The sequence below is a fragment of the Castor canadensis genome, chromosome 13 (assembly GCF_047511655.1).
Source record: "Castor canadensis chromosome 13, mCasCan1.hap1v2, whole genome shotgun sequence".
Classification (NCBI taxonomy): Eukaryota; Metazoa; Chordata; class Mammalia; order Rodentia; family Castoridae; genus Castor; species Castor canadensis.
This window is the reverse complement of record NC_133398.1, coordinates 103,025,001-103,097,089: the sequence shown is the minus strand read 5'-3', so window position 1 is coordinate 103,097,089 and position 72,089 is coordinate 103,025,001. Positions and strand designations below refer to the sequence as shown.

The 72,089-nt window shown below is 41.3% G+C and overlaps 1 protein-coding gene across 2 annotated transcripts; it reads right to left on the bottom strand.

Moving 5' to 3' along the window:
- Window positions 1-39,131: 39,131 nt before the first annotated feature.
- On the bottom strand, window positions 39,132-68,430 carry Diras2 (DIRAS family GTPase 2). 2 transcript variants are annotated; one of them, XM_074052374.1, is made up of 2 exons: window positions 68,280-68,430; window positions 39,132-42,854 (listed from the first exon to the last, which is right to left on the bottom strand). In XM_074052374.1, exon 2 carries the CDS (start codon window positions 42,816-42,818, stop codon window positions 42,219-42,221), a length of 600 nt encoding a protein of 199 aa, XP_073908475.1. In that variant the 5' UTR covers window positions 42,819-42,854; window positions 68,280-68,430; the 3' UTR covers window positions 39,132-42,218. The 2 variants fall into 2 exon arrangements, with proteins under 2 accessions (XP_073908475.1, XP_073908476.1); XM_074052375.1 differs by lacking the exon at window positions 68,280-68,430 and adding an exon at window positions 44,165-44,286.
- Window positions 68,431-72,089: the final 3,659 nt, after the last annotated feature.

The window sequence follows — 72,089 nt, the reverse complement described above, 5'->3', positions numbered from 1 at the left end:
GGAGAAAGTAGGGGGAAGAGGAGAAAGAGAGATTGGTAAATAGGAACAAAGTTACTGTTAGATGACAGCATTAAGTTCTAGTGTTATTATTACATAGCATGATGATAGCTAGTGACCATAAATTTCAAGATAGCTAGAAAAGAGGATCACCACAAAGAAACAATATGTTTTGGGAGAATCCAAGATGGCAAGTACAGGGAGGAAGCAGACAGCATAAGCTCCATAAATCAAAAATTTTGCTGAGATGCTGGAGCCACACTTGGCAGAAAAAAAAAATACAAAGAACCAAAACTCCAACACCCTAAGCCCCCAACCCATATAAACCTTCTCCACGTTACTCTGAGAAAACAGGAGGGCTCCCACACCGCCAGATGCCAGCTCCAAACCTGCTTGGGAGATGCAGACCAACAGGTGAGGAAATAAGCGGCACGTGGTACCCCCAAACCACCCCTGGGATAAACTAACATAGCCCCCTGGACAGACTGACCTCCCTGCCCAGCAAAAATAATAATAATAATAATAATAAACATCGAACTGAAAAGGAACATGCAGCTTAGAGGACCGGGTGCTCTGAGTGCATGGGAGAAGGTTGGGAGGAGCAAGGAGCTGATCTCTGTGGGAAATTTCAGTAAACAAAGCCTGGAAAGGCAGACGGGTTGACAGTGGGCAGGTGATGACCTGCTGCCTGAAATAGGGCATATAGCACCCCACAGAGCTTGCCTCCTGAACCAATGAGCTACATCCAAAGTCAAACAATGTCACAACATTGAAAAACAGTCAACAAACCAGTATAACACGCTGACAGCAGAGAGCCGGCTGACGGATCTCTGACCTTGCCCCAGAGAAAGGGCGTGAGCCAAAGTAAAAAACCCTCAATAAACCAACACAGAGAAAACCCAGCTCCAAAGCAGGGCAGCTAGTGGGCCACAGAGCTGATCTCAGGAATCTGAGGACAAGCCACACCTCACTGAGGGAGGAGCTGACTAAGCAGCTGCAGCTGAAAGGAAAAAAAAAAAAATTGGCCAGTCTCCCCAACCACCTGGTGAGACTAAGACAGAGCTTCTGCTTAAATACCAACACCAGGACAGGATGTCTACAGAATATTTCATCCAACTTCTGCACAACATACATTCTTCTCAGCAGCCCATGGAACCTTCTCCAAAATTGATCATATCTTAGGGCACAAAGCAAGCCTCAGCAAATGTAAGAAAATAGAAATAATCCCATGCATTCTATCTGATCACAGTGCATTAAAACTAGAAATCAACAACAAAAACAACAGTAAAAAACATGCAAACAATTGGAAGCTGAACAACACATTGCTCAATGATCAATGGGTCACTGATGAAATAAAAGGGGAAATTAAAAGGTTCCTGGAAGTTAATGAAATTGAAAACATGACCTATCAGAACCTATGGGACACAGCAAAGGCTGTCCTAAGAGGAACGTTTATAACCATGACTGCATATATTAAAAGGACAGAAAGATCTCCAATCAATGACCTAATGCTACATCTCAAACTCCTAGAAAAACAAGAACAAGCAAAACTCAAAACAAGCAGGACAGAAATAATAAAAATAAGAGTTGAAATCAATCAAATAGAAACAAAGATATCCATACAAAAAATCAATGAAACAAAATTTTGGTTCTTTGAAAAAATAAATAAGATTGACAGACCCCTGGCAAACCTGACTAAAATGAGGAGAGAAAAAACCCAAATCAGTAATATCAGAAATGCAAAAGTGGAAATAACAACAAATACCATGGAAATCCAGGAAATCATCAGAGACTACTTTAAGAACCTATATTCTAATAAATTTGAAAATCTAAAAGAAATGGACAGATTTCTAGATACTTATGACCATCTAAAATTGAACCCAGAGGACATTAATCACCTGAATATATCTATAACACAAAATGAAATTGAAGCAGCAATAAAGAGTCTCCCAAAGAAGAAAAGTCCAGGACCTGACGGATTCTCTGCTGAATTCTATCAGACCTTTAAAGAAGAACTGATACCAACCCTCCTTAAACTGTTCCATGAAATAGAAAGGGAAGGAAAACTGCCTAACTTATTCTTTGAAGCCAGTACTACACTCATCCCAAAACCAAAGACACCTCCAAAAAGAAGAACTATAGGCCAATCTCTTTAATGAACATGGATGCAAAAATCCTCAATATAATAGTGGCAAACTGAATCCAACAACACATCAGAAAGATCATTCACCACGACCAAGTCGGCTTCATCCCAGGGATGCATGCATGGTTCAACATACGCAAATATATAAATGTCATACAGCACATTAACAGAAACAAAGACAAAAACCACTTGATCATCTCAATAGATGCAGAAAAAGCCTTCGACAAGATCCAACACCATTTCATGATAAAAGCTCTAAGAAAACTGGAATAGAAGGAAAGTACCTGAACATTGTAAAAGCTATATATGACAAACCTACAGCCAACATCATATTAACGGTGAAAAACTGAAACCATTCCCCCTAAAATCAGGAATGAGACAGGAGTGCCCACTATCCCCACTCCTTTTCAACATAGTCCTGGAATTCCTAGCCAGAACAATTAGGCAAGAAGAAGGAATAAAAGGAATACAAATAGGTAAAGATATTGTCAAATATCCCTGTTTGCAGACAATATGATCCTATGCCTTAAAGACCCAAAAAATTCTACCCATAAACAGTTACATCAAGGTGGCAGAATATAAAATCAACAAAAAATCATTACCTTTTCTATACACCAACAATGAACAAACTGAGAAAGAATATATAGAAACAATTCCATTTACAGTAGCTTCAAAAAAATCAAATACCTAGGAGTAAACTTAACAAAGGATGTGAATGACCTCTACAAGGAGAACTACAAACCCCTGAAGAAAGAAATTGAGGAAGACTACAGAAGATGGAAAGATCTCCCGTGCTCATGGATCAGTAGAATCAGCATAGTAAAAACGGCTATGCTACCAAAAGCAATCTACATGTTTAATGCAATTCCCATCAAAATCCCAATGACATTCATCTCAGAGATTGAAAAATCTACCCTAAAGTTCATTTGGAAACAAAAGAGACCACAAATAGCCAAGGCAATACTCAGCAAAAAGAGCAATGCTGGAGGTATCACAATACCCAACTTCAAACTATATTACAAAGCAATAACAATAAAAACAGCATAGTACTGGTACAAAAACAGATATGAAGACCAGTGGGAACAGAATAGAGGACCCACCTTGTTTTTGGCAAAGCTGCCAAAAACATACAATGGAGAAAAGATAGTCTCTTCAACAAATATTTTTGGGAAAAGTGGTTATCCATCTGGAAAAAACTGAAACTAGATCCATGTTTATCACCTTGTATTAGTATCAACTCAAAATGGATCAAGGACCTTAATATCAGACCCAAAACTCTGAAGTTAGTACAGGAAAGAGCAGGGAATACTCTGGAAGCAATAGGTATAGGCAAGAACTTCCTCAATAGAACCCCAGCAGCTCAGCCACTAAGAGAAAAGATGGACAAATTGGACTTCATAAAATTAAATCTTCTGCACAAAAAAGAAATGGTCTCTAAACTGAAGAGACCTCCCACACAATGGGAGAAAATATTTGCCAGCTATACATCAGACAAAGGACAGATAACCAGAATATACAGGGAACTTAAAAAACTAAACTGTCCCCACATCAATGAACCAAGAAAGAAATGGGCAACTGAACTAAACAGAACTTTCTCAAAAGAAGAAATTCAACTGACCAAAAAACACATGAAAAAATGCTCACCATCTCTAGCCATAAAGGAAATGCAAATCAAAACCACACTAAGATTCCACCTCACCCCTGTTACAATAGCCATCATCAAAACACAACCAACAGGTGTTGGCCAGGATGTGGGGAAAAAGGAACTCTCATACACTGCTGGTGAGAAAGCAAGCTAGTGCAACCACTCTGTAAAACAATATGGAGGCTTCCTAAAAATCTAAACATAGACCTGCCATATGATCTAGCAATCCCACTCTTGGGGATATACCCAAAGGAATGTGTCTCAGGTTACTCCAGAGGCACCTGCACACCCATGTTTATTGCAGTGCTTTTCACAATAGCCAAGTTATGGAAACAGCTAAGATGCCCCACTACTGACAAATGGATTAAGAAAATGTGGTATACAATAGAGTTTTACTCAGCCATGAAGAAGAATGAAATCTTATCATTCTCAAGTAAGTGGATGGAACTGGAGGACATCATTCTGAGTGAGGTTATCCGGGCTCAGAAGACCAAAAATCGTATGTTCTCCCTCATATGCGGAATTTAGATCTAGGGCAAATACAGCAATGTTGTTGGACTTGGGTCACATGACAAGAGGAGAGCACATACAGGAGGTATATGGATAGGTAGAAAACCCAACATGTGAAAGTGTTTGATGTGCCCACTGCAGAGGAGCTAATATAGAAACCTTAAAGCGACAGAGGTCAATATGGGAAGGGGATCAGGAACTAGTGAAAAGGTAAGTTAGAGATGAATTGAATTGTAACACATTTGTACATGGAAGCAATGCTAGGAATCTCTCTGTATAGCTATCCTTATTTCAACTAGCAAAAACGCTTTGTCTTTCTTATTATTGCTTATGTTTTCTCTTCAACAAAATTAGAGATAAGGACAGAACAGGTTCTGCTTGGAGGCGAGGGGGTGGGGGGGAGAGACAGGGGGTGGGAGGCAGGGGGAGAAATGACCCAAACAATGAATGCACATGTGAATAAATGAATTAAAAAATGAAATAATATGTTTGATGTGATGGATGTACTAATTATCTTGATGTGATCATTATGTAATGTGTACATGTATTAAAACATCACACTATACCCTAAAGACATGTACAATTATTTTGCATCAATTATGAATCTCAAAAATAGAAATAGGATCAGTAAGTGCTAAGGTGAAGACTGAACTCAGACTCCACCATGAGAGATCAGGACGGAAATAAGCAAGGGCCATTAGAACCCCACCCAGAGAAAAGACTGTCGGAAGTCTCCATTGGGCCAAGTACCTAGGACTCTTCCTGCCTACATTTCCTATTGACACTGTGACAAATCATCACATACACTAAAGGCTAAAACTACCTTATAGCTTGGTAGGTTAGAGGTCTGGTAAGGGACCCTGAAGAACCCATTTCCTGCAGCTAGAGGTTGCCTGCATGCCTTAGATTAGAGCCCCCTTCTTTGTCTGCAAGATCAATAATCCATTCCCCCAACCATACTTCCATGGTCAAGTCTTCCTCTGAAAGTGGCCAGGAAAATGTTCTCTTCTAAGGACGTTGGTCCCTTAAGTTCATAAGGTAGTAAACATAGTGAGGTTCCAGAAGTTACAATGTGGTCATCTTTGGGGGCCACTGTCTGTCTACCTCACTTCCAAAATGAGGAACATTTCAAATTTTAAGACTATGATTTCTGTGAAGAAACAGCATCAAAAGCCTCTTACTAGAATGGCTCTGCTTCCTGACAGTATCAAAAGGCACCAGGAGAGAGAAATTCAGTGTTCCCAAGTGGGAAATAAGGACGGCATTTGTCAGAGCCCTTGTCTACAGATGGAGGACGCAGAGTCAGAGTCCTTGGAGAAGGACATGTGTCAAGGGAAATAAAGATCTCAGTTACGTGGCCCATAAGCCATGTAGCCACAGTTGTGGGGGAGGCCTGTGGCACTGGAAAAGGAAGGAAATGATTCTCCCTTTGATACTCCAGCAGGAAGGCTCATTGGCAACATGTTGTTTTATTGTGGACTTCTGCTCACAATTTCACTACCCTGTCTACTTAGAAGGCCTCAAGGACATCATCACATTCAACATCATCTAAAACCAAAGTCATTTCAACCTCCCCCTGCTAACCCTGCTACATTTTCTGCATTCTCCATTTCCATGAAAGCTATGCACTTGACACCAAATCAGATCGGTGAGTTCCTCCTGGGTTCTCCCATCTGAATATGAACATACAGTCAGCCTTCCCTGCCCATGGCTACCATATGCATGGATTTAACAAAACATAAACCAAAATATTTTGGGAAAAAAGACTGTAGTAAAGATGTACAAATGTTTTACTTGTCTATTACTCACTAAAAATACAGTACATTGGGCAAAGCACAGTCACTCATACCTGTAATCTACTCAGAAAGTAGAGATTGGAAGGATAGTGGTTCTAGGCCAGCATGGGAAAAAATTAACAAGACCACTAAATCATCAATAAGTTGGATGTGGTTGTGTGTGCCTGTCATCCCAGCTATGCAGGAGACATACGTAGGAGGATTACGATTTGAGGCTGGCCCCAGGAAAAAACATAAGACCCTATCTGAAAAATAACTAAAGCAAAAAATGCCTTGGGACATGGTTCAAGTGGTAGAGTGTCTGCCTAGCAAACATGAGGCCCTGAATTTAAACCTCAGTATTTCCAAAAAAAAAAAAAAAAAGAATAACTAAAAGTACAGCATATTTATGATAACTATTGACATACCATTATATTGTATTAGACATTTTAATAGTGTATGGAGGGATGTGCATAGGTTATATGAAAATACTATGCCATTTTATATGTGGAACTTGAGGTCTCCTCTAAGAAGACCTCCCTTCCTTTGGCTTCTGTGGGTGATGCTGCTCTGGTCCTTCTTCCTGGCACTCTGACCCATGGTCCCAGGCTTAATCTTCTCCAGCCAGCCAAAAAAATATTGGATTTTCTCAATTATGATAACATGATCACCCTGAGCCTCTCACTACTCTATTTGCTTGAGCAACCTCATCTATAGCCATAACTTTAGTTGCCACCTCTATATTAAGGAACCCCCAACTATATTTCTAATCTAGACCGTATCTGAGCTCAAAACACAGAGGACTCACACATAGCTCACATTCTCTATTAACTCAGATAGTTAAAACATGTCGCCAACCAACTAGTGGACAATAACCATTGTCCATCGTCCACAAAAACCCTGTCTGATCCAGTGGACATCTTAACAGACAGTGCCACCATTCATCCAAACCAGAGGTCTCTTAATCTCTTTCAACTCGCTCCATAGTAAATCCGTCAACCTCCTCTAATCTTTTGCCTTATAAATTCCAAACTCAAATCACTCCATCTCCACCTCCAGCCATCATGGTTCCATGCCAATCTGTCTTCATATTTTACTTTGGCTAAAGTGACACCTTTTAAAATATAGTCACAAATTATTTGACACTCATCCCAATAGGAGGTGAGTTTTGTGTCCCTATCTTATGAATTTGGGTAGGCTTGTGACTGTTTTGACAGAGTACAAAAGTGATTTTATGTGATTCCTTGTCTAGACCATCAAAAACATGAAATTGGACCTTTTCACTGGAATACTTATTCCTCCTACCCTGGGCTATCATATAAGAAATCCACCTTAGGGTAATTCCTTAGATATCTCAGAGTAGAGACAAACCATGCCCCTCTGTTCTGTCTGAATTCTGTACCCACAGAATGCATGATCATAAGAAAATTGTGGCTATTTTATGCTATGACTGACTTGGGACTCACTATGAAACAATTCTTTGACATTCTTTGGTTTTATTTTCTCAAATTCATTCTCCACATTACTGTCAGTGCAATATTTCTGAAATGCAAATCTGACCAACGCACTCTTGGTCCTAACTCTGCAATGGATTCAATAACTCTTCAAATAAACCATAATCCATACTGTGAGCTCTGAGATCTAGCTCATAATGCCCTAATCCAATTCATTTTCCTCCTTTGACACTGTTAATGCCAAGATTTATTTCCATGTTATACAGTTAGTGCAGGGCCTTTGCACATACTCCACGCTCTTAATTCCCCTCATTTCAACTCTTACAAATGGCATGGCCTCCTGTGTCTAATACAGACCTCTGGAGAGTCATTTCACTCTGCCCAAATAATTCTTTAATATTATGGCCATGGGGAAATTACCGTTAAAAGTAGGACTTGGTCAACCTTCTATTTATCATTTAATCACCCCCATAAAATTAATATATCCTAATAAAAAATTTATTTAAAAAATGTTTAGAAAAAAAGGAATTATGGGACCCCCAACCCATCTCCTCTCTCTGCTTTCTGTCTTGAGAGTTGAGGTTTGAGCACTCACTCTGACACATACTCCTGCCATAATATGAGGTCCTCACCAGAGGCCCAAACCAGTGGGGCCACCCAGTCTTGGACTTGAACCTTAGACCCATGAACCAAAATAAGCTTCTCTTTACTTCCTATGTAGTTTGTGTTGGGTATTTCATCACAGTAACACAAGGTTAATGAATACAGGATATTAATTATCCTTTGCTAGAGAACAAACCACCAGCATTGAGCCATCTAGACTAGCACTCATCATCCTTTCATTTCTATGGGTCAGGAATCTGACAGTGGCCTCTTGGGACCATGGTGGTACAGTGGAGCCATCAGCCAGAGTCGTGACCTGGCTCACCTACATGGTTGCCATCTTGCTCCTAAGCTACATAGGCCTCTCTAAAGTTGCCCTGTGACACACAGCTGACTTCCCCAGAGAGGATGAGAGAAGGAGGGATGGGAACAATCACATATGAAACTGTGACTTTTATATGCTAATCTCAAAGCAACATCCTATCACTTCTGCCATGGTCCATCTATCAGAAGGCAGTCAATAGGTCAAGTCAAAGAAAAGATTATGCAGGATGTAAATACCAGGAGGGAAGTAGGAATCACTGAGGGTAAGTTCAGAGGATGGCTGCCACATATACAACTTAATTAGAAAGAATCAGTTCACGTTGGCACTGTTTGTCCAAGATGATTCAAAAAGGAGCTGCCTACTGAGTGCTGGTAGCTCATACCTGTAATCCTAGCTATTCAGGAGGAGAGATCCGAAGGATCACAGCTTGAAGCCAGCCTAGGAAAATAGTTCATGACACACTATATCGAAAAAAATCCATCACAATAAAAGGGCTGGTAGAGTGGATCAAGGTTTAAGCCCTGAGTTCAAACTCCAGTACCACAAAAAATTGGGGGCACTCCTCTTGTCCCCCTTTCTTTTCTTTTAGTTGAATTAGGCTCAAGAATAATAAAATGATCCAGGTGTGGTGGCGCAGGCTCACACTTGTAATCCTAGCAGTCGGAAGGTGGAATTCAAGGACAGCCTGGACTTTGTAACGAGAACTTGTCTTTAAAAAAAGATTTTTCATAGCACAATAATGCCAGAGTCATTTTTTTTACAAGAAGTGTATTCAAAGTGACATTAACAGAATATATTTTTGACATATATAACTAGACTCTCTGTTCCCCAGGAAAAGTAATGTTCACTTAGAAAATTTGCTTGCTTCTAGAAGGTAACTGACAAGAAATGAACTTTTCTCTGTTTACCAGTCAACTGGAAGGAGCAGAGCCCATCATTGTCTCATCATCTCCCCTTTCTCACCCCAACTGCCTGGGGAGATACAGTCCATTGGCAGGCTAACAACCCTATTGTTGAAGAGCAGAACCCCTTCCAATGGGGACAGTTAAAGTTCCCAGGCACTTCAGACAAGGAACCTTCAAGATATAGCTGTCCACCTACTTTGAGTGGTTGCTAGGAATAATAATAATTTACATCCACAATCACCACTGTCCAAGCCTGACCTCCCAGTGTGTCCCAGGCTCCCTACCTCACTGCCAGCTTCCACCCTTTCATCTCTCCTCAGCCTTTTTGCACGTTGGAATCTACAATCCACATAGCCACCATGACCCCTATCCTCAGCATCCTCTTTAGCCAAGAAGACATCTGTTGTCCTGATTCCTCTCTGGTCCCTCAAGTTCAACCCTTGTAGACTGTGGTTGGTACCCATTGTTCTTGATTTCTTCTCCCCCCCCTCTCCTGAAAACAGAAAACAACAACAGCAACTGGATAGCAAACAGCTGGCTTGTTGGAAGTCCACTTCCTATGGAAAAAATAGGCCCCCTCCTCTGCTTGTTACAGTCAACAGAGCTCTCTCTTTCCACGGCTCCTTCCCCTTACCAGGTTCTGGTGCACCTCTGGAACCCTCAGAAATTCACCTTCCATGGGACAAATGGATCTGACACCAGAGCCTCTCTATTTCCAACTTTGTCATTTGCGACAAAACAAACTTCTTCACTCTGTTCCCATTTGTCCATACTGACCGCAAATCCTTACAACTCTCAAACCACCATTGCTTATCCAAGTAGTACTTTCTGGTCACTTACTCAGTAACCTTCTCCCCACAATTCCTCAACCACATCAAGACTCCCAGTTCATAAACCCCACTGTGACTCACAGGTTGTCCACCATTCCTTCTTCCTGTCCCCTCCTTGTTCTACTTACATTCTTTGGTTCCTCAAGTAAAACACTCAACACTGCCACTATCTTTCTTCCTTTGTTTTAATTTTCTGGCTAAAATCCCTACACTGGTTAGATTAATTCTCTAGATTCTTCCATCCTTGAAACTCAGTAACAGAAAGTTTGGGAAGAAAATCATGCAACCAGTTTGAAGCACTTCATTTGAAATTCATAGTCAGAAAGGTCTGGGAAGTGCCAGCACTGCGTGACCATCTTGCCACATGTCTCCGTTTGAAGTAGGCTGAAACAGGGACAGTTGGGACTCACAGAAATACATTACATCTTAGATTGACCATGCTTTGGCTCAGGAGCCGCCCTCAACCAGCCAGGAATCATCCATGCCCTTCCCCACTCACTGATTATTGGATGGGAGTCACCTTGTTCTCCCCTTCCCATAGGTTATCGTAGGTTTTAAAAGTACCTAAGAGCAGAAAAATGCTCTCAGCTGGCAGACTCCACCTGGGCCCCACCATTCTCTCCTTTGCATTTCCCTTCCCTAACTTTTAATAAACTCTATTTACACCCACGTGTCCTGCCATGGATTCTTCCACAAGGAACAAAGAATTTGGAAGTCTTCTGATCACAGATTCCATCAGCACCATTAACACATGAACTTGCTTTCCTGGTGGCTGGTGTGATACCATGGCAGTGTAAGGGAAGTAATGACAGAGGTGGCTCCATTTTGAATGAGAAGCACTTTAGAAGCAGACATCTGAAGAGGCATGGGAAAGAGTGGGGTTCTAGAGAAATAACAAGACTCTCACTAAAGTAACAAGATGCAGCTGCACAATGTGGAGAGTGGGGCCCAAGGCCAGGACGAGCCGACCAGACCCTCCTGGATGTCCAGTTTGATAAAGAGATGGGTGGACAGGTGGTTGGATTTAATGAATTGACTAGACACCAACCAATCAAAAATATAGTTTCAAGTAGAATAGTTGGACCTAAACCAGTTAGTGACCTTTATCATCTCCTAGACTTCAGCCATTGTCTCACCCATCAGGGTGCTTTGCTGTTTTTTCAATAAACCTTTAGCTTGTTTTAACTCTTAACTTTTGGTCTGGCATCTTCAATCATCAACTATGCCAGGACAAGAACTCAGGAACAACACTCCGATATCAGCAGGAATGGGCTTGGTGCTCACAGAATACTTTTCTTCTTCTTCCTGGGCAAATGGCCAGACTAGACTTCCCAGCTGCCATTGTTCCTAGATACAGCAATGGAACAGGTCATGAGCAGATGAAGGGCACCTCTTTTAGGCATGGCTCTTCCAAAGCTCCACCAAGCTTGGACCTCCAGCAAAGAGCTTGGGAAATGTCATCTGAACTGAATGCACTTTTTGCATTACAAATTATACTGAGGAAAGAAATGAATTTAAGAAAAAAATTACCCAGGTTGCACTTAAACACAATCCTGAAAATTAGGTCTTTGGAACATTGGGAAAGGGAACTGTTTTTCCAACTTGAAGTTCAAAAAGAAGACTATGAAATGCACTAAGCAAAACAGGACCATTCTGTTTCTACAGTTAAATAAACACACTTCTTGTGTCAAAGACTCAGGGAAGTGTCTGTCATGTCCACTGGAGCCCATTGTTTGGTATACTCCAAGGAGCTGTTCTTGGTCGTCCTCCATACATGAGTGCTGATTTGAAGAAGTACTCAGGACAGCGGAACAAGTCAACGGCACCACGAAGTCACCAGTCCAGGCTCTTCCACAAATAAGTTTCAATAGATAAAAGAGTTAAAAACTTGAGGAGGAAGCCACAATGGCTAGTAGCTGGATCCATTTTTTAAAAACTGAGAAATAATTACATTAATATGGCTATCTACAATTTGCACAGTGGACAAATGAATAAGTGGACATGGTAGATTTTTTGTGTGTGAGAAAAAGAGAGAGATAATAGACAGATAGATAAATAAATTATGATAGCTGTTAAGATAGATTGATAGATAATAAATAGATTGATAGATTATGATTGATGTTAAGACAAATGATAGATTGGTAGGTAGATAGATGATAGATAGATAGATAGATAGATAGATAGATAGATAGATAGATGAACTCTAGATGGATAGATGACACAGAGAGAGAGAGAAAATAGGCCATTAGGCTCCCAATCCCCACCCCCACCCCTGCTGATCACAGCAGGGTATGAGCAGATTATCAACTTTAACATGCTTGTGAATCTTCTGGGCACCCTTCTAGACTTGGATTCTGAGTTAGTAGATCTACAGCAAGTTCATGGTTCTGCCTGGTGTTCACACTGCTGGCCTGTGACCCACACTTTGGATGAGAGGCAAAAGTTCACAGGTCAGAAGTTGATAAGATTCTATTGGGAAACTACTAAACTCTGAGGAAGGTTTCACTACTACTGAGCTGTAGAGTTGTAAGATCTGCACTGGGTCCTGTGCCCCAAAACCTTGCTCCTTCCGATGGTCATTTCCTTCCTTTTCCCCCACTGAGCTCCTCCCCCCACACAAGCTAATGTAATTGTCTGGGTTAATATGTGAACGTCTGTTTCACTTACCTAAGGTAATATGACCATCTTCCCATGATTAAAAACCCAGAAAAACAGTGCCATTATTATTATTATTTGATAATACTGGAGTGTTTGAACTCAGAGCCTCATACTTGCTAGACACTTGCTCTACCACTTGAGCCATGGCTCCAGCCCTTTTGGTTTTAGCTATTTTTCAGGTAGGGGCTTGTATTTTTGCCCAGGGCTGGCCTCAGACAGTAATTCTCCCATCTGTATCCCTTGTAACTGGAATTACCATGTACCACCATGCCTGGCTTGTTGATTGAGGTTGGGTCTTGCTAACATTTTTTGCCCACCTCAAACCATGATCCTCCCAATCTCCTCCTCTTGAGTAGGAGCCACAAGCACAAGTCACTGTCCCCAGCCAAATTTTAATATTGTTAGCAGTAGTAATAAAATTTAAGTAAGGGTTTAAGAAAACACACACAATAGAAAAGGACCTAGAATGAAAATTTACAGCCTTCTCCCTCAGGTAATCAATATCAACATATTTCGTTCCCATTTTTGAGGGAGCTAAAGCCTACATTTCAATTAAAAAATGTACATCTTCTATTATTTCTTTACAAAAATTTTTATCTAACCCATAATATTTTATATATCCACATGGTACAGTAGAAAATTTCATACATGTATATAATGTGCAGTGATCAAATCAGAACAAACAGCATTTTCACCTCCTTAAACGTTTATCATTTTTTGTGTTGGAATCCTACAAAGTCCTCTTTCAAGGGCATGCCCCCCGCCATGACCTAACTTCCTCCTACTAGGTCCCACCTCCAAAATATTCCACCACTTCCCAAAACTGCCATAAGCCAGGACCACATCTTTAGCACATGGGCTCTGGGAGACATTCAAGATTCAAACCATATCCATTCCTGACTCAGAGACAATGAAGAAAATGTAGCAGCATTTATGAGAGGACAGGAAATATGACCATCTGCTGGCTCAGTTACATGAATGAATTATTATTCATATTTTAATATGTCTATTTTTAGAGATTATGTACTGAAATATTTAGAGCTGAGAGGATATCAAGTCTGGAATGTGCTTCAAATAACAAAGGGGTTTGAAAATGTGTGGAATAGAGAAAGTAAGATTGGCTGTGTCTCCTTCATGACTTAAGCTCAGCAAAGTGAGAATATGTGGACTTCTTTTTATATGGCATAAATTTTCTATAAAATGGTTTTTAAAGTTTTGAAGAAAGTACAACTAAATGCTAATAATTTGCTTGTATTATTCAGTTTGTGATATATACAATTAAAATGAACAATAAAATACTAAGACAAAAGAAATAAAAACTAACAAGAAATGAGTTTACCTATTATTGTCTCCTTTCTCGTCTTCGACATCTTCCAATTTTTATAGAATAATATTATTTTTATTGTCACTTTTCTTGGGAAAAAAGATCTGATATTTTAAACATCTGATACTGGGATATTATACAGAATATGACAAAAGAAGTCTATACCACAGATGTAACATCTCAATAATTTGTAATTCACACAGGGTTTATAAGTGAGCACGTACTTCCTTCATCATTACTTTGACATTGGCTTTGTGCATAATTTGGAATAGAACCTCAAGTGAAAATAATATTCTCTCTTAATTTTAGACAATTTTGAAAATTTTTATTTTTTAAATTTTAATTGACGGGTAAATTCAAGTATGATATATTTGATACATTGTAAGAACTTTTGTAAATGCCACAATGTACCCCCAGCACAATAAAAAATAAATTTAAAAAATTTTAATTGACAATCACTTTACACATTCATTTATTAGATTCTACTCTTGCTGAATAAAAATCTTATATAATCCTTTTAATTTTTTGCTACATATTTTAGCACTGCTCATGGTAGATTTTAGGATTATATTTTTATATGTTGAATTACAAAATTGTACCAGGAATGTCTAGGAGAGGGCCTTTCTATTTTTATTTATCTTTTTCAATAGCAAATAAACAATTTCTATATATGAATGCTTTATTTTATTCTACTGGACATTATCATTATTCTGATTCTTCTTCCTTGATGCTTTTCTTTTTGGTTTGGTTTGATCATGTCGTGTTGTGCTGTGTTGTGTTGGGTTGTGTTGGGCTGGATTTCGGTTGGGTTGATTGGTTGGGTTGGGTTGGGTTGGGTCAGGTTGGACTGGGTCGGGTTCAGTTGATGTGCTTGGGTCAGGTAGTGTCCAGTTAGGTTGGGTTTAGTTTGGTTAGCTTTGATTTGGTTTAGTTTGGTTTTCTGCTTCTAGAATTCAGTTAGGTGGACATGGGATTCTTGGGTGAGAATATACACATCACCAAACTTTTCTCTCTTATTGTATCAATTTTCTTCAATGCTGGAGTTTCTCAATATTTTCTGGTCATTTGTTCAATCTCTGACTATTTTCTTTTAGTCACTCAGTCCTTTTACTATCACTACCAGTCTGGCAACATACTAATTTCCAGAAATATTTTGCTATTTTCCTATAGTTTTCTTTTGTTAATGGTGGCCTTTTGTTATTTTAGTAATAAGACTAGGTCCCTCAAATCTCTTTGAAAATGCTAACTCAAATTAGTTAAATCCTTCTTCCTTTTCCCTTAGGTTATTTCTTTCCTTTAGAAAAGCTTTTTGCTTATTTGGTTGGTTGGTTTTTCTAATTAATCATAGTCCTCTCTATCAGCTAATGCCTGGTAATTCTTGGTTCATGCTTATAAAGAAGCTGCTTTGATTGTTACAGATTTTTGAAGCTTCTTTTTCTAACACTTTTTTCTAATGTGAACATTTTTGTAGTAATTTTCTCTTATAAACTTAAAAACAAAACAGTATTTACTGAGTGTTACTCCTGCTTATCTTCAGTTTCCTTCCCTTCAATTCCACCAATCTCAATTTCTCTGTTGGCATTATTTGTTGACTGGTTGAACATTAAAAAGAATATGTAGTTAGGATCAGCAGATTATTGAGTGATATAGTTAATGGATACAGTCACAGGATTTGGGTGTCTTCTTATATTCATTTTTTGCTCATCTTATTTCTAAAAGCTCTGTGTCATTTCTTTGGACAGTATTTCCATATAATAAAATTCTAAGACAAATCTGATGTCTGTTTCTTTAGAAAACATTTTTATTATTTATGTTTTTTTCTTTGTTCATGAAAAAAATCTATTATGTTAGACATATTTCAAGTGTTCATTCATAGTTCATTGGTTTTGCACAGAATTTAATAGACTTTTAAGTCCATAGTTTGGCTTTTCCTTTATAATTGTTAGTATTTTTTAACTACAAATATTCTGTCCTTTCTCTGAGATTCCTGTCTGAATGCAAACTATACCATGGAGCACTCCTCTCTTCCTCCTTCTCCTCTTTCCCCCTCTTCCTGGGTTTCATGCCTGGCAGGAAAAGATCAGAGCAACAGTGAGAGAATGGAAAATGATGCCCATTCTCTCTGTGCTTGGATTCACCCCTCTTCCTCAGCATTGTTTATGCTCATTGGAGCCAATCAAACTCAGCCCAGTTGAGTCTGTGCCCACTGGCATTTTAAAAACCATGCAATCCTGCTCTTTTCCCAGATCCAGCCCTGGAGGAGGGGACAGAAACACAGGACAGAAACAGAACTGCAGGTCAGCTTGGGGCATGGTACCAAGGGAAAAATAAGAAACAGCTCACGTCTTTGTAAATGCCTCACTCTAGCTGACATAATTCCCGGTGCTCCCTAATAAGGAGATATGGGTCCTGAAGGAAATTTATCTGTTTTATAGGCATTTTCTTTTTCACCTAGTTGTGTCCCATTCACTCACATTTTAATGTCTGGCAGTTAGTAGTGATTTCCACTTCAATTAAAAATGAATTTAAAGGTAGCCCTAACATGTAGATCTAACCAATGAAAATATAGCCAAGTGTGGAAGTTGGCTTGCCCTTGGGCACTGACTGAGTGCATAACTGGTGACACCATGTCACAGTCTAGATACCAAATGGCCTCTCCATCCACCTGTTTATTAGATGCCAAACACCAAGAGCAAACATAGAAACAAAAACTGAAGACAACCATAGAGACACCACTTGGCACGAGAAAATTAATACATGGGAGAGTATTAGGATTGTTGGTGAAGGGGGGTCTGGTCAAGGCGTAGGGAACACAGAAGGGCTGAGAGTTGGGATATTGGGAGACAAAGGCAGACATAAGAAAGTATGTGTTGGTAATAAACTGGACCTTAATTGTTGTGTTACATTGACATTAGTATTGTACCAAACAAAATATGAAATGTATACATTACAATGAAAAATGTAATAGTGTTGAAGATTTTATAAACTCGACCATATTTCAATGACTACATTTTTCAGCTTTTCTTTAACTTGAAATAACTTGACAAAAGTCTTATATTTCCATCAAAATACCACATGTAGATGACTGGGGGAGAGTGAGAGCATATCATACTTTCACATGGATTCAGCTATGGTGAGGGTGAGAGGCAGTGTTTTCCTCACTCTGCTGCCCTTGGTGGATGATCATACTTTAATTAGAACATAATTTTTTGTATTCCCTGAAGGAACATATACTCTGTAGGAATCAAATTTAATGGTAAGTAATAAATTGATAGAGTTTGTTGTTGTTGTTGTTGTTTAACAATACCTGCCATAGAGCTTTCATGGGGTTCAGTGGCTATAGTGCAACATCCAAGGCAGTTATGCTCTTTAAGAGGAATTCACTTAAGTTTTGGGGAACACTCTCAAATTATGTAGCCTTCTGTTTGTAAATGGGATTTTGCTGTAGGTGGCAATTGGATATTCAAGAGAATGGCTCAGTTAGCGGGGCTAAACTGATTTGAGAAGTTGGTCAAAGATCTGTAAATTCAAGACCTCAGCACAAAGTGCAAAGTCACTGTGCCCAGCTGACACGATCCTCTAAACAGCAACCAGCCAGGACCAAAACAATTCTGAAGAGGTTTTCTTTAGAGTCCATTTCATTGCCTCAACTCTCCCTCTCTTTTTTTCTGCTTCTTGTTCTAGAACCTAGAGCATCTATGGAGTGTCCTTCTACCATTTCAGACTCACAAATTTTCCACCATCCATCGTGTGTAGTTTGGAGTAATTAAATTACCCATGCAAGGCGGATGTATCTTAGACCCCATCTTTAAGGCTCCCCTCATGAGTACACCATGTAGATTTGAACCATGTTAGTCTGAATTAGCATAACCAGGACCAAATGTTCTCAGAATTATAGAGGCAAATCAACAGACCTGTCTCCAAGGCTAGTAATTGTATACTCCTCAATAAGGCTACAAAACACAAAGAAATACTTTTGCATTTATGTTATTGTCCATGCACTAAAAATATCATCATACCTAAATAAGATGTTCCATTTTCGAAAGGAAAAACAACTGCATTGTTTAGAAAGAGTACACGTGAACTGAAAATAGATGTACACGTTGCAAAACATGAGGTCAGTTAACAATTCACCAGTGTTTAGTTATCTGTTGCTGCAGAGCCAAGTACTACAAAATTGAGTAGAATAAAATAACTTTAGAGTCTCCCACTCTCTGAGGTTCAGAAGCTTAACCAGGACTCAGCTCTGGTTCAGGGCTCCTCACGAAGTTCCCAAAGCTGCCTTCAAAATGTTACCTGGGGTTATCATTTCGAGCTCTGTTTCCAAAGTCACTAGCATGGCTGCTGGCTGAATTATTTCTTGCAGACTGTTGGATTAAGGATATTATTTTATCACATGACTTTTTCTAGAAGCATCCCTGAGTTCCTTGTCATGTGGGTTTGTCCATGGGACAGTCACTCATGGCAACCTGGGTTCATCAGTGTCAGCAAGTGAGAAAAGCCAGAGAGAGAGAGAGAGAGAGAAAAAGAAAGAGAGTTAGAACCTTCCATAATAATTCTCAGAAGCAACATCCATTAATTTTCCTATGGTCTGTCTGTTAGCAGCAAGTCAGTCGGTCCATTCCTGACCAGAGAGAAGTTGATTACACAGGATAAGAACACTTGATGTGGGGGTCATTGGGAATCATTGTAGAGCTGCCAACTATTGCTTAGCAGAAAGGACATTTTGAAGAAATCAACCTGTGAGAGTCTCAGTCTGATTTTGCCACTGTAGCAGAATACCAGAGGCTGGATAATTTAAAATGAACAGAAATTTATTGGCTCATAGTTCCAAAGACTAAGAAATCTGAAGTCAAGAATTCAGCATCTGGTAAGGGTTTCCTTGCTGAGTTATCACATGGCAAAAGGTGGAAGGGTAAGAGGGGACTGAACTTGCCATTTTTATGTTTTTGTGTTTGTTTTTTGGAGAACTTGCCCTTTTAAAACAGTGTAAATCCAAGCCTTGAGAGTTCCTTGTTCAAGTCACAGCAGTGACAAACACTTCTTTGAGGTCCTTCACGAGCTCAATAGCATCCTTAAAGACTGTCATTACCCCCAGTCAATACTGTAAACTCAGAATTTCCTTTCTTTTTCTCCCTAATGGGTGAAAAACATTAAAATGTTGTTTCTAAAACATCACTCAATGACACAAAACGATTATAAAGACAAATAAAATACCTCAATATTATAATGCAAAATAATAAAATGATTCTTAACTTCTTAGAAATATAAACTAATATTATAAAATGAAATATACTAGCTGACCAAAGTTCTCTATTAAATTACAAAAAGGTAAATTAAGATTTTAATGAATTGAAGTCCATTTTTCCTATCAGATTAGAGAAAAATAAAGGTTGAGAATATATATATATACATATATATATATGTATATATATCCATTTTAAGTTTAAAACAATATAGACCAAATTGCAAAGAATTGAAAAGGTGGGTGGGAGAAAATTGGTGTTGATATCATCTATTCTGTTGTAATTTGTGATGATAAATATGCATTATGTTTATAACTTAAATACATCTTTAATAAAAGGCAACCAATTTGAAGGACTTTTACAAATGTAACCTGTATAATTCTTTATTCATGAGTAGTTATTTAATAATGAATTCAACCAGTCTTTGTTGGTTAGCACTTAGGTGCCATGGTACTGAGCTCAGTGCTGGGTTAGACCTTAAATGAAGACATGACTTAGCCCCAGGGGTCATGTATACAGAAGATAATTCTAAACTATTCTACTTAGCTCTGGTTTGGAATCAGTTGTATTTCTAAAATTTGTTCCTCATAGCCACCAATTAGGCAAAATAGCCCTTTGGGTGCTAGGAACTTAATTCCTGAATGACAAAGTCATTTACAAGTCCTCAGCACTCCACTATTCCCTGTCATGTCACGTCTTTCTGGTCTACAGAGAAAGATGGTTTTGTGTGCTTTCTACCATCAGTGTGGTCCAGGAATGGCCTCCACAGGGGATGAGCGTCTGTGAGGGTGTGAGTGTGCCCAGTGCAGTAAACTGAGCTTCCTGACAGCAGGGCTCACCCACAGAGCAGCAGCAGCAGGCAGGGTCTCTGAGGATGTGCATGTGTTTCTCTTCCGACAATCAATGAGCACTTCCTGGGACTCAGAATGGGAAAACCACTGTAGTCAGTGCCCCTGAGCAATTTATGAAAAATACTGTCTTGATTCTAATAGCTGATTTTTGATACTCATAAAATATTTTTTATTTTCCGTTCTAAGCAGCAATTCCCCACTGTGATGTGTTTTCACTTCTGATTTTTGCAAAGCCATCCAATCAGCCCTGCAAAACCACAAAACCAAAGCACAGATGGAAGAGGCTGGAGGAGGCATGAAGATGGATGCCCCAGCATGCCCCCTCACCCGACCAGCACTTCTGACACATGTACACGTGTCATCTCAGTGGGGTAGAGAACAGGACAGTACCCTGTCACTCTCAGATCTCAGGTGTCACAGCAGCCCAGGACTGCTCCACACTGATTCATGATGACAGGGTGCCAGCCACTGTTGGAATCAACAACACCCATATTCCTGTCCCTATGCAATTTCAGGACAAACCTATCTTCTTGTCCCCCTATTGGACAGAGACATTTTCCCATTTCTGAGCTAAACAGTACTAGCATTAGGCAACAGTAACATAGAAATATGTTACGTTTTACATTACATTAGGGTTATAATACATATATACAATGGAAATGTCACAATGAAACTCTCTGTATAGCTATTTTATATAAACAAAAAACATTTTTGTTTCAAAACAGAGAACAAGATGGTAAAACAGGTCCTGTCTGGGAGTTGGCACCAGTGGGAGGGGGGAGGGTATAAAGAAAGGGTGTAGGAGGGTGAAGATGGTAGAAATATTATGTAGTCATATATGAAATGGAAAAATGAGACCTGTTGAAACTATTCCAAGAATGGGGGGGATAAAGGAGAATGATGGAGGGGTGAATTTAACTCTGATATACTATAAGAACTCGTGTCACAATGTACCCTGAACACAACAATGATATGATAATTTAAAAAAAGAGACTTTACTTAGGAACCAGAAAAGAACTATATAACAGAAAATACTGCTTAAAAAATAAAATGGCGAAGCGATTGCTAAAGAATTCACTGTCAAGATCAACATCTTATACTGGTAATGCTCTCTTTGGGTCCCTCAGCTCACCAGACACACCAACTCACATTTAGTCCACACCTCCATCCAACCCCAAAGTTCTCCTTTTAAAATACTGTCTTTATTTATTTATTTTTATTCATTTACTCACATGTGCATATATTGTTTGGGTCCTTTCTCCACCCTGCCCCTCTCCCTCACCCTTTCCCCCCTCCCCACCTCAGTTCCAGGCAGGTCCTGTTCTGCTTTTATCACTAATTTTGTTGAAAAAAAGACACAAGCCTAATAAGGAAGACAAAGCATTTTTGCTAACTGAGTTAAGGACAGCTATACAGAGAGATTCCTACTATTGCTTTCGTGTACCCATGTGTTACAACCCATGTTGATTCAACTCTAACTGATCTTTACATTGGTTCCTGATCTCCTTTTCATGATAACCTCTGTCGCTTTAAGGTTTCCGTATTAGTTCCTCTGAAGTGGGGGCATCAAACGCTTTCTTGTTTTGGGTTTTTTACCTATTCCTATATCTCCCGTATGTGCTCTCCCCTTTTCTTGTGATCCAAGTCCAACCACATTGCTGCATTTGCTCTAGATCTAAAGTCCACATATAAGGGAGAACATACGATTTTTGGTCTTCTGAGCCTGGCTGACCTCGCTCAGAATGTTCTCCAGTTCCATCCATTTACCTGCAAATGATAAGATTTCATTCTTCTAGGTGCTAAAATTCTGTCTTTAAATCACCTACCTCAGTTTCTAAATCCCTGTTGGCGTTTTCCCCTTCCTTCCCTCCTCGGAGACACCATGACTATCTTCCACACTGCAATACATCTAATAATATTAGTTTTGCCTGATCACCAAGAATTGTAGAATTTTTGAGGGCAAACTGACAGCTGAAATTTGATGGCTGTGAACCTGTAGTACATCTGAGCATTAATATGACATGTGAAAATGATCTTGAAATTGATCATCCACATACACTAGAGTGACCATATATCCTATATTCCCTAGGTTTTTTTCAGGGCCTCATGCTTGCTAGGCAGGTACTCTACTACTTGAGCCACTCTGTCAGCCCTTCTTTTATGATGGATTTTCTTGAGATAGGGTCTCATGAACTATTTGCCCAGGCTGGATTCAACCACGATCCTCCTGATCTCTGCCTCTTGAGTAGCTAGGATTACTGGCGTGAGCCACTGGCACCTGGCATCTCAAGACATGGACGTATGGTCTTCTTCTAATTGAGTGAAATTCAGAAAAGATTGAGGTTTCTTAAGTACACTGGACTTTGGGTATGTTTTGAAAGACCAGCAGCATGCACCATTACCTATCCAAACCAGCTCTCCCCTGAAGACCATGCTGCACTGTCTTCTTTATCAGCACGGGAGGACTGATGACAGCAGGGCACAGAGAACCCCACCCAGTAGAAAGTTCTCCTTGGTATAGGCTCAGTTGGGGAGTTAATTTTCATAGCATCATCCTCACAGTAAGGAAAACCAAACACCTATTTCTAGCAATCTTCATTAATACATGAATGTTTGCATGGGTGTGTGGATCTCAACTCATGGGAGTTTCCTGAAGTTACCAGACTGGAGAGGGGCTGGCTTAATAGCTACTAAAGTGAGATAGTTAGCAGCGATTAAAATAAGATGTGTCTTGCTCTGACTGGTGTGTGACTTGCTTTACTGAAACTGTAATGGATGACCTTTCTCACATAATACAACATGAATATATGATCCAAGAAACCTAATAACGAGAGGAAGAGAGTAATTTAACCAGCATGATTCACTAATGGTCTGCTCTGTGCCAGGAAATTTGCAAATATTTTCTCTAAACTAGCACTTCTCCAAATTCAATATGCTTGAGGATTATGGGGGTGGCCTGCAATCAGGCTCAGTAGTCTTTTGGGAGACAGAACTATTCTATATACTGATTGTCGGGGAGATGTGTTCAAATTCATAGAACTGTATACCAAACACTAAGTCACGTACTATTAGACTGAAGAGAGGCAGGGAAGGATAGGCAGGAGACTGGGAGATGGCTCGACATCAGCACAGGCTTTATTCTAGAAAAAGAGCCTGCTGAGGGGGTCTCCAGCAAGAGAGCTAGAGCCCCTGCCTCATCCAGGTTTGGGGAAGTTACAGGGGGAGCTGGTGGAAAAGTACCTGAAAGGTCACTGGATGGTAACATTTTCTTGTGGGTCACTAAGGTATGCTGTTTTGGGGCAACCAAGGAAGATAAGTTGTGATTAGGTTACTTCTCTGCTCAACTGTCCTTGGCACCCACCCAGATGTAAAGATTAACAACTGGCTCTTTGTCAGTCTTTGGGGTCAGGTGGGGAGTTTTCAGTAAGCCACCTGCAAGGTGAAGAAGGTCTGGTCCTAATATGGCCACTGAAAAATTTATATGACTATGTAATAAGCCTTCTGAAAATATTTGTCATGAATCTAGTCATGAAGAAACAATCCAATTCTAAATTGAGAGATAGTCTATAAAACAACTAGCCAAGATTCTGCACAATTAGCAGTATCATAAATGGGGTGGATGGGTGGTTGGCACTGCTCAGATTTAAGTGACAAATAGACATCTGACAAATAGACATCTCACATCTGCAATGTGAGATCCTTGGTTATATCTTTCATTAGGAAAAAAAACACAGCAAGAAGTGACACAATTGGCGTAAATGAAGAAATCTGAACATGAACTCTGTTAGGTCAAAATATGGCATTAATGTTAAATTACCTGAATTCACATGATCAGTTTATTCTTTACAGTAGACAACATACTGTAAACTAAAAATTTCATGCTGAAATTTTTGGGAGCGATATGATGATGTCACAACTCATACAGAGATTGTTCAGCAAAAAGCCCACAGTTTTGAAGGGAGCCAAATCCAGCAATGGCTAATCCACGAGAAGGGCACGTGAGTGTGTATCACAATACTCTTGTAAAGAATCAGAAAGCTTGAAATTTTTCAAAGTAAGTAAGTCAGTGTATTAATTTCCTATGGACCCAGATTTTACTGGTTTTACATTAAACTTTATCATCCTCCAGTTCTGGAAGTCAGAAGTTCAAAATGGGTTTTATTGGCTAAAACCAAGGTGTTGTCAGAGCTGTGCTCCTTCTGGAGACTCTAGGGAAGGATCTATTTTCTTATTTTTTCCTGCTTTCCTTAGCTGTCTGTATCTCTTGGCTCCTGGCCCTTTCCTCATAAGCTCTTCTCTCTGTTTGTGGCCCTCTTTTCTTCCTGTTCTAAGGACTCTCATAATTGCCCTGCATCTACCTGGATACTCCATGATCATCTCCCTGTCTCTATGTTTTTAACTTAGCGACATCTACAAAGTCCCTTTTATGATATAAACTAACACATTCTCAGGTTCAGAGATTAGGGTGTAGAAATCTTTGGGGGACCATAGTCAGCCTACCATAGTTGGCAAATGAGTTTCCCAATTCTTATGAAAATATTTACAGGGAGAAAGAAGAAAAATAGAATGCTTAATCTTTATAATCTTTAGATCCTGCTTATGCCTCAGGGCCATGGTCCCTCCTGGCTCCTTCCTTTTCCCTCTGATCACAGTGCAGTCTCCATCTTGTGATTGTTTCAGAGAGCATAACTGCCTGGTATGTTCCTAGGAGGCAGGTCCTCCACTGAGCTGAGTACCAAATGGGACAGAAACCCATGGGCTTCCCATTTTTAACCTAGATCCATAGAATCTGGTGAAGATTTGAAGTTTGTAAACAATACCTCCTGCTACTTTTATTTTGAGATTTCTATTTTGCTTGTAGATTCCTGTTCATTAATTCTTTTTTTTATTTACTCCTAACTTTGAAATAGAAAGCATAGAAATGCATTCTGTGTAATATAAAAGGAAAAATCCATTTCTTACTAAAGTGAAAGGCATTTTCACTTGTCACTGAAGTTTCCCAGCTACTATAGCTCATGTTGACATATTACTTTTGCTTCATGTCACAGTTCACATTGAATTCATCAATTCCCATCACATTTGTTCACCCCATGCCATAGGAGCTAGCACGCACAGAACCCATACAGTCACAAGCTCATGGCAGTAGCAGCTTATCCTGTAATCTCGCCCACTGAGCAGATCACCCTGGAATTTTGTTGTACCTATTTACCTGTTCTTCCATTTGAGGAAGCTTGTGTAGACGTAGAAGCCTGGGTACTATTTCCAATGGAAATGGAGCTTGCGCAGAAAGAATATATACAACATAATGTATCACTGGTACTGTGCTTTTGTTAAAATCTCATTTCTACTTCCCATGTTTTATTTGTTTTTGTTTCGAGGAAGGAAAATACAGACATACAAGCACTGAAAGATTTTGACAGGGTATCCATGGCTTCTAAGTACATTTATATTTTTCTCTTGATACTGCATAATGAAACAGATATTATGTACAAAATTTTAAATGCCATCTAATTACATTTCCTTGTAGAATTAGACAATATGAAGGTTGGGTGTATCTCTTCCTTCATACAATCTAGATTTCTTCTTTTTAAAAACAGCCCCAACTTCTGCCATCTAATGCCAGGGCAACAAGTTTCAGTGTCTAGAATGTTGGTCTCTACCCTTGGATGCTACTCCAGTATTGGCTTTTGCCTAGGGCCTCCTTAAAACCACCTACCGCACCTTTCTCACCTCTTCCCTGGGTTTTTATTGACAGGAAATTAAAGTATTTTTCCCATGTCTACCTCATAGGGATCTTCATGCCTTCAAAATCCTGCCCAACAGGACCTCCTTCAACAAGCTTCTCTGATGAGATTTTGACTCTGTTATCTTGTCTAAATCTGTAGTCAGGTGTCTATTGCACAATATTAAAAACAAATTGAATAAAATCACTGGTCAATACTCCAAAATGGCAGGAATTATTGGCCATGCAGACACTACCCTTCTCACCCTGCACATGGTCAAATTTCCTACTCTAAGTATAGAGATTTTTGCATCCTTCTTTATGTTTGCACTTACAAAGTACATACACATAGAATTAAGAATTGCAGGTGGATAGACTCTTATAATAGAAAGATCAAGTCCAGGTTCCAGTTGTGATGGTTATCTGGGGGGAAGTACCAATCTGACTGGGTTGAGAGATGCTTAGAATTGGTAGAGCACACTTCTGGGTGTGTCCATGAAGGCATTTTCAGATAAGATCAGTGTGTGTCAGCAAATCGCGTGCAGATCTTCCCCCAATGTGAGTGATGTCATCCAATCAGCTGGAAGCCCAGATGGTTTACAGTCATAAGAAGAAACCAAATCTCTCTCTGGTTCTTCCTCCTTCATGTATATGTCTTGTTGCTGCTGCCCTTGAAATCAGGCTGCATGTTCTTCAACCTTTGGACTCTGAGACTTACCCCAGCAGCCTCAGAGGCTCCTAGCCTCAGTCAGTCTCAGACTGGAGGTTGTGCCACTGGTCTCCCTGGTTCTGAGGTGCCTAGATTCTTGAACTGAGCAATTGCTACCATTTTCTCTGGCTCTCCAGCTGCTGTTGGCCATCATGGAATCTCTGTGATCATATGAATCAATCTCTTAACAAATCCCCCTCTTTCCCTTTTACTGGAGTCCCTCATCCCCCTCTAGAATGCTGGATCAATGGCTATCAGTGCTGTTCACCACCTCACTCCTCAATGGCTTCCTCCCTCTAAGAACATGGTAGAATTGTATTTCTGGGTCTTTTCAAATTGAGTGCACACATGACTAATTCTGACCAATGAGTTGTTGGCAGAAATAATGTATGTTTCATTCCAGAGAATAATGACTGCATTGACTTCCCAACTTCTATGGGAAGGAACGTCCAAGCTAGGGCACAGAGGACAAGTAGCAGGATGGGAAATAAAGCTTTTGTTGTTTCAAGGCACTGAGATTCTGGGCATATTTGTTATCACCACATAACATAGCCTACCTGACTGATACAGTTGAGAAGTTCAAAACTGTTTTCACACTTATTTACAGAATTATTTGCTGTCACTAGATAAAGTTATTTTGTTCAATGGGCAGAATGGGGGGTGGGCAGAAGAGGAAATTCATCCAGGTAGCATCCAAGGTGAGAGCAACTCCCTATCCCAGGTAAATGAGGTGGACAGTGAGAGCCTGGTAGCTTGGGGCACACATGGGTGTGGTGACCCTCAAGTATTTCTAATTCTATTTCTTCCTGGGATGAAAGGGGAATGTCCTGTCGTAATCACTACAGCTTGATCAAAACAAATACAGGTGATTTTGCAACACCACTTACATTTCTCCTGCCTCACTCCATTGCTTTTTGATGTAGATCCTCAGCCCCTACAGGATACTGAGATGCTGTGTCGTGATGAGTTTCTCAGGGACATTGAGCCAAAAAATTCTGGTGTAACGTTATATAGAAAAAATAATAAAAATGTACTTTTGCAAAGGCAGTGATAAGCCCATTGCCTAAGGTCAGGTTTTCCAACCAGCTGGGCTCTCTGAGCTCTCCTTACACTGGGCCCTGGATGAGAGCGTCCGCTTCTTCCTTTTTCCCTCACTTCCTGAAGGGTTTCACACAAACTGTTGGTATTACTGAGGAAGTATCTTATTTCAGGAAGTACCTAAGAGCAAAATTTTTTGGGAAGGTGAAGGGGGAATAGAAAGCTAACAGTGGCAACAGGAGGAAGGTCACATGACAGGTTGTCCCACCTGGAAGCTCCACTTCCAGGTGCCAAGGTGAATTCACTGTATTTATATTATCGAGAAAGGAATGGAGGCCAAATGCTATCTGTGTGTTGTGAAATAATGACTTTTGTAATGAGTTCAAAGAGCAACGTGATAATAAATTCAAACCAGTACAGAGCATAATCCACCACAGACACTGCTCAATTGCAGAGTGGGAGCCATTGCAGCCCTATTCAACTAACAGCAGTCATTGGAGGGAAAAAAAAATCTGTTTCCCATCATACTTATTATAGTAATTTGATAAAAATTTGATTGCTTAGTTTTATTTGAAACTGCTGTGACATTTTGTTTTTAAGTTGCAGATAAGCCACAAGCTTAAGAAGTCAATGAACTCCTGCACTGGTACAGGTTAAGCATCTTTAAGTTACACACAGTATGGTACTCCAACCAGAAGTTTGCAGTCTCTTTCTTTCCTGTTATCTGTTCATCCATCACTTGAGGGAGTGACTGAGGCTTGGGCAACTGCTGAGGGTGAGAGAGGAAGGAGTAAAGTTCAGAGTCAAACCCTTTCTAGAGTAGGATGGGGGCTTCTTGAAGGGTGAATGGAGATGGTCTGACACACAGCTACAGACCGGGCTGGGAAGTAAATGTGTCTTCTATGACACCACCTCCTAGTTGCCCCAGCTGTTCCATTATATTTGAGAGGTAATTAAATTACAGTCATCCCTCCATATTGAGGGGTTCATGCCGGGACCCCTTGCAGATACCAAAATCTGTGTATAGTCAAGTCCCTTATCCAAAATTGGGTAGCCTTGTGCACAACTCACACAGTCCTCTGGTATCCTTCCAATCATTTCTAGATGCATTTTAGCACTGATATAATGTAAATGGTATGTGCACAGATGTTATGCTGTGCCATGTGTAGAATAATGACAAGAAGAAAAATCTATGAATGTTCAGTACAGATGAAAAACATTTGTGAAGATTCCAAGGTGTAGAACCTGTGTGTAGTGTGTGCGGGGGTGGTCATTCTGCACAGATTGTTTCACAGACAATGTCCTCCTGTCCTGTGCTTCAGAATGCCAATTTCATCAAAGGTGACAATGTGCCCAACTCTACAAGTGACACAGTCCCTTCCCTGCAGACAGTATTAGACAATGCTGAGCAGAGAAATGTAAGTGCAGGTTACTGGGTAGGGCTTCTAGAAAGCTCTTGTATAGGAAGGCTGACTTGGCTGACATCCTCTCTTCTTACCTTGCCTTTCCCCTGAAGACTGCCTAGAATGTGGCCCTGCTCCTGGTGTTATGGTGACTGTCTTTGCAAGTACCCAAGGTGGAAAAGAGTTAAGAAGCCCCCAGCACCATGGGTGCTGCCTTAAAACTTCCTTATAACCCAAGTGGAAAATCTCAGCCAAGCCGTTGTCTTTGGGTTGCTGTTATATGCAACTGAGCACAGACCTTCCGGAGGAGGTACCCATAACCCATCACCACCCTCTGCTGGTGCTTCACAGACAGGGTAAGACCTTTATGAAGACCTAGCCCCAGCAAGGTGGCCTCTGGCCCTGATCAGCCTGGCAGCAGGAACAGGAGAACAACTGACTTCAGGAGAAACTACCAGGTCTGCCTAGGAACCAGGAGCAAGAGCCCATCATAGATCCTCTCCTCAGAGAACCCAGAATACAGGATCTTTAAAAAGAAGGTAAAAATGGCTAGTTTCCAACTGTCTGTTTTTCACTTCCTGAGAGCAGCTATTTTGGGTTGTGTGTGAACCAAAGCAACACAGGTTTTGAAAGCATGTGGAAAGAGGCGGTAAAAATGTGATCCTAAGAAAGGAAGATTCTGGCAGAGCAATCCCAGACCACATGTTTCAAATTAGTCTTCATTCGTTAGTAGAATGCCTAGTCTTACAGTCAGAAGGGAAATAGAGATTTAGTGATTGAAGCAGCGCTGTGGGGTACTGAGAGCTTGCTATGTGACAGCACTGTGACAAGTTTTTTTCCCTATTTGTGCTCTCATCTCATCCTGAAAGATGCTTTCATAATTCATAGATAACAGCTGCTGAGTATTGATTGATCTGTTCCAGTCACAGCTCTGGAAGTCTTTGATATTATTTCCTCCGTACTTGAAAAACATACCCCATCTACAGCAGAAACCCATAGCCCCACTCTAAAGACTCAAAACTCTTTGTTTTAAATGTGATTGAAAAATAATCTCAATTAAGAGGAATCATCAATTAATTGAGTATTTCCAGGTAATTTAATTTTCTGGCTTAATTGAACACTAACCAGAAAAACTTTTCCATTAAAACACATTGTCCCAAAGTATATAAAACACACTTTCTTGACTTCATGAACCCAATTTAAATTTTCTTTGATAATTAAGTCACCACCAATGCCTCAGGGTGACTGTTCTGCAAATCACTTCTTGTCATCCAGTGGCATACAATGCTCGATCCTGCCAGACTTTTATGTTTTTTCCAGTTGTCTACCAATTAAGGCTACAAAGGACAAAGAGTATTTCCTTTACATTTCATATAAGTTTCAGATAGGACTAATGTGCAATATTGGATCAACTGGGTTATGAAATATTTGATATATTTTAATGCTTTCAAAAATGTTTTCAAAATGTTACATGACTCTTCATCACTGTCACTAGTACTCAAGATTAGAGTCATGTATCGCTTAACAGTAGATTACCTTCTGAAAAACATGTTATCAGGCAATCGTCATCATTGTTTAACATCACAGAGTACGCTTACACAAACCTACAGCCTATTGCTCCTAGGGCCAGAGTGAGCAAACCATCATGAGATTACATCAAAAGCCAGAGAAAATGAAGCAATCAAGAGACACAGCAAACATTGAGATGTCTGAGGCCTCAGCCTGGCTACAGTAAACCTTATTTTTATAAGTAGAAGTGCACTATAAACCAACAATAAGAAGAGCAGCAATAAAGACTGCTTGAACTTGAATAGAAGAGGAGTCTAGCAAATACCAGCAACTTAGTCATTTACCATCATCATTAAATGTGCTGTACACAAATGTAGGTGCTGCACTTTTATGCAACTGCTGCATGAGAGTCTGCTGGATATGGGCTACCCTGTGATGCCATGTTGCTTACCACATCACTGTGCAACAGGAACTTTCCAGTTCCACCATCACACACATGGTCTGCTTGACTAAAATGTCCTTGCATGGCTCACAACTGCATAATTTTTAAACTCTTGGACTATAATAACTAATGATGAATTTAACAATAGCCTGGTAACTGGCAAGTCAGGAGACAGTAAGGAAGCTTCCTGGTGAGAGGGGATGAGGGTGGATAACAATGAACATGGAGAGGAAGGATGCAGAGGACAGAGCTTTAGAGGAGGTGATCTGGCAACCGTTCAACAATTGGAAAGGAAAGGAGAGGCCTGATTATACTGTAAATATTCCCACCTGGCCTCAGAGTGGGGAAAATAGGCACAATGGACTCCTGTGACCAGGAGCACTCCTGCCTCCCAGAGACCAGGGGACAGCCAAAGGGGCCTAGAAAGTAAGCATCCCTGAGTGTGGATATGAGCCACTGTCCTCCACACTGGGCAGACAACTGTCTGGACAGTTAAAGGCCTTAAAGCAGAGGACTGGGGTCTTGGTTGTCCTGTGATCAAGCGATAATATTGCTTGACACACTACACCTGATCTGATCCCACAAGGAAATCCATGTGTGTGGAGGAAACAGCTTTTTCTAGGACCCAGTGTCTCCCTATTATTTCACAAACTCGGCAGACATCATTTGTTACACAGTCACTGTCTTTTATTAGTCATCTGTATCTTCCAAAATCAGAAAACCCTATCTAGGAATTTGATTATTCTGGACACTAAGACTGAAATTGGTCCCAGAAAGGGGTAGGGGCTTCTCAGTGGACAGTTCTCAGTGTTTGACCTAGTGATGGCCAAGGAGACTGAAATACAAGTGAGTCACAAGTTCTCAAGCTCCAATGGAAAGAATGAAGCAAGTGAAGTCTTAATCTTTACCCATTGCATTTGGCTTTAAGAAGTGTTTCTTCGTGCTCTTTTTTTCAGCATTCAGATATGGTTTTAAACTATGTATACTATGACATTGCTTTATTTCTCATTGATTGTGCCACTTCCCTTCTCATCATATATTGCTGTCCTAGCATGATGGACACTGACAGCATGTAAGTCATCCTTTTTGTTTTCTGTATTTCTTTTCTTTTTTGCTTCTTTTTTTTTTTTTGTGGCATGGCAGTTTGAACTCAGGGCCTCATGCTTGCAAAGCAGGCACTCTTACCACTTGAGCCACTCCTCCAGCCCTTTTTTGTGATGGTTTTTTTTTTTTCCAGATAGGTCTAGGGTCTCATGAACTATTTGCTTGGGGCTGGCTTTGAACCATGATCCTCCTGATCTCTGCCTCCTGAGTAGCTAGGATTACAGATATGACAACTGGCGCCTGGCTCTTTTTGTATATTTCTGATATAATTTCAAGTTGCTGACTCTTGAGGGACAGTGTCTCCCCAGGATTTGCCAGTTTTTAAAGACAGGACAGGACCCCCGGTGGGGCACACCCTTCACATGTAAACCAACCAATCCCGAGCCCACCTGCCCCCTCCTCTACCACGTTCCTGCATTCCAGGCCACTGGCCCCTGTCCAAATCACTCCCTGGCGAGGTACCAGACAAGTGAAGACAGGCCCTCACTCTGGGAGTGAAATTATTCAAGACAGACAGTCCTAACCTGCCCACCCTGCCTTTTTTGCCTTGCTCCTAGAATATAGACCTCAAATAATAATAATACAAGATGACAAGTAAAATCTGGAATGTTGTGGGGGAGGAGTCAAAGAGGGGAAGGAGAAAGGAGAAGGTGGTGGGGTGGGTGAATATGACTGAAGTCCATTACATATAGATGTGCAAAAAGCATAATGAAGCCCACTAAAACTGCTCAAAAGGTAGGCAGGAGTGAGGTTAAGAAAGGGTACTAGAAGGGGTGAATTTGACCAAAGCACATTATATGTATGTATAAAAAAATCACAATGAAACCCCTTTGTACAATTAACTTAGACTATTAATATTTTTTTTAAAGAAACCACAAGAAAGGCTCTTGCCCACATCCCTGCCCACTTTTCTCTGCCTCCTTTCCACCCTGGTGCTTCCTGGTGTGGCCTTGCAAGGTTTTGACTTTCAAGCCCCTTTCCCTTAGCAACTTGAATAACAAACTGGCTTTTCAGAGGTTGGCATCTGTTGGCACCACCTATTTTTTTTAAAAAATAGCCAGTAAATGTCAATACTCATTTCCCCCTTCTTAATAAAATCTCCAATGTCTACATCTCCAGATGGAAAGACCAAACCTGGTCTGCGTCTCTTTGGCCTCCAGCAGTGGCCTTGTAAGCAGAGTCTACTTGGTGCTTCCAGTACTCACAGGAGTGCTGAGGACTGTGTGTGCTTTCCTTGGGGTCCGTGCTCTCGCTGTCAGCCTGCAGAGCACTTGGTGTCTTGAGTTGCTGCAGGCATCATGTGACCCCTCACCTGCATTCTAGAAGAGGTGCTGAATCATCTAATTAATATGGATAGTTGGTGTTTCATAAAGCAGTGAATTCCTTTCAAGTGACAAAGATTGAAAGTATTTTGTTTTAATAACTATGATTTGAGATTTTTCTATTGTGTTCAGCCAAACTTAATCACAGATAATGCATTATTCTTATTGTAAAAAAAAAAAAAGAAAAGCACAATATTTTGGCTTGAAGTGATGAGTTCACTTAATGTGTCCTAGAAATATATCACTTGATCCTATTACTCACGTGATCAGGAAGACCAAGAAAATAGTATAACTCATCTTTAATGTCATAAACTTGGCACAGGCACTCCGTGGTCAGGTCAGTATAGTCAGGGCTGAAAATTCCTTCCTTCCCCTTTTCTGTAGTTGAACAGGACTGACAAAATCTGGCAGTCATGATCTGATTCCACTCCTAGTGGTCACCATTTCCTTCACCCCTAAATCAAGAATCAAAGGCATGCAGTTAACCACCAGCTGCTCTGGAGAATAAGGCAGTGTGTGACTTCCCATTGTGTAACACCTGTCCTTTTCATGGCAGTCATTGCTAGTCCCTACCAGCACTGACCCAGGGCACTTTCTGCAGGCCACATCTCCTGTAAAAGTAGTCACGAATTACTCAAGTAGCAATGACACCTGCAGGGCATGGATTCTCTGAGCTGATCTGGGCAGGAGGCAAAGCCAGTGAACAGAGTGAGCATCTCTCACTTCTCCTCCACCCGGTGTCTCCTAAATACCGTGTGAGAGCCAACACTAACCTAGCACCACTTGCTCTTTCTCTCTGAGAATGTGGTGATAAACTTTGAGTCTGCTTTTACAGGCCTCTCTGAGATCTTATGACTTGGGTCTCTTTCTGCTACAAACAATACTGGTTTCTTTCCTTCCTTTCACAGTAACTTAAATTTCACACCTGAAAGCACTGTTTTGCATTTGTTCTCTTAAAAAATAAGATTGTGGTTGGTATACCAATGCTTGTGGAAGTTAGATGAGTTAAGAGACTTATTTTTTAAAAAAACACAGTGTTCATAATATCCAGACCCAAAATTTTTTATTATTTTTGTCTTATCCCTTATGCCCTTTTTTTTTTTAAATGGTATTCAGGTCCTCAAGCTTGCTAGTCAGGCATCTATCACTTGAGCCACACTCTAGCCCTCTTATGCTTTAGTTATTTTTCATATAGGGTCTCACATTTTTGCCCTGGCCAGCCTGGACTGCAGTCCTCCCATTTATGCTTCCTACATAGTTGGGATGGCAGGTATGTACCACAATGCCCAACTTTTTATTGATTGAGATGGGGTCTCAAGAACTTTTTGACTAACCTTGAACTGCAATTCTTCCCAATCTCTCCCCTTCCTTCCTCAGTAGCTAGGATTATAGGCATAAGCACCTCGTCCAACCCCTATACACATTTAGTATTCTTCTGCTGTTTTTGCTCTGTGCTACATTGCATGCTTTATGCTACATTGAAGCATGACTCATCATATACAGGAAAAAGATGTAACAACAAATCCGAAAGTATGTGCAACAAACATGAAGATACACCATCAAGATGAAAGGCAGGACATCAGTCGAGCACCCTAATGGCATAGGGAAAGACCCACAAGCTCGGGAGCTCCTGCTGAGAACACAATGAGATTAGCAACTCAATGGGATTTCTGTGGAAGTCAAGGAGGTTTAGAGTTTACCTTTGCAAAATCAATAGAAAAAAAACAAACCTGTCTCATTGCCTTTTCCATGGAAACTGTGAAACAGTTCTCAGACTGTTGGATTGGCCAGCATCTTGCACCACACTGACAGAACGCTTGATACTTTTCATCCAGTTGACTCACTTTCTTGCATAATCTCTGTAGTCTAATTCATTTTCAGTTGGTATTAATTGGGGGCTGGGGATACAGCTCAGTGGAAGAGCTCTTCCCTAGCACGTGAAAAGCCCTAGATTCCAACCCAAGCACTGAAAAAAAAAAAGAAAGATTAAATTTGAGGATGACTTGTTTTGTTTTGTTCTTTTCTGTTTTGTTTTTAAACAGGGTCTTGCTATGCAACCCAGGCTGCCCTTGAACGCTTAACCTTCCTGCCTCAGTCTGTCAAATGCTGGGATTATAGGTGTGAGCCAACCTGGCATGATTTTTTTTTTTTTTACATAATCTGTCAAAGAGGATTTAAAAAGCACTACATGTCTCTTTAGCCTTTATAACACTGTGCTTATTTATATCGCATACATTTTATATATTCATTTGTTATTTGAATTTTAAAAGGACAAAGATTGACAAGAAGAAAATGCAAACTTTAAGAACATAAATCTGAGTTGATGTATTAGTCAAGTTAGGCTGGAGTATGCACCATAACAAAACAACCCAGATCCCAATGGCTTAAAACAGCAGCAAAAATTTATTTCTTACTTGGCTCTATAGCTGTCATTAAGTCAGAAGGCAGTTCTGCTCCCATCACAGCCTTGCCCTCACTCTGAAAACCAGGTCAAGAGAGCAGCCTATCTCTGGAATATTGCCTATTCTTGTTTGAGAAACAGAAAGCGCTGGAGGACCTCCCACTGACCGTGAGATGCTCTAGCCTAATGTCCACAGGGATCTGTTTCTCTCACTGCTCCTTGCAAAGAAGTAACCAGGTGCCAGCAGACGAGGGTGCCAGGAAGTGCCATCCTACTCAGCACCGGAAGGTAGAAGAAAAGGAATACGAGGAACTGTACAGACTTCCACAGTGAGTCATAGGTGGGATCTGGTGTTTCATCTAATAAGCGTTCATGGAACACCTGCTGGCCCAGAGTATAGCTCAGCTTGTTGAGAGGGTTCAATGATGAATTTAGGTTAAACAGTAGGAAACAAATCAGTAGTATATATGAAAACAAATAACTTCTGCATAATGAAACATACTATAAAAGCTATAAAAGTCAGCTAAACAGGAATCAAGAGGAATTTTGAAGAAGGAGAGAGAGAATTCTTCTGACTTAAATGACTAGAGAAAGCTTCCTAGAGGAGGTCATTTGAGGAAAACTTCAATATAGAAAAAGATTTTAATAGGCAGGGATGGGCCAGGAAGACAGGGAGGTGAGACTTCCAAGTAGAGCAAACAGTATAAGCAAGACACACCCGCTGTATAACTGTGTGTGGCTGCTTTTATACTCAAAATGCCCATTTCCCTACTCCCTCTGGGAACCTGGTATATGTCCCACAGTAGTGACGGGGTATTGGGGTGCGATGTTGCATTTAACTTTGGGGGTTGTTTTATAACTCTTGTTGAGCCTGTAAGTTCATGCGAAGGCAGGCTAAGTGATAATGAGCACTTTGAGGGTTACTTCTTGAAAGCTAATGTGTATTTGTTATGAAACAGACTGCAAAAAGTATGATCTGGACTTCTGGACAATACACAAGATGTTTCGCTTTTACTTTGTAGCTCTTTGTTGCCCTTGACAAAGAAACTTCACACTGTTCATCCTAAGCCTACTAAGAATCTACCTCCCTGTAGAAGTTCCCCTGGAAAATAGTGTGTTCCTTTGTTTTTCTACTAATAAGCAACCCCTTCCATATTTGCTTGAGGCAGAGAGACAATGAGGAGTCTCACAACAGTTATAATGACAACTCTGGTCACTGTAATGATAAAAGTTGCATTAAAATGTCTGCAGTAGAGGCCTGCCTCTTTGTGGTCATCAGACCAGGATGGTAAAAGCCTTTTCTGTAAGCAAAGGTCAGTGGAGATGAAAAAGTGAATGAGAAGAATCTGAATGTGTGAAAATATAAATGTATAAGAGTTCATGGCTGAATGTGAGGCCGAGCAGAGTCAGGCCCTGGTTACATGAAAACAACCACACAGTTTCCACTGAGTGCTGCTGTAAGCACTCTGGCCACTGACCATGCAATCGTGGTATCCAGGGCAACAGCAAGTCTGCAAAGCCAAGGCAGGACTTACACAGGGCCATCAGTATTCCCAGTCACCAAAGGAACTTGAGGAGTTGCCAAGAATGGAGTATGCGCCATCTCGGAATTGGGCCAGGTGCTTCGGACAGCTGCTGAGGCTCAGACGCAAGATCAATGAGGTTCCCTCACCCCTCACGCTGATGTCATTCCCCCAGATGGTGTAGGTGGGTGTGAGGTCTGTGCCTGGGTTACAGTTTCCCCTTGGTGCTCACCTTGCTTCATGCTGTAGTAGAGGTGACTCAACAAATACCTCCAATTTTCTAACTGGAAAACATTCACTGAGGGAGAATTGATTCGACAAGTGACCCCCTACCTCCACCCCAGCAGGGGTGTCCAATTAAACCCGACAAACAGCTGTGGTTCTTTATTTGATACCACAGTTACCCGTAACCTTTCCAATACCCTGGAGCCAAAGCCACATATTAAAGTTACTAAATCATAATTTCTGGAGTCCGATCATGGTATCAGTAATTTTCAAAACTCCTCCATGTCATTCCAACTTGCAGCAAAATTGGAGAAGCAGACTACAGTCTTGATCCTCAAAGTGCTGTCTGTGCAACAATCCACAAGAAGCACCGGGGAGCCCACCAAAAATGCAGAACCCAAGCCCCACCTGCCTGCTGCCACAGTCACTATGCTTCTGAATCTCGAGACCCTGTGGAGTTTCATTTGCACATTAAAGCCTGATACGAACCCAGTGGCCTTTATTTTTTATTTATATTTTTTCCTTAGAGACAGGATCTGGCTATGTAGTTCAGACTGGCCTTGAACTCACAATCCTATGTGAGCCACCATGCCTGGGTCAAAATACCTTTAAATGGAGCCTAATGGGATGTACTAATTGTAATTGCCTCCATAAATGGGAAACCCTGAATGATGTAGCAATAGCCATAGGGGATAGGGGCAAGGAATAGGAAGGGGCCAGAGACCAAAGGGGGGATAGCATACAGACAGCAGGACCACAAAGCTGGCAAAGAGATGTGAAGAAATGGAAACTTCAGGTGGCTTTTGTATTTGCACGGATTGATTTTCACACTGCAAGGCCTTCCACGTAGAATTCCACCCAGTCAGTGGGTTTTATTTCCACTGACTGCTCAGTAGGTGACAAGGCAACTCCCAGAGCTTCATATGTGTCATCAGGTTAATCCTCAGGACCTCCCACCCTACCACCGATGGCAATAATTCCCTTTTTGCAGAAGCACAAGGAGGTTAATGTCCTGACCGAAGTCACTTAGCCAGTCAGCTACAGAGTGAGGATTTCGTTTGTGGTTTCTGATCTGTTTTTCCTAGTACCAAAATGGGGGTTTATTTCATAGTCAGTGTGGAGAAAAAGGAATAAAGACCAAGCACAAACTGTGCCCAGGGGCTTTTAATAACCTCATTTAATGTGGGGAATACAGAAATGAATACAGTAATCGTGGGGAATACTGTTTTGAGCCAAGTATGTCCTACCCCTGCCCCTTCACTCTCACTTTTCCCTGTCTGGAACATCTGCTTCATTCCCACCAATGACATGGACTAGCGAGGAAAATTTCACAGGACACCACCTGAGATTTGCACAGACCCTGAGGTCCACTATGATGGTAATAGGCACAGAACTACAGTTACACGAGATCTGGGTCAAGACTGTCACAGACCAGCGACAACCTTAAGGATAAGAAACATCACCACCTTCCAGTCATAACTAAGCTTTATTGTAATATGTTCCATAATTTTCAGAACATCACTGCAACTACAAACTTGTATGCAAGATGATTTTTATAACTGCAGAGTAAATAAAATATAATAGAGAATGGCATTGTAACAATACATGTACCTTAAATATAAATATACACGTTGATATTTCACACATATAAAAGTCATGCTCTGCAAATACTTTGCTTACATACTGTCTTTGTGGGCTACTGAATTCCAGGATGTGTCTTCAAGGATTTACAAGTGTCCCATTAGTTATGGGTATTTCCAGAGAGCTTATGTGAGAGCAACTCATTATAAATTTTGAGGAAAAAGAAAGTATCACAGAGCAATTTGTAAAATATTTAATACATTTTTGTTCTACAAAGAACGAGCATTTATTACAAACAGTGAAACAAATATACTAGCTTACAGATATGTACAATTTACTACTTTATACTTCAAAAATGCAGGAAGATAAATTATATAATATATATAATTTTAGATATAATGAACAATTCGATATTGCTCTTATGTTGGTCCTGCTGCATTGTATGCGTGCCCATGGCTTGTCACTGGATGGAGAGGGGACCAGTGGGGACAAAAGGGAACTCATGGAGCCCCATGCCTAATCCCAGAGTGCCATCTTCCAAGCAATATTTTGAGTTTTATGACATAGTGGGGCTGGGCCAAAGACTTCTGTGCCCATGTGAAATGTAGGATGTTTTCAAGAACCACAACTCCATATTTGGGGTGGTATCAAACTAGTGTTGAAAACCAACAGGTACAGTGGTACCAATCATCAAGCCAAGAGTCAGTGAAGCAGTTTATAGAAAATGACCTCAGAATGAAGCCCCAGGATGTAGGCTTCACCAGCCTCCCTATCCTACTAAACTCACAGGTGAAATACAAAGGAGCAGACGTGTCCAAAAGGAGCTCAAATTGTCAATAACTCCAAGCTTCTCAGGCTGACCTAAAAACTTTAAAATGTAGAAAATGACCTTAAAGGATCAAAAGAACCCAATCAAATCTATACCATCTCTCACTAGGCCATGAAACTCTGTTACTCCTTCCACTTCTCCTACACTCAAGTGACAAGGTGATAATCTTTCTCTAAAAAGAGAAATACAAAAAGCTGTATGGGCAAGTTGAAAAACAGATGTTATACAACATCTGACATCTAGATCTCATTGTGTATTGGGAACAGAGGAAGCTATATGAGGAATTTAAAGGGGGACTAGAAGGAGCCCAAATGCTGTGTTCTCTGCTGGCTCCCAGGCCACTCCCTTCCTTCTCAGTGTGACTGTTTCCCCAGGTAAAGACAGGAGGATTTTGTTCTAGAGAACCAAGTTGATGTAAGATCATGGAGCCAAATGTTTCTCAAAGTCACCTCCCACACACTAAATGCATCACCAGGGTGAGTTACTGGTAGAGCAGAGAGGACGAGACCACACAAGGGAATTGAACTAGGTCTACAGGAAGGTAGGATATGCTGAGAACAAAAGTGTGCTTTGGAGGACAGAGATGTCCATATGGCCACTGCAGGAAAGGAAGAACAGGTACAGAGGTCACTGTGCACAGCATCCCTGCCCTGGGAGCTCTACATGGTATGGGTGCTTCTGCCAACACCCAGGAAGCCCCTTCTCTACACACCTGCCAGGTTCTGCAGCTTCCTCTGCTTGTGTAGCAGGCAAGAGGACAGATTGCTGAAAGGATGAACAAGCCAGCAGTTGGGAACAGCATGTGTTTATTCTGTCAAGTGAAACAGAAGAACTCACAGGCTCTGTCAGTGGGAATTTTTAAGAATCAGAGCCCAGCCATACTCTTGGATGGTGGAGTGCTTGAACTGAGCAGACTCTGCTCACAACAGATCAGCCAGCCTGTCCACAGCCACCATCACCTCCCAAGCCACAGCAGGAAGCAGCAGTGGCTATAATTTGATTTGAAGGATTAGGGATGCATACACAATCATTAAGAGGAGATTTCTGTTTCTAGGGTAAATACTGGATTGAACAGTTCTTGGAACACGGAAGAACATTTGCTATTAATTTAATGAATTTTTCAGGATTATACTTCCTATATAGATAGATCATGAAAAACACAGTGAACAACTTCTATTTCGAAGTGTTTCATTAAGGTGCAAAGTGTCACATACATGTTCATGTCATTTAGAAAAAAAGGGATGTGCTTCTGGTCATCAGATGGCCTTTGTTGGCTGTTTCCCAGCTGGGTACACATCAAGTTATTTAAGTGAAGAAAACAATCATCTTGGGGGAGGAGGAGTCTAAAAATAGTCATTTTATTTAAAATCTGAGGGCTGGAATAAGTGATAGCCCTCACAGATAAAGGAAAGAAGTACTTTCCATTTCTAAAACTGTCAAAGTATAACACACAGGAACATTATTGCAATATTTTAATAATGTTACGATATCCTTACTCAGAAACTGAAGAACTTACGACACAGCAGCTATTGGTGAACTCAGCTTTGTATGTGAAATTAAACACTAATAGGTTCACATGGCACTTGCTAACTAGGTCTACAGGTGGTAGCTACAGATGGGAATGATTGGAGAGTAAACATCCTTTGGGAGAGGCTGTATTTTATCTTTAATTTGGTTAAAAATATGGAAGGGGACCAGGGTGGTCCACATTGGACCAACTGGTCTTCTTACCTTCTCTGCCAGTTCCTCCCCCTAAAGATGTTACTGGCTTCTGAGCAGAGAGCAATGCCTACTGTTGTGATGGCGCCCTTAGCTCTGAGCTAGCACACACTTAAACCCCTCAGCTTTTCCTATGGGGATGAGTCCCCTAACCTCAGAAGGACAAAAGCCTGCTCAGAAGTGGCTGGCTCTCTCTCAGTTCCCTGGGATGCTGGACTGTGGATTTTCACTGTAACTGCCGGGTAGATTCTGCAACTCCAGAGAGGGTTTCTTATTCGTGGTGGTATGGAATATGCCCCTTGAGGGTGTGTCACAGCCAAATGCAATGTTCAACAGGTGGGCATCGTACATGCTGCCCTGACGACAGGGGGTTTCACGTGGGGGAGGGGAGCAAGGACCGGATGGCACTTCCGCAGGGAGGGCTTTCACATGACCACACACTTGCCCTTGAGCTTCTCTTTCCTTTTCTGCTGCTTGCTCTTTTTGCCGTCGATCTGGAGGCTCACGGTCCTGCGTTTCTCCAGGTTGAGCAGCTCCTGAAAGAGCTCCTTGACGTTGTGGTTGAGCTTGGCCGAGGTCTCCATGAAGGCACACTTCCATGTGCGGGCCAAGGCCTCTGCCTCGCTGCTCTGCACCTCGCGGCTGGGGCTCTCGTCACACTTGTTCCCCACCAGCATGATGGGGATGCTCTCCACATCCCCTTTGATCTCGCAGATCTGCTCATAGATGGGCTTGAGCTCCTCCAGGGACTGCCGGCTGGTGATGGAGTACACCAGGATGAAGGCATGCCCCTTGGAGATGGACAGCCGCTGCATGGCAGGGAACTGGTGGCTGCCAGTGGTGTCAGTGATCTGGAGTGTACAGATGCTCTTGTCACAGCTGATTACCTGCCGGTAGGTGTCTTCCACGGTTGGGATGTAGCTCTCCCGGAATGTGCCTTTCACAAATCTCAAGACCAGGGAGCTCTTGCCAACACCTCCTGCCCCAAAAACTGCCACCCGGTAATCATTGCTCTGCTCTGGCATGTTGCTTGAGGACTCCAGCTATCAACCAGGAGACACCTAGCAAAGGAACCAAATAGTGAAAGAACTTTAAAAACCGTGAAAAGAATGGCTTTGCCCTCTTTCAATAGCTTAAATACTTCAGGAGATGGTTTGCCTTCATTCTGCCAGCATAAGACTATTCAGATTTCATTTAGAAAATTCTACAGTTTGAAATCCAACTAATTTGGTCATAAGACAGTTAATCTACTTAGCAGCTAACTAGAGTCAGTCTAGTTGTCTTTATTGAACCTTGACTCTGAGCATGCTTTTTCATACCTAGACCCCATCTGTACCCAAGGAAAAGATGTAGACTCAGTTCAAGAGAGGTAAAAAGAAAGACAGACTGGAGGGGGGAACTCACCCCTGTACACACAATCACAACATCCACTTTACTGTTTTACCTGAAATTCTGCATACCCAATATACAGCTTATAACAATGTGGTGGGTTTTTTTCTTTTCAAATACTGGGAGGAAGAAACAAAGAAAGAGGAAGCTCTTACTATTTATTTGGTGTTGATATTAATTCATGAACTCCTTAGCATCTTACAGAAATCGGTATCATTGTTGTCGTTGTTATGTAATGATAAAACTGGAAACAAGGGATCAATTGGGAATTTATATCCTGATGTCACACAGCCGTGCAGGGGCATGAGATACAAAACAAAGCACCACAAACACCATAGTCCTCTCAACAGGGAGTCCTGCACAAAGGACTGGTCCCAGTGTCTTGGGCATTACTCAAGCCATAGTATAGATTGCCTCAATTAAGTAGAAAGAGTTGAAAAATTAACCAAGAAGCTTGGAGAGCTGTTTATTCATCCAATCTAAAATGATTCTATCATAAGAATCATAAGGCATTGAATATTACCAGTATAGTTGTGTAAGCTACTTATAAATGATCATTAAAACTGAGTAGAATGGAATTTTCCTTCATTGCAAATATCACTCCTAGCTTAAGGGATTTGCAAAGGTGCTTTCTTCATCTATAAACTAGTGAATATCTTTCATCCCATATCTTCTTTGGCAAGGAAGGACATACACCCAGAGAGAATTAAACAACATCCACCCTTTGTCACTGAAGTAGATAAGTAACATGTTAACATGACACATGGAATCCATCCTTGTTATTTGCAAGCAAGCATTGCACTAACTTTTAACTTTTTGTTCTTAGAGTAACTGTGGAACAACAGCAAGCATTGCTGAGCAAAGTCATTTTCAGAGTACAGTAAAAAATATTCAACATAATTGACAATGGAAGGAAATGGGTTTGTGCAATGAATGTATCTCCTGGCAGACAGAAATCAAAGTCCAAGAGAGCAGCCTCTACCTCATGATTCCATCATGCATGTCGGTCTATGAATCGGCTTCATTAAATACTCAGCTGTTCTTTTGTGGACTTTGGAATCTCAATCCTACCGAGAAACTGAAGAAGCATCAATGCTAAAAGAGGAAATAAAAAGATGTATGAAGTTCGTTAACAGCAAAAGACTGCAAGACAGAATCTGTAGGAGTTTGATTAAGTCTATTAAATGCTCATGAGATAATTAAGATCAATCTTAATTGTGCAGCACTGAGACAAATTATCCTACAATTTAGATTTTTTTATATAAAAAATCAATGATGTATAGAATCTGATTTGAAGGTTCTCTCAAATCTTCTCAGAGAGAAGTTGCCCTCACTGCTTGGAGTGATGTTTTCTCACCGTCTTGCCTAGGCTTGTGGTTATTTAGCTCCAGGCTTGGGTGTAAGAATCCAGATAAAAAAGAAAATGTCTTAACAAGTTCTGAATTCCAATATTGCCAGGAGAGCTCTTGGCCCTCAGCATATGCACTTTAGCTGGGTGCAGAATACATGGTTAGTTGTGTTAAGGTGCCTCCATATTTTACCTAGCCACTAAAATATAGAAAATAAAAAAAGGAAAGTATTTGTGTCTACTGCTATTCATTTGTCTAAAGAAATATTTATTGAGCTTTGGCTAAAGACCAGGCTCTGGGCAAGAGCCCAGGAGACAACCATGCAGAGCCAGGACCTAAGGCAGTGTCTCTCTTCTCATGGAACTCAGAATCAAGTTGAACAGACAGAAATTGAAAAGATAATTTCAGAAATATTTAATAAATTATATCTCAGCAGGCACTGAAAAAGAGAGGTCTGAAGGAGCATCATCAAACCTGGGCTGTCAGGAGCAAGTCCCCTAAGGAAGAGGCATAGGAAAGGGGGCAGGGAACGTGAGCAGGAGTCAGGCCGGTGATACTCCATTGGATCCTTGACTCTAACAGTTCTTACTCAAGCTGTAAATGATATTCTTCCATCTCACAACCATTCATTTATTTCACAAGCATTTGTAAGATACTTTAGAGAGGGCAGAAAAGCACTGAATAAGTACATTACAGCCCATGGGGCAGATGCTATGGTAAAGTTATAAACAAAGGTGAAAGAACCCAGTGTGGCATCTAATTCTGCCTGGAGCCAAGGAAACGTCTGACTTAGGGCTGGGATTTGCCAGGGGGGCCCAGTGATGAAATGCAAGTCAGACAGAAGAAGGAACTTAGGGATGGGAACAATGCAAGAAACACAGCTAACATTCAGGTACGTCAGGAGGTTGGTGTGATCTGGCAATGAGGAAGCAAGTGAGTATGGTACCATTAATCAAGAAAGGCAGATAAGAGAAAGAGTTGAATATTTATAATAGAAATTAATAAAATGAAGAATAAAGAAACAGTAGAGAAAATCAATAAAACCAAGTATCAACAAAATTAGTAAATCTTTAACTAACTAGATTGATTAAGCAAAAAGGTGAGAAGACTGAAATTACTAAAATCAGGAATGAAACAGGAGCTATTACCACTGACCTTACAGAAATAAAGGATTACAGGGGATATAAAAACTCCTAGATCTCTATATGCCAACAATTCAGATAGCTTAAGCAGATGAAATAAATACAAATTACCCAAGCTGACTCAAGAAGAAATTCTCATAATATATTATGTATATATCTACATTGTGTAAAATTTCTTCTTGAAATACATATATACTATACTTGAAATATACTTTGAACTTACCCAAAGTCTTCTAGCATAGGGTAGACATATAAACACACAGAATATAATTCAGCCCAGAAACAAACTGTCACCTGTATGGTCAATTGATTTTCACAACAGTCCCAAGAAGATTCAAGGAGAAAGAATACTCTTTTCAACCAATGATGTTGAATTAATTGAATATCCACTTGCAAAAGAATGATGTTAGACCCCTTTCTCATATCATATAATAATTAACATAAAATGAATCAAAGATTTAAATGCAAAACTAAAACTATCGAACTCTCAGAAGTAAACACGGGAATAAATCTTTATGATCTGGGGTTAGATGATGGATTTTTCAAAAAATCCACTTCAAAGTGATACCATATGTACAAGAAATAAGACTAATACTAGATGAATTAAGTTTCATCAAAATTAAAAGACACTTGGTTGGACACAGTGGCTCACACCTATAATCTCAGCTACTTAGAAGACAGAGATAGGGAGGCCAGCCTGGGAAAAAGTTGGTGAGACCCCCATCTTTACATAAGCCAGACAAAGTAAGTATTCACCTATCATCCCAGCCGCATGGGAGGCATAGGTAGGAGAATTGTAGTCTGAGGATGATCCCAGGCAAAAAATGGGAGACCCTGCCTGGAAAACAACTAAAGCAAAAAAGGGCTTCAGCATGGCTTGACTGGTAGAGCACCTGCCTTGCAGGTATGAGGTTCTGAGTTCAAATCCCAGTACTAGCAAACATTTTTTAAAAATTAAAGAACACTATTAAAAAATGATCCACAGAATGGGAGAAGATATTTTTAAATTATAAATCTGACAAGGGATTAATTTCAGCAAAAAGTACTTCTATAATTCAACAAAGCAACCTAATTAATAAATAAGTAAAGACTTGAATAGACGTTTCTCCAAAGAAGATATACAAATGGTATGTAACAACATAGTCAACATCACTAGACATTAGGGAAATGCAAATCAAAACCATATCAAAATACCACTTCAGACCCACGTGAATGGTCATAAATGACAAAAAAAGAAAAGAATTATAAATGTCAGTGAAGATGTGGAGGAATTAGAACACCTGTCCTTTGCTAGTCAGGATGTAAAATGGTCATGCTTGTTTGAAAAATATTCTACCCATTCTTCAAAATATTAAAAATAGAATTACATACAACTCAGTAATCCCCAAAACATATAGCCACACAAAATGTGCACATGAATGTTCACAGAAATATTATTCATATTAGCCAGATGAAAACAAACCAAATATCCAACAACTAATGGGGGTGTAAATGTGGCATTTCCTAACCATGAGGTGTTATCAGTAGCACAAAGGAAGAAGTGTTGATGTGTATACAGCATGGGGGAACCTTGAAAACGATGCTAAGTGGAAGAAACCAGTAAGAAAAGACAACACATATTGCTTCACTCCATTTACACGGAACCTACAGAATTGCATATTTATAGGATGCTCTAGTTTGGTTCTTGGTGTCCTCCAAAGGTCCTTGTGTTGAAAGCTTGGTCCCCAACCTATGATGCACTATTGGGAAGTTGGGGAACCTTTAAGAGATGGGCTCACGTGGGCGGTTTGGGGGCCACTGAAGCTGTACTCTCAAAGGGGATTGCAGACCATGGTCCATGGTCTCTTCCTTTCTCTCTTTTGCTTCCTGGCCATGAGGTGAGCAGCTTTATTCCATCACACACTCCCACTCTACTGTACCACCAAGGCTTATGAAACTTCTAAAATTTATGAGTCTTTTACTTTCAAAAGTTGGTTCCTCAGTTGTTTGTTATAGTGACCGAAAGCTGACTGGCACAGAGGCAGAAAGTACATGTGCGGTTGCCTAAGAATGAGGTGGTGAGGCACTGAAGGAGTGGGAAGTGATTGACAGAAGATACAGAGCTTCATTTGCAGCAATAAAAATGTTCTAATGCTCACTGGTAATGGCTGCACAATCCTGTGAATATGCTAAACTGGATATTTTAAAAATTTTATTAGGATATATTCATTGTGACAATTCCAAATAGGTTTATATACACTGGTTATATTACCCCCACCATCTCCTTCACTCCATCCCCTCACCCCCCCACTTAAAGCAGTTGCAAGAGGTTTCTTTGTTATATTTCATATAAGTATATGAAATCCATCAACTATATACCCTCACCTTCATCTCCTTCATTCACCCTCCCCTAAACCCTACACACACTGTACCTATTTTGCAGTCCTGTGTTTTGTATTAATTTCTAAGTCAATTAAACTGGACATTATGATTGGGTAAATTATATCTCCATAAAGTTATATTTTAAAAATCATTGGGAAACGCAATAATCTACAGGTAATCCAGTGTCCACTGACTCTGAAAACAGCTCCCAAATACAAAGGAACAGGTCATAAAGTCTGTGTGAAAAATAGCACATTAATGTTAACAGGCTCCATTTTATTCCTAATAGCCAAATAATGGAAATACCCCAAATATTCCCAATAGAACGTGAAGGAAACTCCCTCATATCCATATCGTGACAGCTAACACATTGAACACAAAAGCAATGTGCAGAATACTGCACGCAACAACCCGATTGAACCTGACAGTTGCTTGCTGGTGCTAGAAACATCGACTGTCTTGATGTGGGTGACAGTTAAGCAGATGTTAACGCTGGGCCATTATATAAGGTACTTATCTAGGATTTTCTGAATGATTTTGTTCATTTAAAATTATCATAGAAATGAACTCCCCATTTAGAAAGCTGGGCAAACCAACAGGATTCCTTCTCAGGGTACCCCAGTTGGAGAAATACCAGTGTTGAGAGATGAAATATGAAAGAGACTGAAAGCCAGACTTTGACTTGGGGAAGCAGGAGGTAAATGAAAGACGTTTCAACTAAGTGATAGGTCAGGGAGAATGAAGGGAGAAGCAGCCATGTTTAGGAGGGTTTGAGAGTGGTTGAAAATTGAAGAGATGGCTACAAACTAGACAACAAGTGTAAATTTCTCTTTACAAAAATTCAGAAGCTAAGGAAAAGGTGAAGGACAGCTGTTACAGGGCCAGGTGAGGATCAGACAAGTGGGAAAGAACCTGTGCACAGATGTGGTGTGGGATAACTGACGGAGCACATCTGGAAGGATGCAGAGTCACTGGGATGTAGGATGCTCACAACAGGCCTGTCTGCAAAGACATGAGGAGAGAGAGAAAGAGAGAGACACACAGGGAGGGGGGAGAGAGAGAGGGAGAGAGAGAGAGAAGGCTATCTTCAAAGATGAGAAAGAGAGAGACAGAGCGGGGAGAGAAAGTGAGAGACAGAGGAGAGAGAGAGAGAGAGAGAGAGAGAGAGAGAGAGAGAGAGAGAGAGAACACTCAGATTAAAGCTGCCTACAGCTACCCAAACCACTGAGCTTGCCAAAAAAGCAAGAGAAAGCTTGACTAAGTTTTTACAACCATTTATAAAAGTAAACTTTAAAATAGACAAAAGTGACAAAATGCAATATACTTAAATATATAAATATAAATTTATATATATATGCATATATATATATATCTCCTGATAGGATAGATACAGATGATATACATGGAGGATATAAAATCCTCTTTTGTTCACCCCAACCCCTTTCAGTGGCTCAAACATCTCCTCTCAGAAATAACCACTTCTCAAAAGAATGAAAGCACAGTCCTTATTTTCTGGTGTTAACTCTTTTAAAATCTGCACTCATGACTGGAATAATAATCATTTTATACACTTTGAACATATCTAGCTAGGAAATTAGCACAATTACATTTCTGCAGGTCTTAGTCCATTTTCTGGCGCTGTAACTGAATCCCACAGACCAAATTATTCACAAAGAAGGAAACTTTATTCAGCTCACAGTCCTGGAGGCCCAAGGTCTGCATCTGTAAGGGCTTTCATGCTGGTGGGGACTCTGCAGAGTCCCACAGTGGCACAGGGCGTCATGTAGCAACACAGAGCAAGTGTGCTAACTGTGGTCTCTTTCCCTTCTTATGAAACCGCTAATGCTATCTTAGGGGTCCCATCCTTGTGACCTCATCTAATCCTAACTACCCCCAAAGGGCTCACCTCCAAACACCATTAACCTACTTTTGAACTGGGGGTTAAATTTCCAACACATGAATTCTGGAGTATACACCCAAAGCTGTAGAAGTCCATCAGCTGAATTTTGTGAGTAATGCTATATTTTAAAGTATATACCAGTATTTAAGTCCTGTGCATCTGAAATTTAAAATCGGTGTCTGTGCTATGCCTGCAGGTCCTTTCTTAACCCCTATCAATATCTTTTGATAAGATTTTGAGAAGACTTCATACAGAAGTGGAGAGTAGGATGGTCCCTCCCACCCAAGGTGGGGGAGGGAAGGTCACCATGTGTCATCACACTTTGTAAACTGAAGAATAATGTTATGAAATCAACACTTGGATATCTTTTCTGGATTTTTTTTTCCCCTCAGTAACCTGCAGTCATTATTTTAAATTTCTATTTCTTCACTGGCTTGAATCCATTGCATATTTAGGTATCAACATTGCTGGTGGCTATGATTTCAGTGTCCCTCAAGGCTTGGTGTGTCAAAATGTCATCATTATGGTGAGGAATTAGGAGAGTTGAAATTTAATCTGACTGTGGTGTTTACAGAAGGAGCTTTAGAAATTGATTAACATTAGATAAGGGCATCACGACTGAATACTGGTGGCACTACAAGAAGAGGGACACTGAAATCATAGCCCAACAAGAAGAGGGAGAGAGACCAGGGGATACCAGTGCTCACTCCCCATCTCTCAACATGGATACTTTTTCCCAGCTGAGAACTCTACCAGCAAGATGGTTATTACCAGATGCAACCCCTCAACTATACACCTTAGGAGCCCTGAGACAAAATGAACCTCTTTTCTTTATAAAGTAGTCTCAGGAGAATCTCCTTATGGTAATAAAATGGCATTAAGATTTCTGAGTTCAGGCCCTTTCACTTGCTTGCATATGGCCAAACTCAGTTCAAATTCTAGCGATTTTATTTAGGGATTATTTTATCTTTAACTTTAGCATTCAGGGTTGTTTAGTGAAATTTAAAGCCACTGTGATTCTTTTTCCATCATAGGAAATTACAGTTGTTCTCATTTTCTTTGAAAGGGTCAGGGTTTCCTTTCTAACCCTGGAGTTATGGCATTTATCCAGGATATTTCTAGAAATTCTTTTTAATTTTGTTTTTCTGGGGTTTGAGGAGACATGGGATAAAAAACTGCTTCTGTGGCTTGGCAAAAATTTCTTCTAAATTTTTTTAATTACATCATCCCAACCCCTGTGTCTTCTCTTTCTTTCTAGAGCTTCTGGTAGATGGTGAGTTGATTATAACTATTCTCCTTTTTTACAGTATTGGGACTTGAACTCAGAGCCTACACCCTGAGCCACTCCACCAGCCCTTTTTTGTGATAGGCTTTTTGAGATAGTCTCGTGAACTATTTTCCTGGGCTAGCTTTGAACCGTGATCCTCCTGATCTATGCCTCCTGAATAGCTAGGATTAGAGGTGTGAGAGCCACTACACCAGGCTACTATTCTTGATTCCTCTAGAATTTTTTCCCTCATATTTTCATGACCTTTCTTGTACTCCACCTTTTCCTTTTTCACAGATGCACTTTCCTATCTTAAGAATGTAGGACCATTCTGAGTTTCAGAGAAAGCCACTGAAATCTGCTGCTGGTCTCCTTGCTTATCTGGGACATCTCTGGTTCTGTTTGTGCATCTTGGTCCCGTCCTGTCACGTGTCTGCTTGTCTCTGGTTTTCCATCTGACTGAGAAAGTGTATCGCACTGACTGGAGAGTGGGCTGGGATGGGCCTTTGTGAGGTGTACAGGTCTGCCCTTGGGCACCTTGGCCCCTACAAGGCTAGGAAGGCTGATGGATGATTTCATTTTCCTTTTCTCCAACTCACTTGGTCTAAACTATTTCTGCAGTTTCTAATACGCTCAGGCATAGGCAAGTGAAGGGAAGGAACACCAAAAGGGAGCACACAGCCCACTACAAAGTACATGGTATGAACATATGAACATGTGTGTCCATAGTGTGCAAATCACACCTTAGTGTTGAAAAGTGGGTAAGAGCTAGCCTAGTCCCATAAGGCCTAGATCCTGGGGTGGGGGGGTAGAGAGTTAGTTTTGATTTCCTGAGTCACAGACAGTTCCCATTTAAGTAACCTTTAGAAGAATTTTAGGTCCATGTGACTAAAATAGAAGGATCATCTCAGATATAACAAACCTACAGTCTTTATCTATATTATACCCAGAATTAAGCCTACTTAAAAACCAAATAGTTGGTCCTCAATATCCAAGGCTTTCACATCAACAAATTCAACCAAACATCAGAATAGTAGGAAAAATACTTTTGTCAATACTGAACATGTACATTTTTTTCTTGTCGCTATTCCCTGAACAATACAATATAACAAGTGTTTAGGTGGCATTTAAGTTGTATCATAAGTCGTCTAGAGATGGCTTGCACTCTAGGTTCTATGCAAATACTACATGATTTTATATGAAGAACTTGAGCTTTCTTGGGTTTTGGGATCCTGGGGGGAAGGGAAGGACTCCTGGGACCCTGTGGATATTAAGGATGACTACAGTTGACAGTAGAGGAAAAGCTAAAGGACTGAAGAATTCAGCTCTTTAAGAATGAACATTTGGACTGCCCAATGATTCTGTGTGCTGTACCACTGGAAATGTCGTGGATGTTCTGAGCTCCAAGACTCCTGTGCTTCCTGACATACATGTAGATTATCACTGACAGTTCTCACCCCAGCTCCCTCTTCATTACAGCATTGAACCATTGTTAACCTTAAATTCCACAAACCTCACATTTAACAGCCCTTCGTGAACTATTAATAATATAAAGTAAATGAACCATTTAAATAAAAAATAGTGACTATTGCTAATATTACAAGATGAGCAGGGCTGTCTCATAGAGAAATTAAACAACTTTCAACAAAGTATAAGTTCACTAGGTAAGATATACGTCTTTGATGAAGACTATTCTTTATATATATTTTAAATCTCAGTTTAAATAAGGTTTATCTCATGTGTTCTCTTAGCTGAACCTAAAACATGAAAGATTTGATAGAAATATTTGATGAAAAAAGAGCTAAACGTTTAATGCTTGTCTTTCTCCAGAAAGCAGAATCCTCTTAATGAATCTTACTTTATGGAGTTGTAGAGACAACCACCCTGGCACAGGAGGATAGACAAGCCAGGAGAGCCTCAGGTGCTGTCACAATCTGCAGATGCCTGCAAGAATGGGATAAGTACAGAGGAGCAGGGCACATCCAGGAACGGGGAGTTTCATTTCCAAGAGGCAAATAAGACCACAGCTCATTATTCGCTGACGTTTGAAACAATTTCATTTGAGGGCAAGAAGGATGGTCTAACAGCCACTTTAATACCGGCTGGACGCTGACTGCATCTGGGCCAGTTTCTGCTGTGTTTCTTTTCAGTGCAGGTAAGGGAAATGAAAAGGAAAATATATGAATAATAAGCAATGTGGTTGTCCTGGCCACCATGAAAACCCCAGCAAGGAAACAAATACCAAACAATTGAGACACCTGAGGAAACAGGAAGTGTTCGGTGTTGGGCACAATGGCTTGACAACCTCCTGTGAGCATCCAGGGGCTTCACTCACTGTCAGCATGCTGGAGCACAGTGATATGCATACATACTCAGTTAGGTCATGTCTACTGTTAGCCAAATAAATCGCCTACCTAGCAAGTGCAAGGGCCTGAGTTCAAACCCGAGAACTAACAAAAAGCATCACTCATGCTGTGAGCATAAGTAGCTATATTAGACAAGCAGACAGTCCTCTTTTGTCATATTACACAATAAAAACAATAAAGATCTAATCTGATCTGACAAGGACCCCAAAATCTAGTACCTTGAGAAGACCAATTAATTAAAATGCACACGTGTAACCTGGCCCTGATTTTATGCTGTATTAATGACGGTGCAAAGCTATCAATATGAGCCAAGCATTTAAAACTGCACCTCCAGCCCTGTGCTGTGCCACACATGGGCCATTAGCTCCTGGGAATGTGACTGGGCTGTGCTAGACTTTATTTTTTATTTTGTGGGACTGGGACTTGAATTCAGGGCTTTGGGCTTACAAAGACTCTACCACTTGAGCCACACCTCCAGTCCATTTTGCTCTGATTATTTTGGAGATTGGGGGGGGGGGTGTCTCACCAACTATTCACCCAGGCTGAATTCAAACTGTGATCCTCCTGATCTCAGCCTCCCAAGTAGCTAGGATTACAGGTGTGAGCCACCAGTATCCAGCAGATTTTGAAAACTTTTTTTTTTGTGGTACTGGGACTTGAACTCAGGGCCTACATCTTGAGCCACTCCACCACCCCTTTTTTGTGAAGGGTTTTTCGAGATAGGGTCTCACAAACTATTTACCTGGGCTAGCTTCAAACCGTGATCCTCCTGATCTCTGCCTCCTGAGTAGCTAGGATTACAGACATGAGCCACTGGCACCCAGCTTGAAAACTTTTCATTAAAGAAAAGAATGCTAAAACTCTTTTTCATAATTCTGGTACTGATTAAAGGTTGAAATAATAATATCTCATACATATGTGTGTAAATATATGACTTAAATGAATGTCGCCTGTGTATTTTTACTTTCTTAAGTGTGGTTACTGAAGAATACAGTCACCTCCCCGTTTCATATCATATATATCTGTTGAAATGCACTCTCCAAGAGCATGGAAGGGGAACTGTATACTTTCAATAAAGCTTATTAACACAATACTCAACCCCATATGTCACAAAATCTAGCTCAATTTGATATTTTGAAAATTTTCAGAATCCTTTTCTGAGGTTTTTTAATTATTAGTAAAAGTTCAAAAGCCACAAACCATTGGGGGAAAAGCATTTATTTTCCTGTTGTGGTAAGATATATAAAACAATAGACCAGAATGTATGATGACAAACTAAAATTCCTTTCTCAAAATCTGATCAGGCCAGGTGCTAGTAGCTCACGCCTGTAATCCTAGCTACTAGGGGAGGCAGAGATCAAGAGGATCGCAGTTCAAAGTCAACGTGAGCAAAGAGTTCATAAGACTCTATCTCAAAAAATCCCATTGCAAAAAAGGGCTGGTGGAGTGGCTCAAAGTGTAAGCCCTGAGTTCAAGCCCAGTACCACACACACACACACACACACACACACACACACAAACCCGATAAGAAGACACATAAGAAACAATTATTGAAAGTGTGGAAAACCAGTAGCAAAAGTGGCACAGAGGAGAGGGTTGCTAAGCGGTGTGGCAAAGGCACAATGTTTACATAAGTCTACTCACATACTATGTGGTGGAATGATGCTCTTTCACTAATGTAGTACCTTGAGACATGTATTCTGTCTGTCTGTCTCTCTCTCTCTCACTCACTCATGCAAATATCAGTGCCAGGAAGCAGGGACTGATGGGGTCATTCATCAGTGCATCAATGTCGCCAACTCAATGCTGGACACATCAGAAACACTGATAAGTATTGATTATTTGCTGTGGAAATAACATTTTTTGTGAGCCAAAAAAGTAGGGAAAATAAATAAACTCTTTAAAGAAGCAAGATAAAAAATTTGAAGTTCCTCAAGAAACTCTGTGTAAGAGAAACCACTCATAGGATGGCGATAACAACTGAAAATTTAAGATTATGCAACGGTCTATGTTAACATGACAGAAAGAGAAACAGGCATATTTTATTTCACTCATCAGTACATTATTACATAAAAATAAGATATTTAAGGTCTACTAGAACCTTTCTGATACAGTATATGGAGATGAGGCAGCAGCCATGAAAATAATTGCTACCACAGGATGGTTCACTAGTTACTTTTTAGCCAAGAAATGAGTTACAGAGCTAATGTCAAGTTATGCACTTTTATTTTATACAAAGAACAACTGTTCTACATTTGTTAACATTTTCTTTTTGACAAGAGGCTTTTAGTAGTATGCTATGCAGCAGACATTTTCTAAAAATAAGCATCCTCCCGGTAAGCTAACATGGTAGGCACAGTGCCTGCTTTGGAAAACCAGTCTTCCTGTATCGCTACAGTGGCCCTCCAGATCTATGGGTTCAGTGTCCATGGATTCAACCAATCTTGGATCAAAAATCTTCAGAAAAAAAAATTGCGTCTATTCAGAACACATACAGACTTTCATTATTTTTCTTGTCATTATTCCATAAGCAACATAGCATCACAACACTTGATACAGCATTCACATTGCACAGGCACTGTAAGAGATCCAGAGATAGTGTAAATCAAAGGAGAGGATATGCATAGGCTTATACACAAGCACGACACCATCTTAGATAAGGAATTTGAGAATCTTCAGATTTTGGTATCATAGGAACATCCTAGAGTCAATCCCTTTCAGACAAGGAACATCAATACACATAGCTATATCCCAAACAACATAAATCTATACTTACAAAACTCTCTCCTGTCTTCATGATTTTAAACTTGAAAATCAAAATTTTCATTATTTTAAAGGTCCTCCAAATGCAAGATTCCCATGGATTTGGACTCATTTGATTAAAACACACAAATGCAGTATCTTTCCATTACATGTCAAGAATATGTCATGCACATCTGACGTGGTGACAGGCCAGGGGAGGACGCCTAGAAAAGTTGATATTTGAGTGAAGTTTTGAGAGAGGTGGGGGTGAAAGTCATGGTACAGAGGGTGCTCACCTGGCAAAAGGAGCAGCAGGTGCAGACAGACACATGTCCTCCATGCTCAAGGCATGTGACAAGCTCTCCAGTGATGGGCAAGCAGGTGAGGGCAGTAAAGTCATGTGCAAGGAGGGGCAGGGACAGGTGGGTCCCAAAGAGCCTTGTGAGTACAGGCAAGGGTCAGCCTTTATCTGAGAAGGATGGGGAGCCATTGGGGGTTTTGACAGGGTGTAGAACTGTCAGACCTCTGCTGTAAAACAACCATGTTGAAGACCCTGCAGGTGGAAGGGTAGGAGTGGAAATAAGAGCTCAGTCTGAAAGCTCCAGCAATAATCCTCATACAGGCTGAGAATGGCTTATACCCTGGTGGTAGCAGAAAGGTGAATCAACGCCATCATTCACAACTAGACAGACTCACACCTCCACCCTGGTTACCCATCTCTTTTCTACTATAGCAGGTAGTCAGTGGCAACCTCTGTGTTCAATAATCAAACTTCAACCAGAGGCCAACAATGGTGACCCCCACACCAATGGCCAGAACCTCTCCCTTAAATGTCACAGACCCTCTTCCTCCTTGATCTCTCTGCTTGGCTGCTGTGGAGACTTTCCAGCTCTGATCTGTGCAAAGATGAGTTCCCAAAATCACCCCTACTCTGTTCCCCTATAGTTTCTTCACCTCAGTCATGGTGACATCCTTCTTCTACTTAGCCAGGCCAAGTACCCAGAAGCCTCTTGAACTCTGTATTCTCTCAGGTCTCACATCTACTTGGTGGCCACCTCCGTCAGTGACAACTTCAAAAGACCCTCAGACCCAGCCTGAGTTGCTATCCACTGTTCCTACAGGCTCTCCAAGCATTTGCATGTCTTACCTGGCTCCCACAGACAGGCGGTCGATTTGCTTTAAGCCTGGAGCCATTTTAGTGAATTCTTCCCCTGGGCTCCAAAATATTTGTCAAATCCCTCTATCAGCTTCACTGTCTTCCTGGAAGCAAGAGCTAAAGGGCTTCCCCTCTCCCCCCATCACCACACATGTGTGCTCCATTTCCCACTGTTTTTCCTGTAGTGTGTTTTACTCCTGCCACATTTGTCTTCTGCTGATTCCTGGCACACTCCTGCTGCAGGACCTTTGCATTGCTTGCTCCCTCTACCTGGACTACTCTTTCCTCAGACATCCACAGGTCCCAGTCCCTGTCCTCCCACAGTCTGTGTTCAAATTCCTACCTTCTCAATGAAAACATCCCTGACCATGTTCACTCTCAATTTGGAGACTAATTGTAACTTCAGTGATCTACAGTCTTCTCCTGCTTTATTTTCTCCCTAGCATATATCCTTTTCTGAGATACTACACAATTTACTTTTACAAAAATGTGTTTACTTCTACTATGTAAAAGCTGCACAAGGGCTTTTTTATCCATTCCACTATTTGCTACTGCTTTCTCCCAAGGCGTGAATACTGCCCACCCCTGGGAAGTGTGCAAAATTTTTTTTTCAATGTGAGGACAAATCTGTACTTTCCTCCTAATGAACAGGCAGGAGGCTTGGGGGACAGAGAGCTCTGGCTTGACTGTCACCTTTCCTATACCAGTGGTCATTACGTAGGCTGAGTAAGTCCTCAGATGTGGCTGCTAGACTGTCACCATGAGGAAGCAACACAAACATGTCATTACTTCCTCAACAGGGCAGTGCAACCACTGCTGCTATCCTGTCCATGGCTCTCTAGTGAAGGATTAACATAGCTAGACCAAGACTGTGTGCCCTGTGCAGAGAGACAGCTTGCAGGCTTCCAGATACTGGTGGGAGGGGCTGTGACCACCATGATCACCAAGGAGGAAGCAACACGAGAGAAGACTGGAAAGGAAGCACAGCCAACATCAGGTGGGTTTTTCTAAGGTCAAGGAGCAGCCCCTGGAGGGACTCTGACAAATCAGGTCCACAGCAGGGGAAGCTTAGACTGAAATGATAGCAGGGAAGACATAAAACAGTTAATATGACATCAAAGGCAGCTAGAGATGGGTGAAGGGGGATGGTTTAGAGGTAGAGCAAGAGAAAAAGCACCACCAAGGAAAACTAAGATTTCCAACTTACAGATCTTGATAAATGGGGTGAGATACAGTCCTGTGTCACTCAATGGTAGGCTATATTCTGAGAAATATATCCTTAGGCAATCTCATCGTGTAAGTATCATAGAGTATGTTAAACAAACATTTGTATGTTTAATGAACAAGTGATTGCGTAGAGCAATCACTTGGTGTGGCCTCTGGACGCCATCATGAGATGTAGTTAACACAGGAAGTATGAGGTGTCTGCTGGGGAACAGAGCACACTGTTCTATAGAAAATTTTCTTTTAATAAGTAGAAGGAGTGCCCCCCAAAACAATGACTTCAAGTATAGTACGGTAAACACATAAGCCAGTAATAGATATAGCATCAGTTACTGGCGAACCCACCAAGAGATGCCTTCACAGCAACAGAGGCGTGGAAGCAGGTTCACAGTAGACTAAGGAGTGAATATAGAATTGAAACATTGAGTGAATATAGTAGACTAAGGAGTGAGTATAGAATTGAAACATTGAGTGAATATAGTAGACTAAGGAGTGAATATAGAATTGAAACATTGAGTGAATATAGTAGACTAAGGAGTGAATATAGAATTGAAACACTGAGTTAATATAGTAGACTAAGGAGTGAATATAGAATTGAAACACTGAGTGAATATAGAATAAGGAGTGAATATAGAATTGAAACACTGAGTGAATATAGTAGAATAAGGAGTGAATATAGAATTGAAACACTGAGTGAATATAGTAGAATAAGGAGTGAGTACAGAATTGAAACACTGAGTGAATATAGTAGAATAAGGAGTGAATATAGAATTGAAACACTGAGTGAATATAGTAGAATAAGGAGTGAGTATAGAATTGAAACACTGAGTGAATATAGTAGAATAAGGAGTGAGTATAGAATTGAAACACTGAGTGAATATAGTAGAATAAGGAGTATAGAATTGAAACACTGAGTGAATATAGTAGAATAAGGAGTGAGTATAGAATTGAAACACTGAGTGAATATAGTAGAATAAGGAGTGAATATAGAATTGAAACATTGAGGCAGCTGGCTCTGAAATATTTCCTGAGACTTGATAGTGAACCAAAAGAAAGGCTGTGAATCTGTGGCTAGTTGTATGATACACAATTTTGATATTTTTTAACTCATTTCAAAATACAGAGACCTGGGCATATATAAATTTTAATGGGAAGATAACTGAGGACACCAACAGGATCAACAGGTGACAGCAGAAGAGACACTGAACAAGCAGGCTGTGAGGGGAGGATGCTGTGGTTGGAGGCAGGAAGATGTCATTGGTCCCTATGGAAGTGATGGAGTTCCCAATCCTGACAAGATGTCTATGCCTGTGACCATGGAGCTTAAGGAGAATGAAGGAAAAGAGTGGGGTTACCCTAAATGACATTGGAGGTCAGGAGGAAGACAGTGAACCAGGGGCCAATGCCCTTCATGAGTCAAGAAGATAACCCAAGAAATCTAAAGGAATGGGATGAGACCAGGCCAGGGCAGATGGTCAGCACTGCTAGGCCATTCATTCATCAATGAATATTTATTATGTCTGCTCTAGAATAGTGGGCAGGATAGTAATATATGCTGTGAATAAGACTAGTGCCAGTATGTCTGGAATGCACTAATAAACAACATTTTGGAGCCATTGGTACCTGAGCCCTCAGCAGCCTTCCAGTCAAGATCAAGATGCCTAGAACCCTTGCACTGGGGAATAGCTCAAGGCCCCAAAGGCAAAAATATCCAGTGAGACATATTCTTCCCTATCAAAACTACAGACTTCAGTTACAGAATCAGGACCCTTTGTATGGAGGGTCCTAAAAAAGAACAGAGGAAAAGAGTGTTAGGGAAAGAAGAAAACTGAATTAAACATAGAGTCCATGTTAGTCCAAGAGAAAGAAAAATGTAAAGAAGGAAATCGATATATTAAAATTGGTCTGAGATTATGGGTGTTGGGCAGGTTAGAAGGCTGTGGCTAAAAGCCAGAATTCCACCCAGAAGCAAAGCATTGCCATTAGACAATGGCTTCCTGCCAGGTAAGAAAGGAGAAGAATAAATCTGAGACAGGGAGAAAGAGAAGACTCAAAAATGCTGATCAGATAGATAGCCACCAGCAAAGCCACCCAGGAATCCTTATCTTCCAGCAAGAACCAGCAGCTCTGGACAAGTTTGTTCTACACACTTGGCCCAGACACCCGTGGCCCCATTGTATAAATGAGAAAACCGAGACTCTGGGTAACTGAAGAAATCATGACTTGTTCAGCTACACTTCATTCAACTCAAGTTTAACCAAGTGGAGACATGCAGGGAAGAGGAGCAGGAAGATACATACAGCCCCCTAGGGACCAGAAACACAAGACAGGTTTTGATTAAGACTAGAAAGCCGGGAATGTTACACACTGTGCAGGTTATTTGCAGCACAATATTCTAGAACATAATATTCCATGTAGGCACTGTAATAACAGGAAATTCAGCAAGTCACACTACCCAATCCATATTAGCAACACCTAAGCAAAGGAGCTCCAGATTCCAAAATATTGAGGAAGTTTTCCAGACTATAATAATGCTGAACAACTTTCAAGTAATGCCATATTTGAAAACTGCAATAATGACGATAGGCAGCCTGTCATGGATGACTCTGTATGCTTTCTGACTCCATCAAACGTGCTAGAAACACCTCTTAAACGGTCCACACCAGAAACTGAATGATGCAACACCTACCTCAAGTGTTCGAGATGCCACACGTTTGAGGAAATCATGGGTTCCACTTACATCCTAGGAGACTGAAATCATTCTTGAAATATAGTCCTGACTCAAGGGGCAAAAATGTCCTGGTAAGTGTGACCAGTAAAGCACACACAACAAGAGGCTGAGGTTGAAGCATGAGCCCTGATTGTGCTGGTCTCTGCACAGCTCAGGAAAAAGTCCCGAGATGGTAAAATGGTGTCAGTATTCTTAGCAAGAGGATGGCATAGGAAGGACAGCTTCACCCTCCAAGGGTGCCTGTGCTTGAGTTCTGATGAGTGTCTGGAACCTTCTGAGAAGTTAAGGAAGACAAGTAAGGGCATGAGTGTGGCATGTATGGATATGGTGTAGAAGTAAAAAGACACAGAGTTAAATATTACAAGTTCCATACTTAAGAGGTTTGGGTCCCTTTGGCTGCCTCAGGGCTTCAGGGGAAGATGTTTTTGCCTCAAATACGGCTTGTAGTTCCATAAAGAAACAGTTTTAATAAAATATAGAATTGTCCTAAAGGACAGAGATGGAAATCTCAGGAGAGAGAATTCTCAGAATGTCGCTGTAAGAAAAGTTACCAATGCAAAAGTCAACACTACTTAGTGTTTGGAAGTGCAAACATTTTTTTAAAAATAAACAAAATTTAATAGTTTTCCAATGGCTTCACATTAATTCAAAGTGGTAGCTTACTCAGCATGGTTTTTGCCTCAATTGCCAGAAATAGTTTCCAGCAGAAATAGGATTGAAAAAGGAAAGCTGGAAGTAAAACACTTAGCGCATGGGTAGCAAGTTGAGTGGTCACTGGTGAGGACTGGCATTATGACCAGGTGTTGACAAAATGGTACACACAGAGAGACAGCTATGAATGGATAGTCACGCAGTCAGAGCAGTAATCGGGTATTTCCTATAGACTTGTCCATGTGAGTCTATTTAGAGCCATAATGTGTGTTTTTATCAGCTGCATAGGACTCCAGTGAGGGATGTCTTTTGCTCAATCAACAGCCTTTTACATAAATACCTCATCATGTTTTTTAGCCTTTCTGTAGAAAAAAAGACACTCACAGGTGGACTTGCTGGATCCAAGAGCACATTCAGGTTAAATTTGGTATAGATTGCCCTTTCTCCCCCGACTTGTGCCTCCAAAGGCTAGAGTGCCTTTTCCTCACACCCTGCCCACTGCCGTGTCCCATCAACTCTTTGATCCTGCTCAAGAAACAAAGCATCTGTTGCTCATCACTGGTTTGATTGCACTTACTTAATTTGGGTGACATTGAACATCCTTTCCTGTGTTAAAAGTAACTAGAATGTGTAGCTTTGAAACCCATGTGTTCTTGCCCTCTGCTTAGCTGTCTATCAAGGGTGACATTTATCTTTACTGCATTAAAACCGTGAGTCTCAAACTGCTCAAGGTCCAGCAGTGTCACCATCACCTGGGCCCTTGTGACCAGTGCTGTGGCCCCACCAAATGACTCAGTCCTGCTGCTGCTGAATCAAAGTCTCAGATTGCTTGTTTGTTTTTGCAGTGCTGGTAACTCATCCCAGAGCCTCCTGCATGCTAAGCAAGCACCCTACCACTGAGCAACCCTCCACCCCCAAGTCTCTGGGCTTTGAAACCAGCAAGGCCATCAAGTAATTCTGATAACTACAAAATTTAAAAACCACTGTATGAAGGAAATCAGACTTCACCTAAAATAGGTTGCAAATATCCATCCCTTGATGTTGTTCTTTATTTTCTTGGACAGATATTTAAAATTTCTGCATATGCAAATTAACAAATTTTCCCTTTTTAGTACCCCAGTTTAGAAAATCCTTCCCTACTCTGAGATCATTAAAAATTCTTCCATATTGGCAGCACTTGGACTTGAACTCGAATTCAGGGTCTTATGCTTGCAAGGCAGGCACTCTTACTGCTTGAATCACTCCACCAGCCCTTTTTTTTTTTGTGATGGGTTTTTCAAGATAGGGTCTTTCAAACTGTTTGCCTTGGCTGGCTTTGAACTGTGATCCTCCTGATCTCTGCCTCCTGACTGGCTAGGATTACAGATGTAGCAACTGGCACTGGCCTTTCATTCTTTGTTATTTGCTCCAACAACCTGATTTATCTCTACATCATGAAATTGCTGTGTAGGTATACAGAAGAATTTAAACCAACATTTAAAAGAATGGAAGAATGAAGAAGAGATTGTCATGTTAATTTTCCTAGATGTGTTTACATATGTGGTTATCATGATATTCTGGGATGTTTAGGTTCTTTTCAAAATCTAGGTTAGCCTGCCATTTCTACCACGAAATAGTTCCAGTCCCTCCTCACCTGCAAACACTCACACAGACCTCACTAAAATGGGAGTGTCAGGGTTACATTTTGTGCTCATTCTTTTGTAAATTAAAAATTAAACTTGCTTTTAATGTATGCACAAACATACCTATACACATTAATAGGGTGAGAATGTTTCAATACAATATACATTGTAAAATGTTTAAGTCAGGTTGAACATGTCTCTCCTCAAACATTTATCATTTTTTGGAGGGTGAAAACTTCCAAACTACTCTTCTTCTAGCTTTCTGAAATGTACAGTTCATTATTTTTAGCTATGACAGTAATGTCCCCAGAGCATGCAAGAGCACACCAAAGCCTCTCGCTCCTGTCTATCACCAAGTATCATTGATGGACTTCTCCCATCACTCCTGCCCTCCATGTTCCCCAGCCTTTGGTCACCGCCATTCTGTCTTACTCAAGAACCCAAACACCAAAAGGTCCCAAGACAGAAGAAGCCAAAGGTAAAGAGAAAGATGCAAAATGCTTAGCCAGTCCTTTTAATCTCAGGCAATTATTCCAGACTAGTTCATAGGCAAGGAAGCAATGCTATTACCTGTTCATCTTATGCGTGTAATTGAGGTAGTGGGCGGCAGGCTGGTCAGGTTGCAGAGATGAGTCCAAGTTTATAAAAATCCAACACGACGCTAGATTTCATGAGGGATTTTAATGGATTTTAGTGTGATAGGCAGCAGAGTGAATCCCACCTGGCTTTGCCTTGAATGCAGAAACCCAGATTCTGATCATGTTCTCTGCTCAGTACCATCTACAGATAAAGCCCAAACTCAAAAGTTACAAAGGGTAGCAGATAAAAAAAAAAAATCAGAACTCTAAGGAAGACAAAGGGAGGAAAGCCCTTCCACGGGCTCCCTTGTCTGAGTTCTGATGAGTACCCGAGCCCTTCCGGAGAAGTGAAAGAAGGAAGGTGTGTTGTGGTGTGTTTGTATGTGAGACAGGGAGACAGTGAGCGTGTGTATTGGGGGAGCCCTAATGGAAAGTTCAGCATTCTCATATTTCCTTAGAAAAATAATCACTTTCCAGACATTAATTAGCTTTAGAAAAAAATGCTTGAAATTCCACTTACAGAAAGAGAGCTGCTACTCTCTCTTAATCTGCAGTGGTGGTTTCTGAGACAGAGGACCCTGCAATGGATAGATCCCTCTACCACCCTCACCACTCATTGATTGTAGATGCTACCCAGGGACTGGGTGTAGAAACTGCCATCTTCTCATTAAGGTCACTCATGTCTGCATTCCAAGAATGCAGTATTCACATGTCAACTACAAAGTATTACACTTCACCCAATCTTTATTAATGGCATAAAAATAAATAGATGCAAACATTAAAAATACTTGTAGCAGTAAAGGCTGATGCTGAAAGATCAATAAGGCCTATTCAACTGCAGAGTAAACAAAAGCCCACTGGCTGTTTGTGATTTTTCAATGGGTTTGCTATTACTTCCACTGGGAAGGAAGCTAAATATGAGAACTGCACGGTGCTTACTGGGAGGAGAAAAGCACTTGCTGATTTATGCTGTCAGGACCAGGGCTGAAATAAACCCAGCCCAGGGCCTCTTGGGATAGAGGTTAACTACAAAGTGCAAATGGCCAGGTAGGCCTGTTTCCTTTGTATCTGCAACAAGAGACCCCCCCCCAAGTCTGCAGGCAAATTGGAACCACAAGTCTCTTCACTGGGTATTTTGCACAGATCACAGAAACTATTTGATCCAGAACTTGTTTTCCTGATAAAAAAGTAAGCAAGAGACTCAAGTTTGTCCAACTAGTTAATAGCAAAGACCGGAAAGGCACAAGTCTCATATCAGTTTGATGCCACTGGGATATTTATTTTTGGCGGTGATAAATTGGCAACGGTACCTAAGATTTGAGCTTCTAAATTGCTTCATCAGTTGGTTAACGATCTATAGCTGTGCTGGCCAACCTCTAGCCACCAGCCACGTGGGCTGTTGAGTGCTTGAAGCATGGCCAGTTCAAATGGAGATGATCTGTAGGCAAAAGACTTCAAATAGGAGAATATCTTATTGGTGTTGTGTATTGATTACAGCTGTAAATGGTTATTTTTGATATGTCAAGTTAAAGAAAATATTACAATTACTTTCACCTGCTTCTAAACGTAACAGCACATCTTAAATGATGCATGTGACCCACTCATTTTGTTTCTTGGACAGTAATAGTTCGCAGGAAAACTCTGTGCTGCACTAAGGAGAAGGCTACCAGGAGTCCCTTTCTGGAATTTGCCAGTGGCAATAGCAAAGAGAGAGCCCTTGATCCAAGCACTTTGAAGACTCCTTACTTAGGCAAGGAAGACAGGCTTGCATGCCACAGAACAAAAGCTGACCCATTATATGAAAGCAATTAAATAATTTTAAGTTCATGTTTGAATATGTAGGTATGCCTGTGTTTATAAGTTTAACTTTTCAAAGGACACCAGTTTTGACCTGAAAACCATCATCTTCCCTTTGGAAGAACAGCTTTCCTGGAAAAATCATTATCAGAGCCAGTTAATGTCAGAGAAATCAGCTCAGCCTAAAAGAGACATCTGCCCACAGTCAATACTTCTCCACATAAGTATATGAACAATAGTGAAGTCCAGGCCACCTTGTAAGTCAGAAAAGGGAACAGTGGCTATCTGAATTGAAAGTTGCAAGTCAACACCAACCACTTTTTCTCTTACCACCACTGGCAGGCAACCTCCTCACCCAAGACAACTGAATACTCATCTTTGCCACAAGGAAATTCTCTGGTGCAAAAATATACTGCATTCCTCTTGGAGAAATGATTATATTTTTGCCTAAATCAATAGGCTACTTTCCAACATATCAGCCTTGGCCCCAAACTAGAAGAACGAACAATATATTATCATCAGTACAACTTCTTTTTGTCAAAAGAACTCCCGTTATTTTTCAAAGGTTTCTGTTCAGTATTATAAGCATCATTTTACTGCTGAAATCAACATTTCTGGTGGAGGAAGAAGCCCTGTGTGAGTGTGGAATGGCAACATGTGCTGATTGAGACAGAGGTTCTCTGCCCTCCCCGGAGTTACTTGGCTTCACTATGGGTTGTTGCTGGTCAGCTGCTGAAAAGTATCCCAGAGCTTGACATTCTGTGTTTTTTTCTGAGTCTTTTCTTAGGAATAACTCTTCTAAAGCAGTGCTAAGGAAGGATTCTGGAGGACTCTACCTGAGCCATGCACATCTAATTCCCATCCACTGGACAACTAGGGAGTAGCAGCAATTCTGTGCCTCATATAGACAGCAATCTTCCCCTTTCCACCATAGAACATTGGCCCTGCTACCAACCAAATGTCCTCTGTCAAATGAGATGGAAGTCTCTTTGCCTGTGGCTCCTATCCCTGTAAGAAGAGCTGGGGGTCTTCCTGTGCCAGCCTCATGGGCCCTCCTGCCAAGACAGCATGGAGAAAATAGGGGACCATTTGCAATTTCAGGCAACAACCCCCCCAAAATAGTATGATTCCGCTAAGAATTTGTTAAATGTATTCTAATTTTATGCTCCTCTTTTCTCTCCCTCCCACTCCACCTCCTCAAATCCAAATGGCACTGGAAAAGAAGCACATTTGGACTGATTTGGGGTGGAAAACGCTCCACGCTTTTATTGTTACCTAGAAAATAGCCCTTAAAATCGTATTTTTTAAAAGTTCATTTGAAGTCAAACCAGAGAAGTTCTGCTATGCTAGACCTGCATGCACGCACAGGGTTCAATTTTAAAGACAGCAAGGGCCAGTATGGGAAAACAAATTCCTCAGCCAGGCAAGCTGTGTCACCGCATGGCAGAGCAAGAGGCAGCTGAATTCCACCACTGAATTGCACATTGGAACCCATCCGTCGGTGGAGGAACAAGCGATTCGCAGAGCTTCTAGTTTTTAGGTCTCTGAATCCCCTCAACCCCTGCCATTGGATCCAAATTGGAATTTGAAAGGGGGAAAGAGCTTTTTCTGCCCCCCCACCCCCACCCCAAGACAAAGGCTGAGATGCCAGCCGCCCTTCCCAGGCGAGGCTGGAACTGTCAGCTGTCACTGTCATCTGCTGGGAACCAGGTCCTCACAACTAAGCACGGGATGCGGTACCCAGCCCATCCTAGGCGCTCCCCACAGGGCAGGGACAGCAACACCCGCAAACGGCGGCATGGAGCACAGTCTTTGGAGAAAGAAAACGCTTAGCCCGGCTCAGCCGGCGCAGGAAGCCCGGCGTGCTGCGCCCCACAGCCGTCTTGAAGCGCTCTGCAGTTCCTCACTTGGAACCACATCTTTTGATGAGTTTTCTCCGCAAATCCGTTCAATCCACTTCTGCGTTTATAAAAACACCTGCAGCCATAGAATTTGCCCAAAACGGTTAAGTCCTGTGGGGGGGAAGGAATCCCTAATCACGTGTAAGATGCAGGATCATAACTATTTTTTTTTTTAATAACACAATTTAGACAAGGAAAAGGCAGTCTCGTCCTTCCAGGGAGGTAAGAGCCCTTCCAAGGCTGACCAGACAATAACGCGTGCCCCGGCGGCGCGGACCGCGAAGCCACCGCAAACGGGGAGACCGGTTACCTGGGGAAGAGCCCCGCTCTGCTCCGCGCGTCTTCGGGCGCAGCTCGCGCAGGACAGGCGGCGCCGGGGGTGCGGAGCGGTGCGCTGCGCTGCGGTGCTGCTGCGGCTGCTGGCGAGGCGGGAGCTGTACGCTCCTCCCGCGGCCGTGACGCTGCTGTCAGCTGCTCGCGCCCTGCGCCGCGCGGCGCCGCCCCGCACCTGCGCTGGCCCCCGCCCGCCCCGCCGATCACCGCCCTGCGCGGTCCTCGTCCTCCTCCTCCCGGCCTCCCTGCCTCCCTCTCCTCCTCCTCAATCTCGGACTGCTCAGTGGTGCTTCTGCTTCAATGGCGCCTGCTCGCCTCCAGAGAGCGTTTAGGTGCCACCTACTGTATGCTCCTGGAATAGATGGGGAAGACTGGAATTTTCTGAAAATTTCATGAATTAAAATGACTTCATTGAAAGGACACCAGATTCTTTTGTTTTAGACTGTTGGCCTCGCCAACTGTCATCACTACGAACCACGTCAGCATTTCTTTCAGTTTCCAGACACTAAATTAAAAACCTTATTTAGAAGGCAGACAAAACGCCATACCCCATACCCAACCACAACGCAGAGCAGATTAGTATACTCTAATTTAATAGGATCCTATGGCAAAACTGCCATTGGCAATCTTGGATTACGACGGCCTCTTGGCTGAGTGATATTTACATGAATGTTACAAGGAAGTGACATTTATTTTCTGACATTGATGACTTTGTCAAAGAGGCATGGATCAAAACCAGGTGAATCAGCAAAAAAGAGTTATGGCTGGTAACTTTGTGCTGACATGTTTTAAGTGACAGTAACATCGACCTATATTAAATTTAACCTGCAAGAATGCAGAAGATTTCTCCTGGTTCGATGGTTCATCCTTTTGTAATACTAAATGTGCTGAGATTAGAGCAAAATTAGGATTTTCTTGCTCTTTCAATTTCCATCCGGGAGTCCCACTTACCTGCTCTGATACTGTTTTAACTTCCTGTAGAATTTCCAACCGTATTGTCCTTTGAAGTTTATTTCCAAAGTAAATTTTTGACTTGTGATTCACAGGAAACGTGTGGTTTTGGAAAAGCTTAATAAGGAATTTTGCTTTTTACCACTTATAGTCAAGAAAACTTAGTTTATTTAATCTAATTCTGGCCTTGATAGTATCATCATTGGAATATAAAAATTAAAAACAAAAGCTATTTTCAGCAAAGGCATTTAAGGCTGCTATCAACAAACCAGCCCCTTTTTTAATAGTACCTGGAACAGGACTGCAGCCTCTTCATTAGAAAGGGAGGCCTGGCTTAGGTTGGCCCAGGGGAGGGTCTGGATGTGCTGTCAGTGGGTTCTGCCCCTGACTGCTGCTGACTTTGGAAACTGAAGCAGCATACAGGCTAACAAATCAGGATGTTGTTTTCCATGACAACCAAAATGTAGGTTATCAGGTTAAATGATAAAGCAGAATTTGAGAACTAAACAGAAGGGGGCGTGAAACCGAAGGGGGTAAAAATATTGAAGGCAAAGTGCTAGTTCAAGTCCAGAAGCTGGGAACAATAACCTGGAGCTGAAAGGCAGCCAGTTCTATTTTGCACAGTCCACACTGCAGGAGAATTGTCCCGCCTTGGCCACATAACAGCATCATTTGTTCTGAGAACATGAAGCAGGGGCCCAGAGGCCCTATTTAAGCAATTCAGTTAAAATGATGTCCCTAGCCTCTTTGCCATCAGCTGTGAGCACCAAGCTTCCATCATCCGGAAGGAGCTAATTGCTCCCAAATTCCTCCTCTTAACTTATGTCCTCCTAAGGGCGGCCCCCATTTGCTTCTACACTAGGGGCCCTCTTCTGGCTGAACAACAGGGGAGCTGTGAATACATTTTGAAACAAGGTTGGATTTCTAGTCTATACCACAGCTGGCTCAGAACTCTGTGGGTGGGTCCCAATCATCCAAGTTTTAACGTGATCACGAGTGAAGTTGCTGTGGTCTGAATGTTTGTTTCGCCCAAAAAATTCATACATTAAAAATTTCATCACCAATGTGAAGTGGAACCTTTAGGAGGAGATGGATTAGTGTCCCCCTGAAAAAGGGCCCATTGAGCTTCGTCTTTCCTTCAGCATCTGTGAACCAGGAAATGAGCCTCCACCAGACCCTGAATCTCTGGAACACTGTCTTGAGCTTACCACTCTCCACAACAGTGAACAACACACTTCTGTTATTTATAAGCTCCCCAGTCTACAGTATCTTGGAGTAAGACAGAAGTCAAGGTCAAGAACCATTCTCTCATATAGACCTTTGCCACTCAAAGAGAATACATACGTCCTCAGTGTCCACATTACCTAGAAACTCATTAAGATAACAGTCTCTCCAGCCCCAACCCAGAATCTTAGCCTAGGAATCAAACTTTAAAAGACCCCAGAAAATTTTCAGGCCTGTGAGAGGTAGAGAAGCTCTAAGCCAGAGTCTTTCAAGTGTTAGCATGCATCAGAATCACCTGAGCAGGGAAAGAGCTTGTTAAAATGTGGCCACACGCCATGATTCTCTGATTCAGTGGGTATGGGGTCAGGGCCCTAGCAATGCTGATATTGCTTACAGCAGGGATTCCGGTGAGCAGTTACATCTTCCTCCCTCCCTGCCCCCAGCGCCCACTGATGCAGGGCCTGATAAATTGTTGCAGGATACTCAATGCTCAGGTGGAAGAAATATAACTCCTCTATTTTGTAAGACAAATGAAAACTGACTCAGTCAGCCAATCCACTGTCACTCCCTTTGAGGCTGTCCCATTCTTTTTCATAGACTTGCCCCAGGGCCTTTGGGAAAGAGTCACTTCAGGCAGCTTCCCATTTTGCCTTGATTACTTAGGACCATGCAAGCCTACACTTGGCCTTTGCACGAGTTGAAGAAGGCCCCTCTCTGAATGGACACAATCCTGCCCCACAGCCACTGCCTGGCTTGAGGGAAAGAGGACCCTGGAACAGGGGCAGGCCTCCTGAATCCCAGGCCCACTGTCGCCCTCTGCTGGTCATCTTTGTACAAACTGCAACTCAAAACTCAACCCTGCTTCCCACCAGTGCCTATGAGGACTGGCATTTATCAACTGGGTCCACAGAGTCATTGCCAACAAGAAGCACAGCCAAATTCTAATGTCAGGGGATAAACTGTGAGAGAAGGTGTGAGACCCACCTGTTGGCTGCTAAGCAAGCAAACCTGTCATGAATGAAAAGGTGCACCTGTGGACTATGTTCTTCATAGGTTTCGTTTTCCTTCCACCCCATTTTCTCTAAGACAGTGGTTCCGGGGACCAACAGCATCATCACCTTGAGAAAGCTGGTTGAAATGCACATTTCACCCTGGACCCACTGAGGCAGAACTCTGAGGGTGGAGTCAGCAACTTGTGTTTCAGAAAACAGTGATTCTGGTACATGGTAGAGTTTAAAATGCATTGTACCAACGTTTGTCTTTTTTTAAGTTACACTTTTTGACAAACAGGTGTTAGCATATCCATCGGCTGTTGAAGAGAATGTGCTCAGAGGACCAAGGTACACCACCCCATGGATGTAGCTGGCAGTGAAGACACAGCAGAAGCCTCTCTCCATCACAATCACTACAGCTGTTCCTGCTAAGGTTCCACACATAAGGGGTCAGGATTCAGGAACCCAGAGAGAGCTCATTGTCAGCAATCCTGTTAAGACTTAGATCAGTCCAGGTTTCCCTTTGCTTCAAGTTCCAGTTCCCATGTCCTCTGCACAGGGTCACCCCAGCCTAATCCCAAGAGGAGCCAGACCGTGTAAACCAAGATCTCAGCCCCAAA

Bases quoted from the DNA above. Each gene is read 5' to 3' on its own strand.
- Diras2 (XM_074052374.1), bottom strand. From the start codon at position 42,818: ATGCCAGAGCAGAGCAATGATTACCGGGTGGCAGTTTTTGGGGCAGGA.